General features: G+C 46.4%; 1 protein-coding gene across 3 annotated transcripts; it reads right to left on the bottom strand.

Annotated features, from left to right (window-relative positions):
* Positions 1–21,994: 21,994 nt before the first annotated feature.
* MLF2 (myeloid leukemia factor 2) lies at positions 21,995–41,831 on the bottom strand. 3 transcript variants are annotated; one of them, XM_066601269.1, is made up of 10 exons: positions 41,687–41,831; positions 32,504–32,602; positions 32,282–32,414; positions 32,149–32,190; positions 32,014–32,067; positions 31,745–31,876; positions 28,739–28,898; positions 27,041–27,204; positions 23,388–23,425; positions 21,995–22,827 (listed from the first exon to the last, which is right to left on the bottom strand). In XM_066601269.1, exons 2-8 carry the CDS (start codon positions 32,554–32,556, stop codon positions 27,044–27,046), a joined length of 735 nt encoding a protein of 244 aa, XP_066457366.1. In that variant the 5' UTR covers positions 32,557–32,602; positions 41,687–41,831; the 3' UTR covers positions 21,995–22,827; positions 23,388–23,425; positions 27,041–27,043. The 3 variants fall into 3 exon arrangements, with proteins under 3 accessions (XP_066457366.1, XP_066457364.1, XP_066457365.1); XM_066601267.1 differs by lacking the exon at positions 23,388–23,425; XM_066601268.1 differs by lacking the exons at positions 23,388–23,425; positions 41,687–41,831 and adding an exon at positions 41,507–41,568.
* Between the last annotated feature and the right edge of the window lie 25,378 nt (positions 41,832–67,209).

Genomic DNA, 67,209 nt, shown 5'->3' with positions numbered 1-67,209 from the left:
CGTGCCACGGTTCATACAGAACAGATTTTTCCACGCGTGGTTTTCGAAAAAAATAATTGACATGTCAATTCTGCCGACGATCGCACGTGATTTGTCCCATTGACTGGAAGTTCTGCTGCAGAATATTGTGGCACCTTGTGAATGAGGATGTAGGGCATGAGAGCCAGCTTCCACCACAAATGTAAGGCTATGATGGCACAACTGGGTCTGCGTTGGAAAGTCGTTGGCTTGGTGCACCATTCCATCCAGGATTTTGGAATAGATCTGGACCAGATCTGAGCCTAAGGGCTCATTCAGACTGGCAGATTTAGTTTCAGTCTGCAAATAGGTTGTGTATTGACAGACTGAGGGCTTATTCAGATTATTGTATATCGGTTGGGTTTTCACGCCCGACCAAAATATGCTGCCCCTCCTTGCAAGGGGAGGAGGCGGGATGGGACGGGAGCTAGTGCATTGAGCTTTCACCCCTCGCAACTGTTTGCAATGGAAGGGGCGGGACAGGGTGGAACTTAGCTCCACCCCCATCCCGCCCCTCCCATTGCAAACAGTGGCAGGGGGCAGGAGCTCAATGAACTAGCTCCCAGCCTGTCCTTCATCCTCCCCTCGCAGAGAGGGGTAGAGTATATCGGTTGGGCATAAAAACCCAACCGATATACGATCGTCCGAATAAGCCCTGAAACTATGCCCATTCAATGCGTATTTTGGTCTTTCTTGCAGATTTCTTTGCAATCGCAACTGTTGCGCATTCCTGCGTGCAACCCCCCCCCCCTTCTCTAAGATTGCTCATGACTAAGAACAGCCAGCCTATTTGAAGCACAGTGGTAAAGTCGAAGTTTTTATGCCTATAAAGCTGCTTTTAATCTGAAGAAATAAAGATGATTTTATCCATCCATGTCTAAGTGCCGCAACTATGTGTTAGCACATGCCTGAATGCTCCAGACCAGCAAACTGCCAAAACTTCTGCTTTTATAGTGGTGGTCACACTTGCTGATGATCAATTAATCAAGGGCATTTCATTATCAGCGCCTGGCTGCAACTTACACTCTTAATTCCCATTAAATCAGTAAGGGTGCACTTAATTTTTCACACACTGCTTCTTCAATTTGACCTAGTTTTTAGATCAGATTTATAAAAATGATGTCCTGATACGTAAAGTCATAGAATTCAAAGAGGGTGTACTTAGTTTTGCTCATGTATGTTCCCCAGCTCTTGGGCAGTGCTGTCTCAATACATATGATCCAGGCTCCTCTGCAACATATCATGTATTTGCAGTAGGGACTGCGACCGATATTCTCTGCCATCGATTGCAGGTTGCACTGCAGTGGATGGATGCATGGATAAGAGCTCATTCACATCAGTGTCGGGGTTTAGCTCATAACTTCCCGCACTGCAATCCGATAAAAACTATGAAAGGGTCCTTAATAGAGATGAGCGAGCGTACTCGGATAAGCACTACTCGCTCGAGTAATTGGCTTTATCCGAGTATCGCTGTGCTCGGGGCTAAAGATTCGGGTGCCGCTGCGGCTGACAGGTGAGTCGCAGCGGGGAGCAGGGGAGAGAGGGCGGGAGAGAAGGAGAGAAAGATCTTACCTCCGTTCCTCCCCGCTCTCCCCTGCAGCTCCCCGCTCCGTGCCGGCACCCGAATCTTTAGACCCGAGCACAGCGATACTCGGATGAAGCCAATTACTCGAGCGAGTAGTGCTTATCCGAGTACGCTCGCTCATCTCTAGTCCTTAACATGTCAATTCTGACAGCAACATTTAAAATCCCTATTGGCATTTGAGGTCACGAACAGCCCCCCACGATGAGATCGCAAGGTGCCGCTTGATTATCATGGCAGCCAGGGGCCTTCTGAAGGCATATATCTATATTACACTCAAGTTCGGCACTAACAACCAATCAAGTTGAATCAGGGAACCCAAACAACCAATGAGGTTGAATCAGACAAGCCAAACAACCAATCTGGTTGCTGGAATTGTGAATCAGAACCAATGAGGTTGCTGGAATTGCTCCATAGTGCCGAACTTGAGTGTAATATAGATATATGCCTTCTGAAGGCCCACAAGGCTGCTATGTATTTCTGCCTGTTAAGACAGGCCTGTGGCAGGAATTAATACAATGCGGGCAGAAATCTCATATACTGCAATAGTGCAGTATTGCAGTATATGCTATAAAAGATCAAATGATTGCACATCCAAGTCCCCTATGGAGGCCAAAAAAAAGTAAAATAAGTGACATTTTTTATTACTTATAGTAAATGTAAAAAAAAAAAAAAAAAAAATGTTTCCAGTATTTATAATAAAAAAAAATTTAAAATAAGCAAAAACACATTTGGTATTGATGCATCTGTAAAAATCTGATCTATCAACGTAATAGATGATTTATCCTGCATGGTGCATGTCATCAAAATAAAAATTCACAATAACAGAATTGAGCTTTTTTGGTCACCTCGTCTCTAAGAAAAAATTTTGTAAAAAAAAAGCTATTATAAAGTCATATATGCAGGTACTTCAAAAAGGTGCCAACAGAGAATACAGGACGTCCCATAAAAAGCGAGCCCTGGACAACCCCGTCAAAGGAAACATTAAAAAAACTTATGGCAGTCAGGAGATGGCGGCAGAAAAACATTTTTCAAAGTTTTTTTTTTCTTAAAAGTAGTTCAGCAAAAAAAAAATAAAAATATACATATATAAATTTGGTCGTGTTATGATCGTAGCGACCTACAGACTCAAGTTATCATGTCATTTTTGCGGGTCTGCAGTGTGTATGCTGTAAAGATAAGACCCTCCCCCTAAAGCTGTTGAAATTGCGGATCTATGAATAAAAGGTTCCAGCTCTTCAGGGGTTTTGGAATCAATAAAAACAATACGATCAAAGGATAAAATCAGTAACACTTATGTTTAGATGGGGGGTCCCAAAACAGTGGACCCCCCTAAAATCCAGGTGTGGAATGAAGTCCGAAGCCATTATTCTTGGCTATTTTTGATGGATAAGTAAATACGGAACATCAAATGGGTTACAACGCGTTTTGGAGCTTCTACCTCCTTTATTAAGCATAGCTGAGCAGGGAGTAAAGACCTTGTATTTAGAATATTCAGAAATATCCCCCCATCTACACAAGTGGCAGTAGGGGGGGTGGGGTGGGCGTGGTTACATTTACCCGCCAATCATTCGATTTGTCGATCATGCCCACAGTAATACTTATTTCCCGAAAATAAGACCCTGTCTTAATTTTTAACCCAAAGGAGGTGCAGGGTCTTATTTTTGAGGGATGTCTTATACCTACCTAGCAGGCGCCATCCCGGTCTCTTTTATTAATTGAATGGCTGTGATTGGTTCATCGAGCACTGCAGTGATTGGTTCTCAAGTGCCACGGCTCAGCCAATCAGAGCAATCGCTTACTAGAGGCAAGGTTTACAAGCCCTTCTTCTGTCGACGCTGAGAATTGAAAGGCAGCCTGCCAGAACTGTGGAGACCAGCGGGAGGAACCCGGACGGCGCCAGCTAGGTAAGTATTGCTTTTTTATATTTTAAGCCCCCCACAAAAAAATAGGGTAGGGCTTATTTTCAGGGAAACACGGTATAATACACTTCAAAGTTATATTAGTCAATAAAAGTTATAAATCACTTAAGCAGTTTTCAAAAAGTACAAAAAGAAGTTCATCTATGTACTAAAAATGAGAGTAAAATTAAAGGTCACATGACCAGGCGCCGCTGCGCCGACACGCCTCTATACTGATTAAAAGCGATAAAAATTGTGTTTAAGAAATATGGGTGAAAAAAAATATATAAAATACGTATAAAAATATTAATAGAATAAACAATGTAAAATAACACAATGTATGAAATATATAAAAATCACATATTTCCAAGACTCAGTACAAATCTGGCCTCCTCTGTCAGGCCCTCGGCGTCCCCGCATGTCAGATGCTTTCTAGCACCTCGCTTAGGCCGTTGGGTGGAAGTGTGTTTAACCGGAAGATCCAAAACACTCTTTTGTTCTCAGCCTGGAAAATTCCCCCCCGAGGGATCTCCTCGGCAGGAGCGCGGTCGCTGCTCGCTGAGCTCGCACAATCCGTTTTTCTCTGTCTGTGCAGCTGTGGATCCCAGCAGAGCAAAAAAATACACTTTTTGGTAACAAATATGCAGAATAAACGCAAAATCTACATACGGACATGTAAACGTACCGCGACTGTGCAGGCTTACCCTGCAGAAGTCTATGAAACCTTGGTGACAATTGCTGTGAGAGCGGTACGGGCGTCCAAAATTGGTCGTCACCCAGCCTTCCCAAATAATGATGTAACTAAAAAAAAAAGTCAATTGTTTAAAAGGGACACTGATGAAAACACATTGTTCCACCGGTGTGAGGGAGTCCTGAGTGAGATTTTTTATTTTCAGTTTCACGTCTGTCCCATAAAGGGGGTCGGACCCGATGACCTTGGAGGTCCCTTCCAACTCTACAATTCCATGATGTATCAGCACACCATTAGCTAGAGGCTGTACCATTTCTGCCTGCTTTAGGACAGTTTAATACTCATTACCTGTTATATTCACCTAAATCAGCTATAGTCCATAAGTATATAGTCAGGAGAATGAGCTGTGATCTCCTCTATTATAACTGTGTGACAGGAACTGTGTGAACATCATGACTAATGAGTCTGTGTCCCCCTCTAGGCAGTTTCTGTGGTAGGATTGCGCAATGGCATCACAAAGACTGAGGATCTGACTAGTTTCAGACAACATAACCCCAAGTAGGTCTGAGCTGGTCAAAACTGAGATCACATGACCATCTGAGGAAAAAGAGACCAAGAGTTTCAGATAAAAAGTAATAACTAACCAAGGTTTATATACGGGGGGATAGCTACAAAATAAATAGATAAAAATCCCCGGAGCAGCCCTTCAATAACAGAAGAAGCGGCTGGCGGATTAGTTGTATTTTGAGAAGAAGGTTGGGGGGGGGGGGGGCTTCTTAAAGTGGTAGTACATGGCACATACAGCAGAAATAATCACATGAGGAGCGTTCCTTCCTTGTAGAGGGTCTCATGTGATGCAGTGAGATAAAGCGATTGTTTTATGTGGAAGGGGGTTAACATTTGATGATAAATGTAAATCCGTGCGGCATCAGAGGTGGCTTGCTTCAAAGGATGGCGACCAGGCTCTCTCGGGGGAGCCGCGGCCCGCGTTCTGTTAGGTGGAGATAAGAGAGGAGCAGACACTGTGTTCTGCCTGTGGCTCTCCAGCCGCTGCGGCAGGTGAAGCACAAACAGCTACCAATAATCTAAACTACGAAGAGCTGAACACGTCGCGACAAGAACAATAGCGGAACCGCAGGTTGTCTACTGCTGGTCTACAAGAATGGGCATGAATGCACAAGACATCCGGAAGGAATCACTTTTTTCATGTTCTGCAGTTTTTAAAAATACTTTCTGTTTCAATTCTTCTTCACCCTTTCCAAGATCTCTGCTTGCTGTCAGTGATTAGAAACACTATTGCTTACACCCAGTGGCTAAAAACTCATCCTGAGCAAATTCTCACAGCTGAGGGTTTGTTATAATTGCATCCTGTCTGGACAGTTCTGCCCGGGCTCCAGCTTGATACATTTTTGCATGTGCTGATACATTGTAACAAACTGTAGGGATGCTTTGTTCTTGGTGATGTAGTTTCAGCAGCAGCTATTGCATGACACAAGTCATTAATGGTACATGTGTAGTCATGTTGCTTCTATTGGGACCTGTTTGTATATGTAGACAGTGAGCTCCCTCTAGTGGTGGCTGCGGGCATCCAGAATTATATCATGTAAGTCTATGGCCATGTGAAGGAAGGAGGGGATCTGAAAAATGGTAGCCCAACTGCTATAAAGCTAGAGGGGGAAATGTATTAAGATCAGCATTTCAAATGCCGGTCTAGGGGCTTATTCACATGAGCGCATTTGCACAGTGTATTGCTCATGCAAAATTAGTACGTGCAGTACGCAGTGAATAGAGCCTATTGATTGCAATAGTTCCATGCACATAAGTGTATTTTGCACGCACATTTCATTTATGCAAAAAACGCATATTCTATTTTCGTGCGTATCGCGCATGAACATAGCGCATATTAAACTAATGTAACTTAATTGCCCTTTGAAATCAATGGGAGCACGCTTGCATGTTTTTTTTGCACATGCAATTACGCACGACATGTAGAGATGAGCGAGCGTACTCGTTTAGGGCGTTTTTGCACTCGAGCAGCACTTTTTCCGAGTAACTGACTACTCGGACGAAAAGATTCGGGGGACGGCAAGGTGCAGCGGGGGTAGCAGTGGGGAACAGGGGGGAGCTCTCTCCCCCCCCCCCCACTCCCCTCTGCAACCCCCCGCTCACCCCCGGCGCCCCCCGAATCTTTTTGTCCGAGTAGTCAGTTACTCGGAAAAAGCGCTGCTCGAGTGCAAAAACGCCCTAAACGAGTAGATTCGCTCATCTCTAACGACATGCGCACACAAAAAATGCAGTAAAACTCCCAGGACCGCATGCAAACATGCAATGCTCATTGCACAAATATACAAGGAAATGCGCTTCCCTTACACTCGTGTGAAGTTGGCCTTAATATGATTTCCGCCGGCGCAGGATACAAGTAACATATAAATAGGCGCACGCCTCTTGGTCGCATCGCGGCTCCTCCGTCAGCAGACACAAGTCTACAGCAGCTAGGAGTTGGTGGAGATTTCTAGCAGTGTTGTACTCAGCTGCTCCTGACTATGCTGTTCCTGTTGGTCGGAACGATTCCTGACATCCTCCTCCGACCCCTTTCAGTGAGTTGTTTCCATCCACAGGATCCCTTTTCACTGGATGTTTTCCCCGATCACACCATTCTCCGTATACCCTCCACACCACTTTGAGTAAACCCCACGTAGTTGGCAGTGACATCCCGACCCCGGCTAGTCTAGCCCCGATGACCGGCCTCGTTGGAAGTCACTCAGATCGCTGGATTTTCCCATCTAATGTGGATTCACACTGAAACAGATCGACGGAAAACTTGTCACAGGATTTTATTCTGCACTTGAGGATCACAGGGGAAATTTCCATCCAGGGCAGCGCTAATCATGAAAGGGCCAAGGACTCCAATAAAGGGGCCGCTCAGTGTAGATTGGAAGCTCTTGGGGTCAGCGCTGAGCAATAAAATGTGGATATTTGGCCGACTGTAAAACCGACTCAGAGGGAAAATTCTAAAAAGGTCAATTCTGTTAATAATAACAACACTTCCTCGCGCTCGCTCTGGTTATTACTCTTCGGGGACGGCGAGCGCTTCCTCGCTTCTGACAATTAGATGGATGAGAACAGTTTCTGTTGTTCTATTGCATTTTTAATAAGAACTTCTCGCCGTTTTCGCTTTTTCTTTTTCCAAATCGGGAAGACAGAATACACAAATCTCACCAGCGAGGGTCCAGAGAAACGCATCAGAGGGGCCCGAGCGCCAGACGAGTCCCAGACCCCCCTACTAGAACAAGATTTACAAGCACGAGGTGCGGCGGCGCACAGGAGGGGTATAATGCTGCTCTTTACCCTTTCACTGCTGGAAAAACCTGCACACTTTTGAGAAAAACACAAAACCTGATCGATTGACACACCGGGCCAATCCTGAGAACGCCCCCCGGCTCAGAGTAGTAATAGTCATTGGCACATTGGTACAAAATACATGTGAGAATCAGTGCCAAGTCTCCCAATAAGTCGTGCTGTCGATTATTTCATACATGATTTGCATAGCTTTTTCCCAGGGAGCATTGCGTGGCCAATAAAACTCCCAACAGTCGTGCTGCTCTCCCCAAGGAGAAACATTACAAAATACTAAAAATTCACGTTGTTGCCAAAATGCTTATTCGCATAAACACATTTGTGTTGCGTAATATCTGCGCAAAATTTGTGTGCGGTGAATAGAAGCCATTGATGGATATTGTGCAGGAAAACCCCAAAAACTAATTAAACTTAATTGGCCAGCTTGGGAGGTTTTCTGCACGTGCAAATACACAGGGCAAGCGTGTGCAAAAAAAAAGTAAATTATGCACAAACACATTGTAACGTCAATAGCGCAAATCCACTAGTAAATACACTTGGGTTTCCTATAGATGGGCAAACGTGATATTGTGATCGCCAACATGCGTTTTCACGGCGATGCAAGGTGGTTTTGGGGCAAAAACACGTGCCATCACTTCTGTGAAGTATCGATCCTCCGCTGCAGCGTTCAGCAACGTTAGAGAATCAGCAAGTGTTTGCCATTGTGTTCAATGGGAGACCTTGCACCACACTTGCGTGCACGCCGCCGCGCGGTGGGTTTTTACAGTCCCATTGAAAACAATGGGCGATGCAATGCGAGGAACACGAAATGATAGGACATTTAGTAATGTTTTATCACACGGGTATAGGACTCCATTCAAAAGGATATTCGTGAGAGATTTGTGCGCCTCACAACACGAGTTTCTCGGCCGGGTGAAGTTGGCCTAAAGGTTGGACCATGGACGCAGCGCACCGCCCCAAAATAAGAGATTTTAACACATATTATCAACAGAACCGAAGAGCAAAAAACAGAAACTGGTCAACGTCCGAGTCAGGGTCAGTAAGGCACCGGTGACAGGAATATCAGCGTGAGAAAATTGCATCTGTGTTCCCTGGCTGCATAAAAAAGAAAATACATCACCGAACAGGCGCTGTCTGCTCCGCCGCGCTTCTTCTGCGCATCTCCGGAACACTTGCTTGTGGTTTTCAGTCAGAGGTCCAAAAACTCCACCTCCAAGAAGAGCTTGCTCTGGTTGGTTCTCGAGTGCTGCAGCTCAGCCAATCACCACAGCGCTCGATGAACCAATCACAGTCATGCAATGCGATGCGTGTGATTGGTTCTCGAGTGCACTCGATGAACCAATCAGAACCAGCGCTTCCTGGAGGCAGGGTTTTTGAAGCCCTGACCAGGAAGCGCTGGGGACCTGCGAGAAGTGCAGTGGAGCAGACAGTGCCCGTTAGGTAATGCAGATGGGGTTTATTTTAGGGCTCAAACAGTAGGATTTCCTACTGCAAATGTTGCATTGCACCGCATGAAAACCGTGTTTTCGTGCGTTGCAACACATAGGGAAAGACTCCATAGGGAAGCATGAGCTACAAAACATTGCAAATCGCAGCTGTATAGAGCATGCCATGATTTTGTATTCTCGTAATGTAGCAGCCTACAAAACAGCGCTAATGTGAAGGAACCCATTATGCTTCAGATACATGCGATTTGCGGCACTGCCACATCCCGAAAAAATTACGCACTTTTGTCGCCCGTGTGAAACCAGCCTAAATGTCCCAATACAATGTAGGGGTGATTACATGTGCAACAACTAAAATCTTCACCCCATTAACCCTTAATGACATGGCCTATTTTGGGCTTAAAGGGGTTGTCTCGCGCCGAAACGGTTTTTTTTTTTTTCCATAGGCCCCCCCGTTCGGCGCAGGACAACCCCAATGGATGTGTTAAAAAAAAAAAAAATGTATTACTTACCCGAATCCCCGCTCTGCGACGTCTTCCTTCTTCCTTCTTCACCAAGATGGCCGCTGGGATCTTCACCCACGATGCACCGCGGGTCTTCTCCCATGGTGCACCGTGGGCTCTGTGCGGTCCATTGCCGATTCCAGCCTCCCGATTGGCTGGAATCGGCACACGTGACGGGGCGGAGCTACGATGACCAGCTCTCTGGCACGAGCGGCCCCATTCACCAGGAAGAAGACCGCACAGCGCAAGCGCGTCTAAAAAAGCAAGAAGACATCAGAATTAGACGGATCCATGGCGACGGGGACGCTAGCAACGGAGCAGGTAAGTGAATAACTTCTGTATGGCTCATAATTAATGCACGATGTACATTACAAAGTGCATTAATATGGCCATACAGAAGTGCTTACCCCCACTTGCTGCCGCGAGACAACCCCTTTAAGGACGTAACAATTTTTGGCAGATTTTCATTTCCATTTTTCAGAAGTCATAACTTTTTTATGTTTCCGTCAATGCGGTCATATAAGGGCTTGTTTTTTGTGTGGCAGACTGTAGTTTTTCCTGGTGCCATTTTTGACTATATTGTAAAACTTTTATACATTTTTTTATGATAGTAGGGAGAGAAAACGCATCAATTCTTTTTGTTTTGTTACAGCGTTAATCATGCAGCATAAATGATACAACACATTTTTTCCGCGGTTCGCTACGATTACGATACCAAAATTCATAGATTTTTTTTTTTAGGCTTTTCCGCAATAAAACCGCCTTTTCCTATATTGCTGCATTGAAAGTCCTATAACTTTTTTATTTTTCCATGGACGGAGCTCTATGAGGGCTTGTGTTTTGCGAGACGAGCAATAGTTTTTGTTGGTACCATTTTGAGAAACATACAGCTTTTGAAATCGCTTTTATTGCATTTTTTGGGAGGCAAAATGCTAAAAATTGCCATTTTGCCTCAGTTTTTTTTAACGCTTTTTGCAGTGCTGGATAAAAAGCGTGTTCAACTTATCGAACGCGGTGTTATGAACACAACAATACCAAATATGTTGTGTTTTAATTTAAATAAATATATATTTTATTCTAATATGAGAAAAAGCACAAAAAGGGGTTTTTTTAACTTTTTTTTTTTTTACATTTTTCTTTCTTGTACATAATTTTTATCTTTTTTTTTTTTTTTTTTTTACACTTTTTATGTCCCTGTAGGGGATTTGAACAATAACAACTATAATCGCTATGATAAAGCATTGCAGGAGTTCTGTCCTGTAATGCCTTACCGCTTGTATTAGTGATCACTGGCGTCCTGTTGCCAGGGTAACCCGTCGGGCTCTCTGCGATTATATCGCGAGAGTCTGATGACATCACAGAGGGTGCGCTCTCTAGATCGCGGCAGGGAAGGGGTTAACAGCAGGGGTCACGCCTCCAATGCACCCCAGCTGTTGCAGGGGGAGCCTGGCAATCAGTGATAGCCAGCTCCTGCTGCCAGATAGAGCGAGATCTCTTATGATCTTGCGCTATTCCCAGGGCGTATCTCCCCCCCTATCATTGTGATACATCAGAAGGCACATGGGAAGGCTGATAGTAATGGGTGATAATGAAGACCGGTTCTGTATATCTCCCTTGGGAGTCCTTGGAGGCAGTAGAGATGGGACTGTAGCAAGCTCTGACATTTCTTCTGCTCCTCCTCCCCGACACAGAACACAAATTTTCCATGCTGCGCCCTGACTGTTAGGCCTCGTTCACACGGGCGACAAAACTGCATTGCTACCAGTCGCATGATTTCCTTCACACAAGCGATGTTTTGTAGCATGCGACATCCCGACACAAAAGCCTCGTAGGTTCGCGATGTGCCCGCGACTCGTGAGGCTTTGTAGCCCAAGTTTCCCTATGGAGCCTTCCTCTCTGTTGGATCAGATCGCATGAAAACACGATTTTCGTGCGGTTCGATGCAATTATGACAGTAGGAAATCTTTCAATCAAAGCCACAACCTACTAAGCCCTGGCCGCAGGGAAGAATGAAAAAAAGACATCACTTTAGAAGCGCTCTCAGCCCGGCCGCATCTTCTCCCCAGCACTATTTTCCTACATGTCTTCTGTCCGGGGATTTAAAAATCCCGCCTCCTAAAAGCACTGCCTCCAATTGACTGACACTTAGCCAATCATAGCCATTCATCTAGAGCTGGCTCTGATTGGTTAAGCCTTAGCCAATCACAGCCAGCACTTCCAGGTGGTGATAAACAGTGCTGGGGATCAGGGAGAAGATGCAGCGGAGCCCCGGACAGCGCTTCTAAGGTGATGTATTTTTTTTTTCCTTAAATCTCTGCAGCTAGGGTTTAGTGTTAGGGTAGGGCTTATATTTCAAGCTGCCAAGAGATATCCCTGCGATGTCGTGTGGCCCGTGTGAACGAGGCCTTACACCTAGATCTTTACTCCTGGTACTATGTCAAAGCTGAGCTTTAACCCCTTAGTGACATTGCCCATTTTGGACCTAAAGCTGCAACGCTTTGGGGACTTTCATCTCCAATTTTCAAAAGCCATAGCTTTACTTTCATGTAGTCCTCACCTTCTCCGCACAAGTGGTCTGCCAGGCGTATCCAGCGGGAACTGTTGACAGGGTACAGCAGCGGAACAGAAGAGAAGGCGACTAGAAGACTTACATGGCTGGACTGAGCCGGTCAGCAACTTTAAACCCATACGTTTAGCTTATAGGGCTGACAGCAACTGCCAGACTCCCTTTAAAAAGCGATCTTGCAGGGACCCCCATTAACCCTTTCCAATCCAATTTCCCTGCTACCCGCACACTCCCGAGCTCTTCTTTATTTTGGGTGGGAAGCGCATTGTGGATTCCTTGGAATTACTTTAAAGAAACCACATAAAAATGACTGATTTAATTGCCAATTTTTTGAAAATTAACCCTTTACAATCCAGTGTCAGACCTCATCCAACATTAAGATTGCCCTGCATAGCTCCGATGTCAGACGAGGGCCGGAACGTTTCAAACCGGATGCGGGACAGAGCTCCGATGTAGCATAAATATGCTAAAAAAAAAAAAAAAAAAAAAAAAAAAAAAATCACAGAAAGGGCGATATCAAACAGACAAGAAAACATAAATAACTAAATGAGAGCGGCCATATACTCCCCAATACAGGAGGGCAGGCATGGACAAAACCTATACCCCAACATACAGACGGCCAGAACGCTAAATGGAGGAGCAAGTAACACATGTGAGGATACCAATGAGCAGCGAAGCGATGGATGTGATTGGTTCATTGAGCGCTACATTGATTGATTGATTGAGCAGCACCTGAAGAACCAATGCGATGGCTGCGATTGGTTCTTCAGGTGCTGCTCAGCCAATCAATGTAGCGCTCGAAACAATCACAGCCATCGTGTTGTGATGGGATTTATGAATTGGCTGAGCCGCGGCAGATATCAGACATAATGCGGGATTTATGCCGCTGCTCAGCCAATTCATAAATTCCACCTCGATAATGCGATGGCTGTGATTGGTTCATCGCGCATTGCATTGATTGGCTGAACAGTGCCCGAAGAACCAATCGCAGCCATCTCTTAGTGGATGCAGGATTTATGAATCAAGTAAGCAGGAACTGGTCTTGTATGGACTAAGAACCGCGCTGGAGCTGTGGAGAGCAGCAGGAGGGACCTGGACCGAGCCGGCTAAGTAACGTATTTTTTTTTTTTATGTAATGCAGCTAGGGCTTATTTTCAGGGAAACATGGTATTAGTGATGCCATATTTAAATCCAGCAGACTGCCCTGCACCTCATAGGTAAACCACACTGTCTCCTTAGCCTTCCCCAGTGTTCAAAGCCACACTGCATGTTACTCATACATACAAGGAAAGATTGCTCACGTATTTTGGCCAAAATATCAGCTAATACCTCGCATCTATCAAAGCTTATCAGTAACAAGCAGTGCAGTCCAGACAAACTCCTGTTGTGTATCAAAGGTCCCCTGACGTGTCTTCTGACATTTGGCTGTCCATGGTTCTCCCAGTGTCAGTGTACTCGATACAGTGGTTTGGGCAGAGCCAAAAATTGCGACAGTTTCAGGAATACTGGCACCACGGCGCTGGGCACCAGCAATCTGCCTGCGACCAAAGTTCAGCACATTAGCCGAGAGCAGATTGAGACACGACCATCACGTCATCCCACACAGCTGTTCCTAATGCTAATGCTGCCCATTGTTCAGTGGAGGCTGACAGGGCCACCACATGTTATGCAGTACCATTAAAGCCTATAATCAACACTTTATCTGGTGGAGCTAAACCCTAAATGGTCATATTACTTCATAGTACCCCTTAGTCTAGTAACAGCAGGGTGCTTAAAGGGGTTGTCCCACTTCTAGCTGCATCGCTGCAGGAAGCAGACAGCTCCATACATTGTGCAGTGGCCCAGGTTGGTACTGCAGGCCGAGTCCTATTAAAGTAAATGTGACTCGGCCTACAGCACCTATCCGGGCCACTTGGCAATGTACGGAGCTGTCAGCTTCCTGCAGCAAAATAGCTAGAAGTGTGACAACCCCTTTAAGTTATACCCTCCCCCTCCTGTTCTAACCTGGCTCAGTAGGTCATTTTAAACACCAGGGGGCCTATTCACAGACTGGTGTTTCATAAAATTAGTGCTGAATTAAGGTGCAAGCCTCCTAATGAATTTGTTGCATCTTCAGGGCGCCTTTGTGCCATTGTAGTGGAAACCCAATATATCTATATTTTGGGCCTATACTGTGGACCTTTGTAGTGGACAATGAACCTGTTTTTATTCTGTATACTAAATGCCAGTACTTTTCCATTACTGTTACAAATATAGATATGCCTTCTTTCATGTATCCAATGTATCTACTTCCTTTAATGAAACTTCTGTTCTCAAAACGCTGACAAGATAATATATATAGTATAAACACGGTATATTTTCCCCATCTGTTGTGTAAATTTAGAAGAAGTAAAGTCAGGCATAGATAACCGCAGTCTGAAACAGCTACCGCAATAATAACCCAAGCAGGTTTACTGGAAACGTATGCAAATAACACGGGAAATTTATGCAATTAATAGTTCAAGATGTAACATCCAATCATATCGAAGGAACCACACGTGGGTCCAAGACAACCCACTCATCTCATCCACCACCTGATGGCCAATCACAGATGACCGGAGGATGGAAGAATTGCAAGATGCTTATCCAATACGTTGTATCTATGTAATCTTTGACCTGCCCACATGGGCAGATATGTTAAACTCTTTAAAAGAGGCTGCGCGCCCAACAATAAAGTAGAATTGAGGAAGCTTATACATGCTGAACCTGTGTCAGTGTGAAAACTTCTTATGCGCATTATCAATTCAGAATTAATATGGAAAGGGTGTAAACATTCCTAATTGAGTAAGTCGTTGGATGCAAAAGGAAACCCACGACAGTTGGCGACCCAGATGGGACGTGATCGATAGGCTCCAAAGAGCTTGGACAAAAGGTACGGACATAGGCAACCTTGGACTTGGCGGGCCCAACAAATCATCAGAACACGGTAAGATAAATTAATTATCTATACCTGTGTGGCTGACTCCAAGTTCGCCTATGTGCCGTGTCAAGGCCGATCGATTTGGATCTGCACGACAGGTATTTTTAAATCTCGATCACGCGATAAGAACCTGTCATAAGATATAAAAGGAATGTTTGCATGCCTGTTGTCTTGAGAGTACTGGTCGATTGGCGAGGTCAGTAAGTTGCCCTAAGGGAAAGGAAGACCCTGGACAGGCGTCCCTGCTCGGGTCAGGTTTGGTGACGAAAACCTAAGAGTCAGGGACCTGTCAGGGGAGTTTGACCAGGTGTTCCTGCTCGGGTCTGGTTTGGTTACAAAACCTAAGAGTCAGGGAACTGTAAAACATCTGGACAGGTACCGCTGCTTCGGTAAAGTCAGGTAAGAGACCTAAGAGAGAGGGAACTGCCAGACAGCATCCTGAGGGGCAGTGAGACTAAGCCAGCCGTACTGGTGCTCTGTCTATTTGTGTGTGTACACCCATGCCTTGCCCGAATTGCCAAAAAGGATGGTTATTGACGATAAGTACCCTCGGATGGGAGATCTGTAGTCAGAATAATCCCTACCCCACCCACCGGTGTGGTTATGGTCCACTGCTTGAGGGTAGCAATCCACAAATATTTGTTTATCGTTTGAATGTCCACGAGTGGATTCCATGGTCTGAGGGTAGATTAATAAACTGTGTAGCCACAGAAATGCTAGAGACTCTAGGGCGGGACATACTGTGTCCGGCGTCTGAGGAGACTTCTATAATCATGAATCTGGTTGCCATGACTGAGATTGAGAGGCAGCAAACTTTGTACCAAGGCCAATTCTTACCCCCTCCAGAAAAAGTGTGGAAGGGGTGGAGAGTCAAGTTATCATTGATTAATCAAGCAATCTTTCTATGTGCTCAAAACGTCCTACCTGTCCTTTATATAAAGTTAGTGTGCTTGTCTGTTGTGTAGAGCTAATCCTGCTGAGTTGTTTATATAGAAATAGTCTGTTTGTCTATCATATAGAATTAGTATCCGTCCTGCTCAACTGTAAGAAGGGATTGTCGGCAGTGAGAACGCATTGGCTGGGTTATAGCCAAGATTAATGCACCGTACACAGCGGCGCTGTGAGTTTGGACTTTATAGGTTAGATGTTCATGATTGGATCCTTTCTAATAAAGGCGGACTGCTAAACTGTGAATTGTTGAAAGTTGAAAGTATAGGCTTGTGCCCGTAAGTGAATGTATAAAAAGGGTTAACTGAATTTGTTTAGTGAGAAAAAAGGCTGCTTACTTCATTTAAAAAGAGGAAGTGCTGTAACACTGAATAGAAGCGAAAGCAAATTCATGTGCTGTGACAAATAAACTACTGTTCGTATGTCTTGTTATGTAATCTAATCTTTGTTATACGTCCGTCATACAAATGTAAAAAGTTATATGCCACTCACATCCTGAGGGGGCTCTTAAGAATACAAAGTTACAAACAGTTGTGACCGTAAAGTTACAACCAAGTAGTTATACATTAGACATTAGAATTTTCCCTGAATGTCAGTCAGAGAAAGAGAAGGCGGGCTAGTATGGCGTCAATACCAACACATGCCAAAGACACCAGCGTTCAATATAACAGTTCAGTAAATAAGGAAATAGAATAATATCTCAGTCACTCAGCAACCTGGGACAAAACTGTTGTAAAAGTAAAATTAGACACATTCTACCTTATAATCCTGTATCTGTGCCTTTCCATTCTGTGTTAGAGAAGGGAAGTTAAAAGGGAGGAGCTGTCACGGGAGGGAGAGATTCAAAAAAGAGGAAGTTACTGGTGCTGCAGTCCCAGGGAAGTTAAATTTAAATAGTTTAAACTAGTTTAAATAGTTAAATTTAATAGACGTTAAAATAAATTACAGGGAGTAGGTGTAAAAGATGTATGTTAAGCAGAGAAGCTGAAGAATGGGAAACAAGCAGGTAACGATAAGGCCAGGTATCAACAGGAGGAACGGGGCAGATTGACCCGTAATTTGTAAAATGTAAATTGTGTGATGCATAAGACTTTATCTTTATTTGGTTGTGATGTGTATCCGAGGACTGCAACTGTTGAATGAGAAAATGAGGAAGTAGGTATACAGTCACACTCAGAGGGGTGGAGCTAGATGACACAAGTATATGTAATGGGACATCCCTTGTATAAGGGAGGGGGGTAAGAATCATAGATAGCCAGGAAGAAAAAGTTTTGTTTGTTTCCTCCTGTCTCAAACTCAGCTTTTCACGGTTCCTGACACCCACAAGACAGGCATAGGGAAATTGAATATACCCACCATGAAAATATATACGAGACTCAGATACACACCCCTGGGTCAAACAGTATCCCCCTAGTTTAAAAAACACAGCACATGTTAGGTGCTGTGTGCTAATGCTTTGGAAAAACTGCTGACCAACCACAATTTCACTGTTAATTTCCCTTGCAGAAAATGGCTGTAAGGCCTGGAGGCCTCCAAGACTAACCAAGTTCTGCAAGAAAGGTTGTTCTCCTGGCCAGGCCATACCTGTACCTACACCCGTTGCCAAATTCCACACCTTTCTGGGCCTTGTTTCATACTGCCGCCCATACGACAGTATTGACACAAAAGCACGGAGGACAACCACGGCCACTGGGATACTACTCCATGAGGTTGGATCCAGTGACTAGAGGAGCTCCCTCATGTGTTTGTGCAGTGGCAGCAGTACAGGCAATGGCTGATAAATCTTCTGAGTTGGTATTGGACTACCCCCTAGTGGTCCACACCCCAAATGACATCCAGAACATACTCATGCAAGTGCAACCCAAGCACTTATCTCTGGCCTATTAGATCCGGCTACAATGTGCTCTTTCCATGCCTCCCCCAATATTTCTTTCCGATGTTGTACTACCTTGAACCCGGCTACTCTTCTTTTAAATCAGGTATTCCGGTTCAAACGGGGGAGGGGAGGCATAGGTGATCTGAGTATGGCAGATCAGCTATTTTTTAAAAATTCTGTGCAACAAGATTCTGACAAAAACTGTTATTATAATCTACTGTTAATGATGCATATTTTGAGTTTTCTTTTGTAGATGGTGCCAGAGTGAGGATTGATGACTCCGAACCAGATATGCAGAAGTCACACAACAAGATGTCCTAAACGCAGAAGCTCTGCCTCCGCATGTCTCAGTGCAAGAAGCGGAACCGAAGGCCCTCACTGAGGCGTGTAGAGTGGTAGAAGGTAAGACGGCAACTCTTTACACTGACTCCTGGTATGCATTTGGCATAGCTCATGATTATGGCCCAATATGGAAGGCCAGACAGCTTGTTATCGCAGTAGGACAGCCAATTAAGAATGGTGCAGCGGTGCAGAGTCTCATGGAAACCCTACTACTACTACCTGGCAATGGAGAATTCACACCGATTTCTACAATGGAGAAGCGAAAGACGACACCCTCGCCGACAGCACAGTAAAGGCAGCGGCCCTCAAGCCGTGGAAGAAAGAAGAAAAGATACTGACAGCATGAGTCAGTGATAAAAACTTTGGACATTGATATGCTAAGACTTTACAGTTACAAGCCAACGAGGAAGGATAGCAAAATGGGCTAAAAGATGGGAGCAACAGAACTGGACGGCGTATGGTGAACAATCAACAGAACTTGCCTACAGAGGTCCCTGTCCCCATGATGGCCCAACTGGTACACAGATTCAAAAGCAGCAATGATGTCGTCACTGAACAAGAATGGGTGACACCTGGGTTCTCTGTAGCTGCTGTATCATTTATCCAGTTAGCATGATCTTTGCCATATGCGAGTCCGGACAGAAGTAAGGTGGCCATATAACACTTGTCTGGACCACTCTACCCATTTCAGAGATTGTCAATTTGACCACATTCAGCTCACATCTGTTGGGGAGTATGAATATGTGCTTGTTGTTGCTTGAGTCTTTTTCAGGTTGGAGGCCCACCCTGATACTAAGGTAAATGAGCAGGTAACCACACAGAAGCTCATGAATGAGGTAATCTGCAGATACAGGGTACTGGAAGTGAATGAGGTAAACGAAGGTACACACTTCATAGGTGAAATAATGTGACATCATGTCTGGAAGGTAATTGGACAGGGGAGTGTGCCTTAGTAAAGCCCTTATGCTCCTCCACATGCTGTCAGACAGCATTGAGGATAATGAGGTTACCCCCAATAGTTACTCTATCTTGATCCAACTCTGCTGTGTTCTGTAGTTATCCTGTCATGTTGGTCTATCCTTGTTTTCTGCATAGGTACGGCAGTTCCTTCCAGTCTTGTCACTAGGTAGTGTAGGGTCAGGGTGAGGCTGCCTGGACGTGTTCACCATTAGGACTATCTCCAGGAGGGACATTGGTGTGGGTGAAGATCAGGGAGTCCCATGCCGTGCATACCTGTGCACACTACTAGTATTGTAACAGTACACTAGAGTGAGAAGAGAGGCTCCTGGTGGTAGGTTTGACCTACACGTGTACATTGACATCATAGGACAGCCAAGGGAGGTACCTGACGAGTTTTAAAACTTAAAGACCTCGTTAAAGCTAGATTCGAGTCCATTTTTCTGATCATTATGGTAAATAAAATGTTGACTGGATTAATTAATGTTTATTATAATTAGCAGCGGTTTATAAATTATACTAGAGACGCCTTATAGGGACTAGTCGACCAATAGGACCTACCTCGACTATGACTTTTCAAAATAGAATGGCACTAGGTACGATTTTAGCCAAAAAGGGGAGTGTCTGTAAGATGATAGGGGAGACTTGTACCTACATCCCAGACAACACGTGACCCGCAGGTAAAGACGCAGTTGCCATTAAAAAGCTGACCGCACTAACTAAAAAGAGCTAACCTTAGTCTGTTTCCTCAGTTAGGTACATACCTAACAGCAGAATAGAAAAAAATAAGTCTTAAAACATTGTGTATTTAGAACACTGTGATAGGTTTTTCGCTAAGATTTTGCTTTATTTTATCTGCAGTGCACTCCGCTCATGCCACGCAACATGCCGGTGTTACAACACCCCTGGTCCTGTTACCTTGCCGCCTCTGGAAAAGGGAAGTGGGAATAATCACCTTGTAGCTCTTTCCTTACAGACTGATAGATATGATCATGCACTTACTAATGAGACAGGGGTTCAGTCATGTTCATCAGTCATTAGATAGTCCTAATTTTGCACTCTTTGTCGATGAATCGAGGTAGCATCAAGAAGGCGGGTTCTACACAAGTTATGCAGTGTTTACCTGAACTAGTAAAAGCCGCACCTCTCCTAACCTAATGCCTCAAGATCTCAGGTGATAGCCTAGACCTCCACATGTACCAAAGACCCGAGTGCCATGAACCCACACCTAGGTATCGGAAGGGCATTTACAGCCTAGGCGACAGTTGTGAAAGACCGCCACTCTACTGAGTTTTCAAAACATTCTACACTAGAGTTTACTCTGATAAAGAAGTTATTAATTATATTTGTCACCTTTATAGTCATCCTAATTTCTGTTTGTTGTTGGATACGGTGTATTCCGACCCTGATCTGCCCGACTGCCTGGTCCACCTGTCTCACTGTGATGTCCAACAAAAAGCCCACTGTCAGCGCAAACGTCGTCATCATGGATCCAGAATATGATGATGTCGAACCATCCTATACCCCCATAGCAGTGATAGCCCCAGCCTACAACACAATGCAAGTCTAGGGTCAGCGGTGGGGGATTGGTCTAGGGTCAGCGGTGGGGGATTGGGGTGGGACGGAGTAGGTTGAGTTTAGTGAAACAGATTTCAAGGGGGGTCTGTAGTGGAAACCCAATATATCTATATTCTGGACTGTGGACCTTTGTAGTGGACAATGAACCTGTTTTTATTCTGTATACTAAATGCCAGTACTTTTCCATTACTGTTACAAATATAGATATGCCTTCTTTCATGTATCCAATGTATCTACTTCCTTTAATGAAACTTCTGTTCTCAAAACGCTGACAAGATAATATATATAGTATAAACACGGTATATTTTCCCCATCTGTTGTGTAAATTTAGAAGAAGTAAAGTCAGGCATAGATAACCGCAGTCTGAAACAGCTACCGCAATAATAACCCAAGCAGTTTTACTGGAAACTTATGCAAATAACACGGGAAATTTATGCAATAGTTCAAGATGTAACATCCAATCATATTGAAGGAACCACACGTGGGTCCAAGACAACCCACTCATCTCATCCACCACCTGATGGCCAATCACAGATGACCGGAGGATGGAAGAATTGCAAGATGCTTATCCAATAATTAAACAATACGTTGTATCTATGTAATCTTTGACCTGCCCAGATGGGCAGATATGTTAAACTCTTTAAAAGAGGTTGCGCGCCCAACAATAAAGTAGAATTGAGGAAGCTTATACATGCTGAACCTGTGTCAGTGTGAAAACTTCTTATGCGCATAGTCAATTCAGAATTAATCTGGAAGGGTGTAAACATTCCTAATTCGTTGGATGCAAAAGGAAATCCACGACACCATATCTGAAGTCTATGCCAGCTGTGAGTTGCCACAGGTTTCAGACACAATATATGCAGCCAATGAGAGGTGGTGTGTGGGACACACCCACTAAAGCTAAGCCCCGCCCACTTCTGAAAAACTGCAAACGCTGATAAAGTTGCAATCTTGGAACTTGCACCAGAATAATTGTATTAAGTGACATATTGTGCCCCCATACCTACCGATGCAACTATTGTTACCCTTATACATGCACATACAAACTCAAGCATCATTGCAAATCTCTCGTTTTGTGTATGCAGCACCTGTGCAGTTCTGTGTGTTGCCATGGTCACAGCCTATAAACATTGCATGTATATTCATCTGCTCTCCCTACTAACCTACAGACTGTACTGTCCATCAGCGGGCGCACTAGTGACATTGACCCTTTAGTAACGTGGACCGCGAGCGCGATTTTGGAAGGCGCTAAACTCCTTGCGGGTGAAGAGTCCGGATGCAGGAAGAGAAGACGTTCTCCTTTTATTAATACAGTTGTACATTTATTATTAAACATTGTGAAACAAACAAAAAAAAAAAAAAAAGAAATGTTATACTACAACCCCTATCAGGCAGAGCGAATTGGCCTTCATTGCACCCACCCGCAGTCAGTAACTCCGCAGAGCGTCTGCCCCGCCGTAAAGGAATGTTAATCCACCTATGAGAAGAATAATACAAGATGGCTGCTCCTTCATGTGGTAAAAGCTGGAGAGTGCCTCGTCCCCCCTCCCACCCCCACCCAGACGTAAAAGCGTTCGTCCTGCTCTCCCGTCTCTTCTATCACCATCACACTCTATATCAGCGACGTGCAAGCTGAGGCTCCGCGGTAGCGGTGAGACTACAACCCCCAGCATACACCGACGGGTCACATGCTGGGAGTTGTAGCTTCACCATCATTGGAAGAGCTCTTACCTTACAGGTCTATAATGAAAAAAACCTACATCTAGAGAACTTAAATATTAACGCCACCCCGTCCCCGCCCCTAGCAATTCACAGGCCCCGCCTCCCTCTACACAACCCCCATGTAACGAGACTCCATCTACCCCTGCTTATGACCCTAACTGAAGAATTCACCCTCTCCCGAATGTAGCTCCCGGTTGTGGGGAACGTATTACAGAATTTCCAATGGGGGTGGGGGAGGAATAAAAGTGCAGATGTGAGGACAAAAATAAAAACTAGGGAGAGGGGGAGGGGACAGAGGTATCAGGAGATGATGCAGCGGTGAGCGGAGGGAGTGGTCCCTTTGGGAATATTCGGAATCTTGTCTCATCCGTGCAGACGTTCCCTGTAAAGACAGACATTTTTTAGTTTTCACTCCTCATCATCCCGACATTCAGAAAAATTTTTTCGGGATCTAGCTGTAAGCTGGTAACAAAGTGTTTCATTTCCCTGCAGCACCCCCGCAGGCGATATTAAGCATTACATGGTGCCCCACTGAAATCAAATGTACAAGTAGGGTCGTGATAGGTCTTTAGAAGTCCTGGCAGGCCTTGAAGGAAGTCTGACAGCAGCTGCCAGGGCAAGGAGGGATTCGCACCCTCCAGGGCAAACAAGGGACTGGACAGGATGCCTACCCTCTGCGGAGGACTGAACTGGATCCCACCCACCTTTCAGAGGCAAACAAGGAATTTCAGGGGATCGCATCCTCAGGGCAAAATGGGTGAAACTAAAAATGATTCCCCCTCTTTCCCTGCAGGGAAGGAGGAGGGGGGTGGGGAGGCTCCAGTTTAGTCTCAGGCAGGCGAGCTAATAGGATCCCCCCACTATCAGAGACTGAACGGAATCTTCCCCCTACACCTGCGGGAGACTGAATAAGATCCCACCCTCCAGCGACAAAGTGCTAACCTTATGCAGCAGAAATCTGAATGCAGCTCTCGGAGTAACTGGAGTAAGAAAAATGTACATTCATCAGTATTTGCACAGCTGCTCAGCATTGTGTATAGCGTATACTGCAGAGACCTGGGGGATATATATACACTCCTGGGACCTATGACATTAGTAGAAAGCTCCTCTCTGCACGCACCATGCCACACTGATTACAGTGACGACCATGAAGTCTCCAGGGCACCCCCAGGACAGCAGCAGAGTACGACAGACACGAAATACGGACGTCACAAAAGGACCTAGAAACAATCCAAGAGGATGGATATCCGCCCGGCCCCTATATACCAGGGAGATACCGGACAGCTACCGATGGCGTGCGTCACCAGCAGTACTAAAGCAGCGCCGTCTTTCTTCGAAACGCATTTTTTAGCTGCCATTATCATTAAAACTTGAAAACCCCTAATGAGAACACTTGTGTCCGTGTCCATTAAAGGGTCGCCTTACTCCCAAGCCTTTTGGTCAAGACCATTTCATATATACTGGCGGGAGGGGAAGGGGGGCTTCACAGGTTCCGATTCATTTCACAGGCTTGTAGGGCCATAAAAATGACTCCGGCTGTGACCCGGCGGCCGCGCTCCTCCGCCCACCTGGGAAGAGCGGAGATTTAGGTGCATTCAGTAATGTAAATTACAGGATTTAATTGGATCATAATTTTTGCAATTTTCATCAGAAATAAAACGCAGACCTGCAACTTTATGGCTCAGCGGGAAGGATTTTTGATTATGCCAACCCGAAGCTGAGGTTTAAAGGCGAGAAAAGGAAAAAAAAAAAAAATTCTAAGAGCACACAGCTCCACCTGCTGGCCAGTACTAGGTACTGCAATGAACGCAGGCAAAAATCACGATGAATACACATTATCTTAGAACAGTATTTCAACCGTAACGTTGAAATACACCATTGATGTTTGATCTGTGGGGGGAGGGGGGATAAAGAGCCGCGAGCCCTGTAGCTTTACTGTAACAGAGCGCAGCTCCTGATCAGACACGGCGCTGCCACATCAGTGTAAGTGGCGTTTTGTTACGGTTCATACACAGCGCCATTGTGCCAGCGGCTCGAAAGAACAATGGGGAATATTCATTATATCACTTGCAGCAGAAATTGGGCAGCAAGGAATGAGCAATTTTGGTGCAGATGCCAAAACGGTTGCTTTAAGGTGTATGCGGGGCCTGGGCACTTTTTGGGGTATATATAATCTTTTTAATGAATATAGCTATTGGAAATCTCATTTTTTGAAGAACAAACTAGATGTTTTTTTTTTAGGGATCATTTTTAAGAAAAATCTCTGTACAACCTTAGTGACTCTCCGGGCCGGGAGGGATGAAGATGGCGGTGCAGCTGATGCATACCGAGCATTACTATCCATCATTAGTCCACGGGCCCGTTTACACTGAACGACTATTGTTACAAACATATCATTGGACTCGTTTGCTTCTCGTTTGTCATTCATGTTATGCAGGAATAAAATCATTGTTCGCTCGTTCGCACATCGTTGCGTGTAAACAGCGAGCGTTTAGTCGTTCGCACTTACTGGTGCAGTATATGACTGAACGATCTGTATTCAGGGCTGCACGAACGGACAAGCTTGAGCCAACGACCAATCGCTCTGTGTAAAGGCAGACTAAGCCATTATACCCCCTTTGATTGGCCACATGAGCTGAGCTGGCCAGTCAGAGTCGCGTGCGGCATCTTAGAGTACTGATGCATACTAATAGAAGCAGTGCGGTTAGCTTTCCTTATCCAGAACTGGAGGGTAGCTTTAAGTTTGTTTTAGGCTAACTTCACACTGGCGAGCAAGATTTGGGGCTGTGAACCCCGCACCCAAAGTTTGTGCTTCTATGAACTCCATTCTTTTGGGTGGAGTTATTCACAGCAACGATTTTTTCCTCCTCGAGGTTGAAAGTTGCTGCTCGTCCTATTTTTTTGGCGTTCTTTCAGAACGCTTTGCCTATTGCTTTGAATGGGACCTTTAGAAGACATCGCATGCCGTGCGAGGTGCACGCAAGTCGGAAACACTTGTGATGCTCTGACATGTAAAACACAAACCCGAGGATCGCAATTTCACAAGAGCGATAGGAGGCATTTTTGAATGAAAAACACGTATAACGCACACGCTGGCAAGAACCATATTGCCAAGTTTCTCGGCCCAGTATCGTTCTCGCCCGTGTGCAGGTAGCCTCAGGGAGAAAAATTCCTAAAAATCACACAAAAAAATCCCAAACAAAAAGCACCACCCAACGTTACCACCCGTTTCTTTTCTGTCATCAATGGTCATCATGCAGGCAGTTTCTCCTCAATCAGTTATTACCAAGTTTCCCTGAAAATAAGACAATGTCTTAGATTAATTTTTGCCCCAAAAGAGACACAGTGTCTTATTTTCAGGAGGCGTCTTAATATTTACCTAGCAGGCGCCATTCGGGTCCCTCTTGGTGGGCTGTGGCGCTATGGCCCTTTAAGGTATGGTGACAACTTAAATAAAGCAGACTTGGAGAGAACATGGTTCATGAAAATACTCATTTTACCAGATTTTCTTGCAAATTATCTTTCAAAAATGACTGCCAAATTTTTTTTTGGGCAGAAAATAAGTAAAAAGTCGCAAAAAACGATGGATTTTTTCCCCATTAGGCTACCGACACAAGCAATTTGGCCCATATCACGCTTGCCAATGTGTTTTTATGGGCATGTGAGGAGTTATTATGGCAAAATCACTTCCCATCACTTCTTTGAAGCAGCGATTCTACGGCGCGTCTTTCAGGCGCATTAGAGGATCGTCAAGCATTTCTCATTGTTTGCAATTAGAAACCTCGCATGTGTTTTAGCCTGGGTTCACACATAACTGATTCCCACCGGAAATCTCGTGGTTTGGCCGCAGCAAAAACCACGAGATTTCCGCCGGGAAGACCGCCGCGGTGGCTTTGAAGCGGCCGGCCACTCGCTCTTCCACTGCGGCCGGCGCTCCCATAGAGGAGAGCACAGCCGCAGCGGATAGAAAAAAGAATGGATATGCTGTGGTCGGCGCAGCCGCGGTTTCGGCCGGATTAACCGCCCCGTCCACATGGCTGGCTAAACCCGAGATTAGCAGCCGCAGACGGATTTGCCGCGGCGAAACTCCGGACGGAATTTCCGCGGTAAATCCGCTCTGTATGAACCCAGCCTTACTGTGCCGTTGAAGACAATGGGTGATGGGTCCCAAGGACTGCGAAAAGATGGGACACGCTGCGATTTTTCCCCTCACCCTGATGCGATGAGCAAAAACATTACGTATGTATGACTATTCAACAATATGGGGTTCATATTCTCGGCCTCATGCCGGGAGGAGACACTGTGGATTACCAGCAGCGCACACAAGGCTGCCCGAGCTCAGGCAATACAGCATTGTACGTCTCCTGCCTGAGTGCAGCTGACAATAATCAGCAGGAAGGTTAATGAGAACAGAAAAGCTACAATGGAGACGGAAAGTGAAGCTTTCTAATGTGATGTGACGGTGTGGCGCTGTGCGATGCTCTGCAGCGTTCCCTTCATCCAGCTCAATAACCTCTTGTACGGCGGGGGGTGCTGACAAGACGTCTGGAAGAATCATCATTATCAGAAGGGTAAGGACAGTAATGTGTGCTCACTTATCACCAGTCGTATCTGCGAGACGGCCTAATTGTGCTGTCTTCAGGTCCCTGGATGGCGAGCTGCTCCTCTGGGCCGCCTCTCCTTCTGTACGCCAACCCCCTCTGGTTCCTGTAACGGGAGGTCCCTCTCTGCCATTCATCATCAAAATCAGCAGCATCGTCTGGAGCGGAGAAGAGAGGAACAAGATTAGAGGAGAGCAAATAAATCTAGACAGCAGCAAGCGGTACGGAGACTCTACTGCGCCAATCACAGACTGCGTTCTGCAAGCGGAGAAAAGAGCTGGTGCCACGGGCATAAGTGTAACGTGAGAGCAAAAGACTAAGTACTGAAAACAGCACCCAGGAGCCCTGCTAACTACTAGTCCCAAAATGCCTTGCCCAGGCATCCTATAGAAGGGACAGGTCAGTTTGCACCCATCAGGAGTCTCAGTAAGGCTGCCTGTCCACGGGCGCTGCGGTATCCCGCCATTATTGTGCACAGTCTAAATGCACAGCCAGCGCGCACTTTCAAGTAGCCTGAATCGATGATCCCTTCCTGTCAGCTGATCAGAGCACTAAAGCAACTCCATCTGAGTTACGGTAACTACAAGAAGCTTCCTGTCCGCAGGGGCCGATATTCCTGCCGAGTGATCACCTAGTGGAATCTATGCCATAATGAATTGCTGTAGTTCTGAAGGAAGCCCAATGCATTACTAGATGAGCGTCTCTAAGAGTAGTCGCTCAGTGTATAGAGATCATTCTAAAGTGTGAGCAGGGTGCTGGAGACACAGATGCAAGTCTGAGGCCCAGAAGAGACTACAAACTGTGCTCTGTGCGACAGCGTGCAAGTTCCATTGCAGGGAGGGACATCTGTGGACATCAGGTGGTCAGCAGCAGTGCGACCATCTTTTTGTCCGGGACCAGAGGGTCACTTTAAAGACTTGTAGATTGCTGGGTGACAACAGTCCCCATCATAGTTGCTGTCACTGGTTGAGAACATTAAAGGGGTTGCCCAGTTACCAGACAACATCCCTTTAATAGTATTACCTGTAGTAAAATCATAAACTGAGCATTATTTCTCTCTCCGCTGGGATGCAGCGCTGCAGCCCTTCTCTGTTGCCGGCGTTTTTTGTGACTGCTGACATCACATGAAGTCAGGTGACCACTGCAGCCAATCAGAAGCTGCGGCATCACATTCCCGAACTCCTAGCATCATGGCACTTCGAAGAATGAGCGGTGACGCTGCAGCCTCCGATTGGCTGTAGTGGTCAACAGACTTTATGGGATGTCAGCTTTCATAACAAACGCCTGGACCAGAGAGGGGTTATAGCGCTGGATCCCAGCGGAGAGGTAAGTACTGCTCATTTTATTATTATAGTAATATTATAGTACAGCAGCTCTACTTAAAGGGATGTTGTCGGGTCACCGAACAAACCCCTTTAAAAGTCATCACAGAAGACGATGACTTGGGGTCTAGGCGTCTGGATAGAGAAGTCTAGTTGCTGACTCTCCATCTGTATAGAACTGCAACTCCCCAGCAAGAGGGCCCTGTAGTTTGACAATCACCCTTTCCTTCACCGTCTACCCTCCCCCACACAAGAGAACCAGGATTGGATCCAACACCGCTATAGGTCTTGTGTGGTGGTGGGAGATCAGAACCTACACCATTCAAGGACCATTAAAGTGGAGTACATAGTAAGAAGCCTCTCTGCTCACTTTCATCCAAGTTGATGAACTCTTGTCTTTCCTCTCGGTCTCCGGTGCGGCGGTTGTGTGAACGCTGCATGATGTGCGATCGCTCTCCAATGTGATGTCCGATGCTCATCTGTTCCATCCCACTGTCTGAATCCCGCATGGTGCGCCGCGTTTCACGGATCTTCAGGGAAGAAAAAAAAATAAATAAATAATTAGTGAATGGAAACAGAAGCCTGCAACATGGTAACGCATAGCTCTGCACTCCTAATACACAGCAGCATCATGCACCAAACACAGGCCCTGCTGAACACTTCATCCGTAGGGGTCCTGGGCAGCAGACCACCAATCAACTACTGATGAGCCGTCCCCTGCTGCTCTTCTACAGACAGGTCAGCGATATTCCCCCTTTCTTTGCATTCCTCTGATCAGTATAGATCATCTCCTTCCCTCTGCGGCCTTTTTTGTTCTCCCCCCCCCCCATTTTCTCCTCCCACTTTCAAAAAAGTCATAGCCATTATTTTCCGGCGATGTAGCTGCATGAGGACTCGTTTTATGCAAGACCACTTGTATTTTTCAATGGTACCATTTAACATACCATATAATGTATTGGGGAACTTTTAACCCTTTCCAATTCACGCTCATTGAAGGCGGTACAGCTCCGATGTCAGAAGACGTCCGGCAGGGTATTCTTACTGTATATTACTGGCCGCTCTGTTGTCAGGAGCCTCTCCAGCATGTCACATACCGCAGTACTGGCTCTAGCCAGCAGATGGTGCCATTGTATAATGGCAGAAAGAGAAAGCCCCCTAGGAAACCCTGAATCCAAAATTGGATTGCAAAGGGTTAAAAATTACACAGCAGGGCAGGATGGAGCAAAAACACAACTGCAGCATTTTTTATTTTTTTTAAGACAAGTTTTTATGGCATTCATGGTGCAGTAAAAGACATTTATATTCTGTGTGTCGGTACGATTAAAGAGATACCAAATTTATATACTTTATGTAGCATTAAAAAAAAAAAAAATTCCAAAAATACCTTTAAAAACACTTTGTCGCCATCTTCTGACCCCCAAAACTTTAATTCTCCATCAATTGCACTGTGTAAGTGCGACCTGTAGCTTTTATTGGTATCATTTTGTGGTACACATGTGACTTTGATCACTTTTTAGTCTTTTTTTTTTCTTGGAGACGGGGTAACCAAAGGAAACAAAAAAAGTGCAATTTTGGCATTCCAGTTTTTTTTTTTAAATGATCATTTTTACAGCGTTCACCGTGCGGGATTAATACTGTGATATTTTAATAAATTAGACTTTCACGGATGCAGCGATATGATGATTTCATGACTGGGAAAAGAAGGGCATTTTAAAAAACTTTATATTTTATTTTTTGTAATAAAAAAAAAAAAAAAAAAAAAACAGAAAAAGGAAAAAACCTGAACTTGCAATGGTCTGATCGCTTGTGCAGTATTATAGCTGGGCTACAGTATACTGCATTCTGATAGGCGAGTATTCATGGCATTCCTGGGGGCCTTCAGAAGGCCCCAGGCTACCATAGCACCTCACGTTCTCATCGCAAGGAGGTTGTCCAAGCCTGATCCCTACACTTAAGTGCAGTGGAATTTAAATGGTTAACAGCCTTGATCAGAGTTACCTCAAGTTGTCACAGCTGACACTCACCATATAAAAACGGACATGAGCCATACTTGTACGGCGCATTTTGGGAAGAGATTAAAGGGGTTGTCCAGAAGGGTACGTTTAGTGGCACTGCAACAGTTATGTTACCGGGTCACATGATATGGTCTTTCTGTTGCCTGTTATTTTATCAAAGGGGGTCTAGTTGATTGGCTCATTTCCCGTGAGGAGGTAGCCAATAATCAGAAGACTCACAAGCGCCTGACCCGGTGTCACGAGAGAGCTGGAAATGGCGGCGTTGGCACCGCTGGATCGGTTCAGTATTTTGGCTGCCAGGATAGCCCCTATAAGAGCTCACTCACAAGGGCGGATGCGTATTTGGTCCGCAAAGGCAAAGTTTTTGCTGCATGTGGAGATGCGCATTTGCTGTGTATTAAACCCGTATACGTTAATGATGTCAGAACTGTCCCTCTCAGGTCTAGCAACCTGCATAAAATACGCAGCGAATACGCATATAACATGTGTATTTTATGCACCCATAGATTAGAATGGGCGCCTTATGCACCAAAATATGACATGCCGCTTTTTTTTTTTCCACATACGTGAAAAACATGTTTAAATATCCCAATGCGAATCAATGGGGCTTATGCATTCCGTATTACCGCGTTTCCCCAAAAATAAGACCGTCATATTATTTTTGCCCCAAAAGAGGAACTAGGTCTTATTATACTTACCTAGAAGGCTCGTCCAGATCCCTTCTGCTCCTCTTTATAGCTCCGGTACACGTTTCCCCGCAGTCCTTGGCGCTCGTACATCATCACTTCCTGGTTACAGGATTCATAAATCCCACCTCCAGGAAGCGATGGCAGTGTGCCGGCTCAGCAAATCACGGCCATTGCTTCTTGGAGGGAGGATTTATGAACTCATGAAGCAGCGACTCGGCCAATTCATAAACTCCACCTCCATGAAGCGAAGGCTGTGATTGGTTCTTCAAGAGCTGCACTGATTTGGTTCTTTGAGTGCTGCTCAGCCAATCAGTGCAGCGCTTGAAGAACCAATCACAGCCATCGCTTCCTGGAGTCCAGATTTATGAATCCAGTCACCAAGAAGCGATCTTCTCCCGGCGGCCAAGGACTGAAGCAAGCGTGCTGAGGCTCTGGAGAGCAGCAGGAGGACCCAGACCACACCTGCTAGGTAGTGTGTGTGTGTATATACACATATATATTATTTTCAGGGTAGTGTTTATATTTCAAGCCTCCCTGAAAATTCAAAAAACCCAGGGTAGGGCTTATTTTCAAGGAAACACTGTATGCGCTTAATACAGACTGAAAATATGCCAGTGTGAATAAGCCCTATGTAATCACTCTTCAAAGAGAACCCCCTGGGGTAGAACTCACCCCCCCTGGTGCAGTGCGCGTCTGCGATGTCTCCTGATATACGTTCGGGGCACCGGCTCCTGCCATATTGGAGTATGAGATGACCGTGGAAGACGAAAAGGTCTGACAGTTTGAGCTGTTTGTAATTTGCTCCTGAGATAGAAAAGAAAAACCAAAGTGAGAATAAGAATCAGGAAAAGTGGCGAAAATGCAACATGGCGGATAGGGGGGGGGGGGGGGGGGTCACTGTAGTCACCCACACGCAACACAGATTAAATTCATATACTCACCATACCGCCCATGAGGTCATTCATCATAGAAAACATGTCCATGAACCCGCCACCCTAGAAAGAAAGACATCAGATCAATCAGTGTTTCACAACGTCTCATAAAGGGTTTCTATGAAGTCGTCCGAGAACACTTACCATTCCCATCATGCTGTATGGGCTCAGCGCTCCCGTCTGGCACTAAAAACGAGCCATGAAGAGAGAGAGGACAGAGATAAGAGTCACATAAGACATAACATCAGAGAGATCAGACTCAGCTCAGAGGTGTCACCTGTAGGTCACGAGGCCCCACAGACCGTGGAAGCGCTGGAACACTGCCATCCGTCAGACTCAGGAAGGGCGACATCCCAAAATTCCCAGAAAACATGCGCCTCATGTGCTGACGGTGCAACGCAAATGGATCCCTGCGGAGGATCAATAAGGAAAGGTGAGAAAAGAGGGATCAGATTACCGGTAATAGAGAGGACGACAAAGGGTAGGGATCAGCGCTCACATTAGGAACATGGCGGGATCTTGAGGGTCGGTATCTCTCATAAAGCGAAACATGGCGCCCAAGATTTATCTTGTTCCTGCTGATAATTCTTAGTAGAATCTGCAGAAAAACCAAGTAACAAAAGTAGAAAGATCAGTAACATAGTCCATACTTACTGGTGGAGGGGGCCGAGCCTCTAGAGGCAACCACAGGGGGACGGATGGGGGCCGAGCCTCTAGAGGCAACCACAGGGGGACGGATGGGGGCCGAGCCTCTAGAGGCAACCACAGGGGGACGGATGGGGGCCGAGCCTCTAGAGGCAACCACAGGGGGACGGATGGGGGCCGAGCCTCTAGAGGCAACCACAGGGGGACGGATGGGGGCCGAGCCTCTAGAGGCAACCACAGGGGGACGGATGGGGGCCGAGCCTCTAGAGGCAACCACAGGGGGACGGATGGGGGCCGAGCCTCTAGAGGCAACCACAGGGGGACGGATGGGGGCCGAGCCTCTAGAGGCAACCACAGGGGGACGGATGGGGGCCGAGCCTCTAGAGGCAACCACAGGGGGACGGATGGGGGCCGAGCCTCTAGAGGCAACCACAGGGGGACGGATGGGGGCCGAGCCTCTAGAGGCAACCACAGGGGGACGGATGGGGGCCGAGCCTCTAGAGGCAACCACAGGGGGACGGATGGGGGCCGAGCCTCTAGAGGCAACCACAGGGGGACGGATGGGGGCCGAGCCTCTAGAGGCAACCACAGGGGGACGGATGGGGGCCGAGCCTCTAGAGGCAACCACAGGGGGACGGATGGGGGCCGAGCCTCTAGAGGCAACCACAGGGGGACGGATGGGGGCCGAGCCTCTAGAGGCAACCACAGGGGGACGGATGGGGGCCGAGCCTCTAGAGGCAACCACAGGGGGACGGATGGGGGCCGAGCCTCTAGAGGCAACCACAGGGGGACGGATGGGGGCCGAGCCTCTAGAGGCAACCACAGGGGGACGGATGGGGGCCGAGCCTCTAGAGGCAACCACAGGGGGACGGATGGGGGCCGAGCCTCTAGAGGCAACCACAGGGGGACGGATGGGGGCCGAGCCTCTAGAGGCAACCACAGGGCGACGGATGGGGGCCGAGCCTCTAGAGGCAACCACAGGGCGACGGATGGGGGCTGAGCCTCTAGAGGCAACCACAGGGCGACGGATGGAGGCTGAGCCTCTAGATCAGTGATGGCGAACCGTTTAGGGACCGAGTGCCCAAACTGCAACCCAAAACCTATTTATCGCAAAGTGCCAACATGTCAGGGGGGCGGGGCTTATCACCACGTATGATTTTACCCCTGTCATTCTAAAAACGACAGGGCTGTTTCAAAATAGACAGCGTGCAGATTTTGACTGCTTTGATGCGGAAATACTGCAGAATGTCCTCAGCGGAAATTTCTGTGGCAAATTTTGCAGCATTTCCGCATCCAAAAAGCAGTCAAAATCTGCACCCTGTCTATTTTGAAACAGCCCTGCCATTTCTGCCACATGTAAACATACCCCAGCGGTATAGTGACAGGAGAGCAACGGCCCCTGCCGGTATTCACTAACATGGTGAGCGGCTGATGGCGGTGCATGCCAGCAGGGAGGGCTCTGCGTGCCGCCTCTGGTACACATGCCATAGGTTCGCCAGCACTACTCTAGATGCAACTACAGAGGGACGGGGGCTGAGCCTCTACCTGCAACTACAGTTGGGGAGGGAGGGGGCTGAGCCTCTAGATGCAATTAATAGGGGGAGGGCTGAGCCTCTAGATGCAATTACAGAGGGTTTGTGTGTGGGGGGGGGGGGGGCTCTAGATCAGAGGTGTCAAACTCATTTTCACAGAGGGCCACATCAGCCCTATGGGTGCCTTCAAAGGGCCGATTGCAATTGTAAGACAGTATACTAATAGTGACCCCCATAGTGGCCTCAGCAGTAATAGTGGCCCCAGTAGTGATAGCGACCCCTATAGTGGCCCCAGTACTGATAGGGACCCCTATAGTGGCCCCAGTAATAACAATGACCACCATAGTGGACCCAGTGGTAACAGTAACCCCCAGAGACCCCAGTAGTAAGTGGCCACAGTAATCAGAGTGGCTCCAATAACAACAGTTTCCATAGTGGCCCCAATAGTAATTTTGCCCCCCATAGTGACCCCAGTAATATTAGTGTCCCCCATAGTAGCCCCAGTAGTAAATGACCACAGTAATCACAGTGGCTCCAATAACAAGAGTGGCTCCCATAGTAATAGGGTAACCCATAGTGGCCCCAGTAATAACAATGAACCCCTTAGTGAACCAAGTAGTGATAATGACCCCAGTGGCAACAGTGACCCCCCATAGTGGTCGTAGCGGTAACAGTGACCCCCCATAGTGAACCCAATTATAATAGTGATCCCAGTAGTAAGAGACTCCAGTAATCAGAGTGGCTTCAATAATAAGAGCGACCCCAACAGTGGCCCCAGTAGTGATAGGGTCCCCCATTGTGGTCTCAGCAGTGATAGTGACCCCAGTAGTGACTCCCTTAGTGGCCCCACTGGTAATAGTGACCCCACTAGTAAGTGACCGCCACAGTGGCCCCAGTAGTACGTTAAATTTGGCCCTAGTAGTAACAGTGACCCCCATGGCAGCTTCAATAGTAATAGTAACCGCCACATCAGCCTCAGTAGTAATTGGCCCCTGGCCGGCCAGCATTCCTACAGGCATTTCATTCAACCGGCCGCTGCTGAGCCTGTAACCGCGGGCCTCTCCACTTGGCATCCGTGCGGCATACAGGACGGCACACACAGACATGGCAAGGAAGAGGTCAGCTATCACAAACTCTGCACCGGCACCGAACCAGAGCTGCAGGCTGTGTGAATGAAGTGCCCATTCGGGTTCTTTCACACAAGCGTATATCAGCCGTGCCTTCACGCCTGGCCGATATACGCTGCCCATCGGATGCATTGGTTTCCAAATGGGCGTATTCCCACGGCTTAAAAATGGCCAGCCAAGATAGTGCATACGGCGTGCATTCCGGGCCGTCCGTTTTCACGCTGGCCAGGAAAGATAGTTCAGGAACTATCTTTCCGGCAGAAATACAGCGGCGGCTGCATAGATTCCTATGGGAGCCAATGGTAGCTGCCGGAGAGGGGAGGAAGTTTAGATGCCTCTAGATGCATCCTTTGGAGGGGTGGGTTTGTGTAGTAACTACGAATGCTGCCTTTGACATGGGAGATTGATGGTCAAACCCCAGCTGAAGCCGGCCTTAGTTATGTTGTGTTTATACTGTATATTTATTTGATGTCATAGGATTCATGGAAACTTGCTGTGACGATACACAAGACTGGAATACAAGGGGTGAAGAATACAAACAGGAGGGGGTATTGCGTTATCATTTAGGACAACATTCATCTCCACTGAGATTCAAGCTTCAGAGCTGGGAGTTCAGTAGAAACTGTTTGGGTAAGAATACGAGGAGAGAACAACAGAAAGGACATCATTGTAGGCACTTACTATAGGCCGCCTGGACAAGCAGAAGGTATGGAGGAACTCTTTCTACATCAGATGGCCAAGCTCCCAGAAAAACATGACAGTGATCATGGGAGATTTTACCTATCCAGACATTTGTTGGGATAAAAGTAATGGATCCAACCAATTCTTATCCGCTCTGGCTGACAACTTTATCTTCCAACAGGTAGAAGAGAAAACATGAGGACCTGCTATCTTGGACCTAATTCTTACCAACAGGGAGGGAATGGTTGAGGGAGTAAGAGTGTCTGGGACCTTAGGAGGCCATGAACATGCTACCCTTGAATTATGGCTTACAAGGGGAGGAAGACCTGAGAAGACTCAGACCTCAAGGTTGGATTTCAGAAAGGCAGATTTCAATGAACTCAGAAAGAGGGTAGGAAGAATCCAATGGCTGGAGGTTCTTAAGGACAGAAATGTCCAAGAAGGTTGGGAAATATTGGGAAATGAGATTCTCAAAGCAAAAAAATGAGAAGCATTTAAAGAGACCAGGATGGATGATTACAGAACTTGTACACAAGAGGGGGGAATATCTAAAGAAGAACATGTGGTCTGCAGAAACTGTAGGGCAAATGTCAGAAAAGCTAAAGCTAATAATGAGCTGAAGCTTGCAACAGAGACCAAAAGCAATAAAAGGATTTAGCAAAAGAAAAGTCAAAGATGCTATTGGATGCTTACAGGATGAAAATGGTGAATTTGTTAAGAATGATGTTGAAAAGGCCGAACTTTTAAATTCCTATTGTGTATCCGTTTTCTCTCAGAAAGTAAATGTAACATCAACTGATCTTCCCCGTGCTATTGGGGGAATAAAATAATGCAAGCCATCTATAAGCAGAGAAATAGCGACAGAGCACTTAGCTAACTTACATGAATTCAAGTCTCAAGGTCCAAATGAATTACATCCTCGGCTACTAAAGGAAGCAGTGGAGGTAATTACTGAACCACTCGCCATAATCTTTGACAATTCCTGGAGAACAGAAGTCCCAGAATGGCAAATGTTGTCCCCATCTTCAGAAAAAGGGAAGAAGATGGACCCAGGGAACTACAGACCCGTGAGCCTGACTTCTATACCGGGAAAGATCTTTGAACAAATTATTAAACAGCATGTAGGCAAGTACTTGGATAAAAATGGAGTAATTAACCAGAGCCAGCATGGGTTTGTAACAAACAGGTCATGCCAGACAAATCTAATTTCCTTCTTTGACAGAATCCCTGACTGAGTTGATCAAGAAAATGCGTTGGATATAGTATATCTTGACTTTAGTAAAGCATTTGATGAAGTATCTCATACCATTTTTATGGTTAAAAAAAACAAAAACAAAAAAAAACAATTAACAAACATGGGATCGACAAGAGAACCGTTAAGTGAATTCACAACTGGCTGAGTGATTCTACTCAGAGTGGTCATAAATGACTATATAGTCCATCTAATTGTAAGAAGGTCTCAATTGAGGTACTACAAGGCTCTGTCCTAGGCCCAGTGTTGTTCAACATTTTTATAAATGACCTAGAGGAGGGAATTGAGGGGAAACTGATCAAATTTTCTGAAGACACAAAGCTAGGAGGGATAGCTAACACTAAGGCCCATTAAGACAACGATTATCGCTCAAAAGCAGTCTTTTGAGTGACAATCGCTGTGTGCAACTGCACTTCCACGATGCAGTTTTCGTTATCCTGTTGCTCATCGTTGTCTTTCAGCGTGCTGAAAGACAACGATGAGCCTTATTAGGAATTCACAGCAGGATACAGCTGATACTATTGTTTCAGCTGTATCCCGATCCCTGATAACGGGCTAAGTATGAAGAACAGAGCTGTCCAGCTCTACTCTCTATACCGGGCACTCTGTGCAGAAAACATCTGGATGCAGAAGACAAGCTGGGACACCCCGCTTATATTCTGCATCCCCCGCTGGGAGCGCTCGGCTGTATGACAGCCGGGCGCTCCCAGCGGGGAACAGCTGTATGCAGAAGACAAGCAGGGACACCCAGATTGTCTTCTGCATCCTCTGCTCCGACCGCTCAGCTACAGCCGGCGCTCGAAGCAGGGAAACAGCTGGATGCAGAAGACAAGCGGGGGCATCCTCCACTGGCAGCGCAAGATGATCGCTCAACTTGAGTGATCATCTTGGCTGTAAATGACACAGCGATGATCGCTCAAAAGTCGCTTTAGCGACATCTTTTGAGTGATTATCGTTGTGTCTAAAAGGGCCTTAAAGAGGATTCAAAAAAATTTTGAAAGGCTTGAACAGTGGGCGGCGAATAACATTTCACAAGGAGAAATGCAAAGTCCTATATCTGGGCAAGAAAAATGAAAGAAGCACATACAGAATGGGAGGAATTGGGCTAAGCAGCAGCACATGTGAAAAAGACTTGGGTATACTAATAAATCATAGACTGAACATGAGTCAACAATGTGATGCAGCAGCAAAACAGGGAAACACATTTCTGGGATGTATTAAGAGAAGCATAGAGTCCAGATCACATGAGGTAATTATCCTCCTCTACGCTTCCTTAGTCAGACCTCATCTGGAATACTGTGTCCAGTTCTGGGTACCACAATTCAAGAAAGACATAGACAAACTGGATCAAGTTCATAGAAGAGTTACCAAGATGGTGAGCGGTCTGCAAATCATGTCCTATGAGGAACGGTTAAAGGATCTGGGAATGTTTAGCTTGCAAAAAAGAAGGCTGGGAGGAGATTTAATAGCTGTCTACAAATATCTGAAGGGCTGTCACAGTGCAGAGGGATCAGCCCTATTCTCATCTGTACAAGGAAAGACTAAAAGCAATGGGATGAAACTGAAAGGGAGGAGACACAGATTAGATATTAGACAGTGAGGGGAATCATTGAGTGGAACAGGTTGCCACAGGAGGTTGTGAGTTCTCCTTCAATGGAAGTCTTAAAACAGAGGCTGGACAGAGGCTACGATGACCCTGGAGGATCTTTTCAAATGTACCATTCTATGATTCTACTGGAGCAATGCGGCTCCGGCTGCAATGACTGGGGGGCGAGATGAGGTTCCGTCTGAGATCACTGGGGAAAGGGGAGCTGAGGCTCCGGCTGCGATGACTAGGGGTGTGGGGGGGGGGGAGCTGAGGTTCGGGCTATGATGACTGGGGAAGCTGAGGCTCTGTCTGAGATAACTGGGGAAGGGGGGGAAGCGGAGGCTCTAGCTGCGATGACTGAGTGTGGGGGGCAGGGGTGCTGAGGCTCCGGGTGTGATGACCAGGGGGATGGAGGAGCTGAGGCTCCGTCTGAGATTACTGGGCTGGTAAAGTGGGGAGCTGAGACTCGGGCTGCAATTACTGGGGGCGGTGGGGGGTGCCAGAGCTGAGGCTCCCACTGCGATTACATGTACAAGTAAGGGGGTCTGAATTATAATAGGGGTCTGGAATATGAATCTATTGGGTATTAGGGCAGCTTGATATCTGCGCTCGATGTTCTGCTTTCCAGGAAAGGGGAATACCCGCAGCTGCACTGCTCCGTCTCTGGACAGAACCGAACAGCGCTGGATGGACCCTACTGGCTATAAGGGGGTCCGTCTGCTTTCCGCCCAACTTTTGGTCAGAATAAAAAGTGCGGCATGCAGCGTTTTCTCCGGGCGCAGGTTCTGCCGCAGATGTGAGACCAGGCTTACTCACTGATGCCCGGTCAGTCGTGGCAGATTTAAGGCGGCGATTCCGCACCGCAAATCCAAAGCAACTTACGCTACAAGATTACTGGAGGGGTTTTCAAAATCGGAATTGCCTTTACCCCAAATTATCGCCACAGATCAGCGCAGATTCTCTGATCCGCGGCCGGCTCGCGCTGTTACAGAAATGTCGCCGGTTTCATCTTGTGTAACGCAAGCGGTGCAACACGCAGAAAGACTGGTTGCCGGGAACTCCGACCGCAGATTTTCCACTCTTCCACAAAAAAAGGTGGAATCTCTGGAAAATCCACAGCGACCGCACTGAAAACACGACGGAAACGGCAACATTTACTGCAGATTCTCCACAGCGACTCGCATGCAGGTTATAAACATGGAGGCCTCATGTAGCTTCAACCAAACGCTGAATAACCTCCAATGGTCCCCGATATCCCCCCGCCCTTCTTATAGACAGGTCCCCGATATCCCCCCGCCCTTCTTATAGACAGGTCCCCGATATCCCCCCGCCCTTCTTATAGACAGGTCCCCGATATCCCCCCGCCCTACTTATAGACAGGTCCCCGATATCCCCCCGCCCTTCTTATAGACAGGTCCCCGATATCCCCCCCTTTTTATAGACAGGTCCCCGATATCCCCCCGCCCTTCTTATAGACAGGTCCCCGATATCCCCCCGCCCTTCTTATAGACAGGTCCCCGATATCCCCCCGCCCTTCTTATAGACAGGTCCCCGATATCCCCCCGCCCTACTTATAGACAGGTCCCCGATATCCCCCCGCCCTTCTTATAGACAGGTCCCCGATATCCCCCCGCCCTTCTTATAGACAGGTCCCCGATATCCCCCCGCCCTTCTTATAGACAGGTCCCCGATATCCCCCCGCCCTTCTTATAGACAGGTCCCCGATATCCCCCCCTTCTTATAGACAGGTCCCCGATATCCCCCCCTTCTTATAGACAGGTCCCCGATATCCCCCCCTTCTTATAGACAGGTCCCCGATACCCCCCCTTCTTGTAGACAGGTCCCCGATACCCCCCCTTCTTATAGACAGGTCCCCGATACCCCCCCTTCTTATAGACAGGTCCCCGATACCCCCCCCTTCTTGTAGACAGGTCCCCGATACCCCCCCTTCTTGTAGGCAGGTCCCCGATACCCCCCCCCTTCTTGTAGACAGGCCACCGACATCCCCCCCCTCCTTATAGACAGGCCACCGACATCCCCCCCCTCCTTATAGACAGGCCACCGACATCCCCCCCCTCCTTATAGACAGGCCACCGACATCCCCCCCTCCTTATAGACAGGCCACTGAGATCCCCCCCACCCCCCCTTATAGACAGGCCACTGAGATTCCCCCCCACTCCTTATAGACAGGCCATTGATGCCCCCCACCTCCCCCTTCTTACAGGCAGGCCATTGATGTCCCCCACCTCCCCCTTCTTACAGGCAGGCCATTGATGTCCCCCACCTCCCCCTTCTTACAGGCAGGCCATTGATGTCCCCCACCTCCCCCTTCTTACAGGCAGGCCATTGATGTCCCCCACCTCCCCCTTCTTACAGGCAGGCCATTGATGTCCCCCACCTCCCCCTTCTTACAGACAGGCCATTGATGTCCCCCACCTCCCCCTTCTTACAGGCAGGCCATTGATGTCCCCCACCTCCCCCTTCTTACAGGCAGGCCATTGATGTCCCCCACCTCCCCCTTCTTACAGGCAGGCCATTGATGTCCCCCACCTCCCCCTTCTTACAGGCAGGCCATTGATGTCCCCCACCTCCCCCTTCTTACAGGCAGGCCATAGATATCCCCCACCTCCCCCTTCTTATAGACAGGTCACTGATATCTCCCCCCCATCGCTCTTACTATAGACAGGTCAATGATACCCCTCCTCCCTTAATTCTTCCTGCAGACAGGTTAGGGATATCCCCTCCTCCGCTCTTCCGCTCTTCCTGCAGACAGGTCCGTATTCCCCCCCCCCCCCCCTCCGCTCCTCCTCTGCACGGCTCCCCTCCCCCTCCGCTCCTCCCCGGTTCCCCTGGTTACCCGCTCCCGTCTGGTTCGGCCCGGTGCTCCCGATAACACAACAATAACACAGGCTGGCAGCGGAAGTGACGTCACGCCGCCCTCTCTTCCATAACGGAGAAGCCTGTGCGCTTCCTTCTATCTCCCAGCATGCACTGCGTGCGACGTGACGTCCCCGAGGGGTGTGGCCGCGATAGACAGAGAGCAGTGCAGTACCAGCTGCGGCCATATGGGCCGCCAAAAACACGTTCATGACACTCGGAGCGGCGCAGTGCGCAGGCGCAGAATGTCCACATAAAAGTGTTGCAGTGCTTTTATGTAATTTCTACTTTCTTTCTATTTTTTTTTAATACATAGAAGATTTTGGGATTAAACTGTGACTATTTTGACCGAGGTGGGCAATGCGCAATTTTAAAGCTGTGCGGTTTCACGCACAATTATGGCGTATGGATTGTTCACCATATTTACCGAGCCACTGCGACTATCGAAAAAGACAGATGGGGCTTCTAAATTGCACAAAACGTTACTAATTTACCAAAAATCCATGACCTGTCACAAGTGAAAATCGTGGCGGATTTTCACTCGTGTGCATTGGGCTGCGCTTTCCATAATTACCCTATGGAAGGCGTTTCATGCGTTACCCGCGTGTAGATTATCACCGCGGATGACGCAATGAAGAATCGCCCATGGACAGGAGGCCTGTCCACGGCTATGACGGAATATCGCCAGCGATATTCTGCTATGGGGGACGAGGTGGGGGCGCTGAGAGGTCTCAGCGCTGAGCCTATCTAACAGATAGGCTCACTGCGAAAAATCGCGGCACGCCGCGATGTGAGTCCCACGAGTGGAGAATCGCTATGATTCTCCGCTCGTGGACAGGGGGCTGCGCTTTCCATAGTAACGCTATTGAATACGCGCACTGCGTTATTCGCGGCCGGATTATCGCCACGGGTAACACAATGCACTTGTGCCCATGGACAGGAGCCCTTAGGCGGGCTTCACACGGCCGTGACGGGCTCCGGCCCCCAGAGACCCCAATACTTACCTCCGGATCTGGCGTCCTACGTCCCGCATGACGCTTTGGCGTGGCGCGCCGCAGCGTCATATGACACGCCGGCCACATCACATGACACACCCAGAGCGCAGTGTCATATGACGCGCCGGCGGTAGGCGGGGATGCGGTTTCACGCTATCTTCCGCCGTGCTACAGCGGAAGATAGCATGACGGACGGCTTCCATTGACTGCTATGGAAGCCGTCTGCGCGTACACCCGCGGGTGAGGTCGGGTGATTTCACGGTGCGGAATTCCGTACCGTGAGCATTGAGCGATTACGCGGCGGAAAGCCGTCCGTGGGAAGGAGCCCTTAGTCACAGAAAAACCCAGGATTAAAGATTTCCCACTATCTTATATATACAGCTCCAATACAGACCCATGTGTTGTCATGGTTACAGACTACAAACAAACCCTGTGTAGTCTGATCCTGCAGTAAGGGTAGTTTCACACGGGCGATCGCGATATCGGAGCGAGAAAATCGCGGCGATATCGCACTTTTGCTCCTGAGATGTCTGAATGTCAGCGCTGCATTTTCTTGCAAAAACATCACCGCTGCTTGTGATTTTCTCGCGCGTTTTCCTCGCGAGAGAGACAATAGGACTTTCTAATGTTAAAAACGCATGGTGTGAAAATCGCAAGTTTGCGCGTTGCGATGCGATAAAAGAAGGCTCCATATGGGCGATTAAAAAAAAGAAAAACATGGAAAGATAGGGCGTGCCGCAAATTTTTTTTTCACGCAAAATCGCACGCGTGAAAACATCATAAATGTGAAGAAAAACCATTGAAAAGCTTGGGTTTCATAATTCTGTGCATTCACATGCTGTCGCATTGCGCGAAAATCACGCCATTATATCGCACGTGTGCGTGTTCCTGCACTCCTGGTGCCTCTTCTTCTCGGCTGACCCGACCAGTGAGCTGTAAATACGTGCGCTTTTTGCTGTGACGGAAATAATTCGGGCTCAGCTGCTTCCTCGGTCCGTTCGGTTGCTCCTCAGTGTTCGCAGAAACACACTCAACTAAGAAAAGACTAAGGCCGGGCAAACACAAGCGTATCTCGCTGCGTGCCGCCCGTGTAAGATGCGCGCGGCATGCAGCAAGTACGCAATAATACTGCGTGTACTATCTTGGTGTGTATGTGCGTGTATTAGAACATGCTAATTCACACGCGTAATTAATGTTAGCAGCAACATGGCGCCTAGTGGAGATCGGATATTATGCACAAAACCCGCGCCCTAAGGCTGGGTTCACACAGGGCGGATTTGCCGCGGAAATTCCGTCTGGAATTTAGCCGCGGCAAATCCGCCTGCGGCCGCTAATCCCGGGTTTAGCCGGCCATGTGGACGAGATTTCTCCGAAATCTCGTCCACACGGGGCGGAAAAGCTGGTGCTGTGGCGCGGATTTGCCGGCGCAGCATGTTCATTTTTTTCTTCTTCCATTGCGGCCGCGCTCTCCTCTATGGGAGCGCCGGCCGCGGTGGAAGAGCGAGCGGCCAGGCCGCTTCAAAACGCGGGTTTTGAAGCAGCGCTTTTCCCGGCAGAAATCTTGCGGTTTTTTGCTGCGGCCAAACCGCGAGATTTCCGCCGGGAATCCGGCATGTGAGAACCCAGCCTTAGGGCACTGACGATGGCGATATCACCACAAGAAAATCGCAGTTTTATTCCAGTGACTTTTGAGCGTCACCAATGCTTTCTCTCGTGAAAAACGACGCATCGCTTTGCTGCCGCCCTCGATTTTCTCGTGCGAAAGTCAATAGGAGTTTCTAATGTTAAAAATGCATCACATCGCACGAAAATTGCAAGTTCGTGCGATGCGATAGAAAGGAGGCTCCATAGGGGAACATGGGCTAGAAAAAAAAAAATCGCAAAAAACACAGAAAGATGGGATAGGCAGCGATTTTTACATTGCGCCACATCGCATGAGTGAAAACATCGCAAAGGGGAAGGAAACCATTGAAAAGCATTGGTTTCAGAGTCCTGCGTGTCTCACTCACTCTCGCATTGCGCGAAAATCGCACAATTTTATCGTAAGTGTGAAGGAGACCTTAGTGAAATGTGTTTTTGTGGGAAATTAACAAAAAAAATACATATGAAATGTAAAATCTGTTTGTTCCGTCTACAAATCCACAGTTCTGGTCCGATTTGAGTGATATTTTTCCTGAGCGTTCTTCAGCATCGGACGGCGAATACTGGCGGAATTAAAAATTGAAAACTTGCCGACTTCCCCTGGAATTTTTGTTGCCAACAGCAACCAATCACAGCTCAGCTTTGATTTCTTATACTGCTGAGATAAAATGAAAGCTGCGCTGTAATTGGTTGTTCTTTCTTATACTGCTGAGGTAAAATGAAAGCTGCGCTGTGATTGGTTGCTCTTTCTTATACTGCTGAGGTAAAATGAAAGCTGCGCAATGATTGGTTGCTATGGGCAACGCAGATTTTCTTTTGGACAGCTTTAATGAGGCCGGCTTCACACTAGCTTAACTTGTGTTGCAAAAGTGAGTGAAAACACATGATTATGAAACCAATGATTTTCAATGGTTTCATTCTCATTTGCGATGCCTTCACTGCACACTCGCAGCGCTAAGAAAAATCAGCGCTATCGACCATTGTTTTCAATGGGGCCGGCGCCAGCAGCGCTGCCCCTTATTGAAGGCATAGGGAGTGCATCGCAGACTTCTGCCACAGCTGTGACAGCTATGGCAGGGGATTCCTCCATCCCTGTGGGGAGCACGGGGATGAAGGAATCCTCTGCCACAGCTGTGGCAGAAGTCCGTGATGCTATCCGATTGCTTTCAATGGGGCCGGCCACATTAGAAAACAAATGGTTGCAGGCAACCAGCGCAGCGATGAAAATCATGCCTAGCTGTAAAGAAAAGTGAAAACCCCCCAAAAATTAACAAACCTAGAAGTGCCATCCGGCTCTTCTCTCTGGCCCTGGCAGTCATCTCCTGTCTTCTGGAGGCTGAGGATTGAAAAATTCCCGCCTCCAGAAAGCGCTGCCTCTGATTTGTTGATGAATGTCGAAGCGCTGCCTCTGATTATATTTCAAGCCCTTCCCCGAAAATCATCACTGGGGTGGTTGCCTCCAACCCATTGCTTTCAATGGGACTGCAGCAGCGGCAGAGGTCCGCAATGTACTCCCTATGCTTTCAATGGGGCCACACAACGTACGGGTATATCACCTAGTATATATTTATATATATATACAATGCAGGGTATATCACCTAGTGTATATATATATATATATATATATATATATATATACACATATATGTATGCAATGCAGGGTATATCACCTAGTGTATATATATATATATATACACATATATGTATGCAATGCAGGGTATATCACCTAGTTTGTATATACTATATATATATACACACAAGGCAGGGTAAATCACCTAGTGTGTGTATATATATATATATATATATATATATATATATAAATATAATGCAGGGTATATCACCTAATATATATATATATACACACACACACACACACACACAACGTTCGGGTACATCACCTAGTTTATTATAAAACGGGGTATTTATCAGATCCAATCAGCATCATTCACTGCCGCCATATCAGTGAGCCGGACGCGGCAGCACCCGGGGCTAGGTGATAATAGGATGTGGGATAAAACATAGGTAACCACTAAACAAATCCATTAGGGACGCGGCGACCCAGTTCTCTTTCATGCCTTTCCTTGATGAGTAGAGAACTAAGCTCACATGTGACTGACGGCACATCAGGCCGAGCGTCGAAGAGATCCGCAAATGCATCTGGGACGCCAATCCGGCTGTGAACTATCTGCCTGTTTGAGTAAAGTGTTTTGTGTGTAACGTCTGTCTACAGTGTGAAGAATCTGTGCTGACCTAGATACAGCTTCATGGAACTTTTTTGATCATTCTGTTATTTAAAGGGACTTTTCAGGGTACGTAAACCTTCACAGCTTGATTTCCACCCATTTTGTTTTGCTTGTTTTCAATATATTAAAAAAATAGCTTTGCAAAAAGTCTTAAAAGTGTTGTCCTACTCATAGATGGGTAATGGCAATCAGCTGTTGTTGCGGGCTGGTTTCTTGGTGTTTGGAGCTCTTTTGCTGCATTAGCAGACAGCTCTGTACATTACATAGTGGCCAAAGTTGGTATTGCAGGCTGAGTCACATCCACTTTAATAGTACTCAGCCTGCAGTACCAGCCATGGCCACTGAACAATATATGAAGCTGGTTGCTTTCTGCTGCAAAACAGTACCATACACTAAGACATCAGCCCAGGGTAAAGGCTGATCGCCAGGGGGTGCAAGGTGACAGACTCTCAACTATCCAAATATGCCTATGCACCAGATTCAGACACCCATCTAATTCCATGTTAGACTCCTTTGGCCTTCGGAACCGCAACAATTCGTCATTGCAAAGATCCTGCTAGGTGAAGAAATTGTTCTGCAGGAATATCGGCCCCTAAGGACAGGAAGCTTCTTGCAGTTGCTGCAAACTAGATCTAAGTACTGACATGTTTTGACCAGCTGACAGGAAGGGGTCACCGATTCATGCTGCTTGCACGAAATTCTGACCTCCCATCAGCATGGTGCAACAGAAATCTGGATTCATCTGACCATGCGGTGCTTTTCCACTGCTCAGTGATACGATTTTTGCGCTCTTCTGCCGCTATAGTCTCGCCTTTATGTTTCTCTTGGGCTGAATGCACACAGGCAGAAATTCCGCATGGAATTTCCGCCATTGAACGCTGCCATAAGATTGCATTGGTTCACGCAGAGCAATGCAGACAGCCGCGATTTTGATAGCGGAAATCTCATGCGATAAAAAAATCGTGGCATGTCCTATTTCAGTGCGAGCCTCACACGGCCGCGTTATCGCTGACACGCCGGCTCTGCACTGCGCATGTGCAGCTGTGTGCCAGCTGGCACATCCACAGAGCAGAGCGAAGACGCCAGGTAGGTAAGTCGGAGGTCACTGCAGGGGCACAGGGTCGCATCGGAATCTGACCCGGCCCTCTGCATTCGGCCTTAGCCACAATGGCGCTCAAACTAGTCGTCTGCTGTTATAAACCGTCTGTGCTACGATCTTTGAAGAAATCAAACAGCATGTAGGCAAGTACTTGGATGAGAATGCAGTAATTAACCAGAGCCAGCATGGGTTTGTAACAAATAAGTCATGTCAGACTAATCTAATTTCTATCCATGGAAGAATCACTGACTGGGTTGATCAGGTATATACGTTATATATCGTATATCTTGACTTTAGTAAAGCATTTGATAAAGTATCTCATACCATACTTATTGAAAAAATGACCAAATATGGGATTGACAAGACAACTGTTAGATGGATTCACAACTGGCTGAGTGATCGTACTCAAAGAGTGGTCATAAATGGCTGCACATCAAGTGGAAGAATGTATCAAGTGGGAACCACAAGGCTCTGTCCTAGGCTCAGTGTTATAAATGATCTGGAGGAGGGAATTGATGGGAAATTGATCAAATTTGCCGACGACATACAGTAAGAGGGGATAGCTAACACTGGGTAAGAGAGAGGTTTTCAAAAAGATCTAAAAAAGCTTGAATAGTGGGCGGCGACTAAAGCTGGGTTTACACGGGACGAATCTCAGGCAAACGATGCCCGACACTCGTCCCTGTGTGTCCTCACTCTCATGCTCCTGCACAGGAGCTAGTAGTGCTGGCTCGCTCACAGAGTGGCCAGCAGGGGGATGGGGCAGTGCAGGAGAGTTCTCTTCTCTCACTCCCCTGCCCCTGTCCATTGACATAACATAGCGGCCGTTCAGTATTGAACGGCCACTATTTGCACTGAATGATGAGCGATCAGCTTATTGTCCATCGTTCATGGATGATGCATCCTTCCCGCTGAGAGCTAACGTTACTAGCTCCCGTGCAGGTTCACGGGAGCTAGTGTGTGCAGCGACGAGTGTCAGGCATCGTTTGCACGACACTCGTTCCGTCTAAAAGGACCTTAACAGAATAGTATTTAACAAGGAGAAATGCGAAGTTCTACACCTGGCCAAGAAAAATGAAAAAAAGCACATACAGAATGGGAGGAATTGGACAAAGCAGTAGCACATGTGAAAAAGACTTGGGTATACTAATAGATCATAGACTGAACATGAGATCTCTCTCACTCATCCCCCCCGCTGCTCCCCCAAGCCTGCTCGGACAAGAATGCAGTTACTCCTGAAGAGCGATGCTCGCTCGAGTAACTGCCTTATCCGAGCGTGCTTGCTCATCTCTAGAGGAGACACAAATTAAATATTAGAAAAAACTTTCTGACAGTTAGGGTGATCAATGAGTAGAACAAGTTACCATGGGAGGTCGTGAGTTCTCCTTCAATGGAAGTCTTCAAACAGAGGCTGAGCATCTCCTGCCTGGGATGATTTAGTGAATTCTGCATTGAGTAGGAGGTTGGACCCAATGACCCTGGAGGTCCCTTCCAACTCTACGATTTTATATATATATATATATATATATATATATATATATGTATATATATATATATGTAAATATTGCGGCGGTCAGTTATTTTCTTACAGGGTTTGCCATCTTCTCATTCAGGATAGTTGGCACCACATGCATAGAGGCTCAGTACCACCAAACTACTTCACATTTTGGCTTCTACCAGTTTTATTTCTTACACAGTAAACGCATACTGGAACATACAATGATTTCAGAGTTCACAACCCACAGGGTCCCTGTTACCGTTCCCCACCCAAGGTGTATAGAAGGTGTCCTCCTCTATCATACGGGTGATGGGCCCTAGTCTGTGTTCTCTGTGCTGTTACTTAGGACTGCAGGTGACATCTGCTGTACTACGGTACATCATCTGTCCTCAGCGCTATCACTGTGTTCTCTGTGCTGTTACATAGGACTGCAGGTGACATCTGCTGTACTACGGTACATCATCTGTCCTCAGCGTTATCACCATGTTCACGTTGCTGTTACATTGGAGTGCAGGTGACATCTGCTGTACTACGGTACATCATCTGTCCTCAGCGTTATCACTGTGTTCTCTGTGCTGTTACATTGGAGTGCAATTGTACAGTACTAATATATACATATATGTGTGTGTGTGTGTCCCATTTATTACAGCCCCTGACTTCATCATTGCTTACTGAACTCACAACATGCATGGTGCACATAAAATGTATATTTTTCTCTTCACTATATTGTTTTCATCATAAAAACCACCTGAAAAAGTGATCAGGAGAGGAATTAAAATAAACTGCACAACCACATCAAGTTATATTAACAGAGTGAGTTGGAAATACTTCTGACTAACACTAAGTGCACAGCCGCAAACCAGTCAAACTTACAGATTTTCCATTCACTCTCGTGAAAAACAGACAAATACAAGTTGCTCAGCCTAGCATATATTATTTCTGGGGTGTTATATTGTAATAACAAGCTCATAATAGTAAGCAATGCATTAACCCAGTGGTTAGCTCCGAGAGCAAGCAGCGAACTTGAGTATACTGGTTACTAGTAACTACAGTACTAAACACCAAAGCTACGAAAGTAAGTAAAATGTTACGGTGCGTAAAGGGGAGATAAAATCCTGTGATGCAATGATAAACCCTCCGCTCTGTGGCTCTCTGCTAAGGCGATATCAAACAGGAGGATTAGATTTGGGCATCATACTGTTAAAAGGATGAAGGAAAGGTGAAGAAGGTTCAAAGGCGGGCATCTAAATTCATTTATGAAGCATAATGAAATTCTTGGCTTGTTTTTTTTTTTTGGGTTGATCCAGTGGTGTAGCTATAGGGGTTGCAGTGGTCGCAATTGTGACTAGGCTCCTAAGTCTGGGGGGCCCGAAGGCTCCCCATGCTGCAGTTGTTGGACCTCTGAGGCACGGGTCAGAAATGGAAGATGTAATTGTATTACTCATGCGGCTGCCATAACCAATCATGAGGCTGCTCATACATTTATTAATCATTATATACAGACTATCACAGTCACACATAGCATATCCTTCCTCTTCGGCTCTCAGTAATGTATGTGCATCAGAGAGGGGGAATGAACTATGCTATGCGTGGCTGTAATAGGCTGCTCATTATGATAGATGTATAGTAGTGCGGCTATATCTTCCATACATGGCTGGAGCTTCAGTGGTCTGTGGACTACAGTTTGCACAGAGGGGGCCTTAGTGACTTTAAGGGCACAGAGGAGGCTCAAGTGACTTTAAGGGGAACAGAGGAGACTACAGTGACTTTAAAGGGCACAGAAGAGGATTATTACTGTGTGGGGCACAGAGGAGGCATTATTTCTTATGATGGGCACTGCAGTGGAAATATTACTGTATAGTGGCACTATTATTCTGCAGGGCACTAATGTTGTATGGGGCATAAAGGCAAGTATTATTACCATGGGAATGCACTGAGAGGGGCATTGGGGGTAGCCGCAGGATGTGGAGAGTGTGCAAAAATTAGTTGTGGTTGAAAGAACCTTTCATGCCCAGACAGAGAAGAAAAAGGAAAGAGAATGACTTCAAATTGAGACGGCCATCTGTAATCACTGGAGGTAACTGCACTGTAGTCACTATCACTGGAGGTAACTGCACTGTAATCACTATCACTGTGTAGAACTGATATTTACATTATTTAGAGGTATACTAGAGCTCAGCCGCTGTATCTGAGCCCGCCGTATCATAAGTTGCCTAATAGTGTCTCTGATGTTTTTCCTTTTTTTAAAACTTTTTGGAGGGAAAGGGCGGCAAGAATACCCATAGCCTCATACTTGTCTGCTAGTGCTGCATCATCAGAAAGTCCCACGACTAGCAGCCATGAAGCTGCGCCAGGTCTAATTAGCCATTGGCTATGCCCCTGGGTTAATCTTATAGATGTACACAAGGTCATTACAAAGAATTGGCACATGGATGTTGGATTCTAAAAGCTGTTCCACGGGCAAAGTGACATGTTTTATGGGTGGAGGAAAGGCAATCCATCATCGGTGTAGGAAATGGTTCTTCACAGTAAAGGCAGTCGGAGTCTGCAATGTGCGAGATCATCATGGCAAATGTAAAAAATGGTTGAGACATTTAGCTAATGACTAATGATATTGAGAGTCGTAAATAACTATGAGACAGCATCGGCTTCATGGCCGTCCTCTGAACAGGCTGGTCTCGGATTAGTAGGACTTGAAGGACATGTCATCCTCAGCCATCCGAAGTAATTATGGTCGGCAAATCCAGGTAGGTGCCACGACTCACAGCACCCGTGAGAGCTCACTTACCCGGACTCAGCATCTGTTGCCCGACCTGCTACTGTTACTCCTGGCGCGCTCCTGTTTAATTCTGTAATTCACTTTTCCCCAAGGTGCTTTCACACACGGCTGAATACGCCACCATGGAAAAATCTGCACCATTTTGATATGGATATGCATTGGAATTGCTGCGGAATTTTAGGTGCTAACAAGCTGTGTTGTGGCAACTCTGTCTCACCTAACTTGTGTGTTTTCATGGTCTGTGGAAGTTTAGGAGTAGTTGGGGGAGGAATCTAGAAGACTAGAGGAGTATGCAGAGCTGTAGTCGGTGGAGGAGGACGTGTCAATGGGAGGCTGAAGCTCAGTTTTGCTTCTCCCTGCACAGAGCTGTGGGCCGTTTGCCATGGGATATCTCCCCTCCGGGGCCTGAAGCTTAGAGTGATGGCTCCTGCTAAGACCAAAACGAGAGGAGTAAATAGCCGATAAGGAAAGGCAATACTGTGTGTTGACCAACCGTGTCAGGAGTTGTCATCTATCAGATAATTTGGACTGAGGACACCTAGAATCGTGAAGAAAAGTGCCTCCTAGAGAAAACTTGTGTGTGTGTATGTGTGTAACAGAAGTGAAACGAAAGGAAGCCTAGTGAAACGGAAGGAAGACTAGAAGTGTTGTGTCTGAAGCTGTTCATTTGCTGTATTTTTGGAAAAAAATCTAAGTTGGATTCCATGAGTAAAGAAAACTGTGTATCTCTGGTTTTGAAAACTATCTTTGTCTCTGGTGGAACTCAAGATCTTCCATCCTGAGTTCTACCAGAGAGAGAAACCACAGAGGCGCATGGGGGCATCTTCAGCCCTCATGTGTTGAAGATGGAGGAGAAGGAGCGATTTCGCGGAATGCCTGCTTCTATGATCAGTAAGTGAGCCCCTCCAGAGAGAGAGAGCGTGAGCCAGTCCTAAGTTTTTCCTACATAGGCCCAGTGCAGAGGTACTCTTTTTCTCAATTGTTCACGCCCAAGCGTCTTGAAGTTTGGGACCGCTGGGTGGAAGTACGTGTCTTTCTGATTGTCTTTATCTACTCCTAATTCTGCCTGCACTTGGAAGACTGTCTATTTTGCCCTGTATCTCTGGTATTGTTACCAAGTGAAGTTATTCCAGGCCCTGACCGTTCCTGGGGATCTGAGATACTATACTCCTGTCTGTGGCTCAATTATTTCCCCGCCTAGGTTGACAGGAGGAACGCCCCTCTCATACCCCCAGCTCCCGATAGGGCCAAGTGCTGTTGGTCTTGGAAGATGCTAATCGTAATATCTGTGACAGAGCAGCTGTCCCCAGCACTGTGGCCTCCCAGCTGTCGTGCTCCTGCTATATGGCCAGCAGCCTTTTTCTTCTGTGTCATTCGTCCCTGTAGACTCTCAGCTCTCCTCCTGGAGTGTGCGGGGTATGCATGTCAGGGAGTGCAGTGGCTCAGCACCGGCTCCCTGCTACACTCCTGCTGTCTGTGGAGGGCATATGTGATTTCCAGGCCCCTGTTGGTGTGTCCTCCCTGCTTCCGAGCACAATATTCAAGGCAGCTGTGGTGGAGTGGGGGTGCAGCGGCTTCTGCGGTGCCGCAGCCAAAGGTGCTTCAGGACTATTTGCCCTCTGTCATGCCGACCCCGATCTACACAGAGCGGGGTGCTGCCTTCAGAAGCACAGCTGCGGAAGGACTTTAGAGGTGGGCACACTGCAGGGTGCTGGCTTCGGAGCCGCCGCTGACGCGCAGGGTACTGCCTTCTGAGCCACCGCTGCTGCAAGGGTGCCTTGAATGGCAAGCTCTTGCAGCTGTTGCGTTATGTTACTGGCCTGCCAGGACCTCCAGGCAAGCCAGCTGTGCAGCCAATCACTGACAGGGGGTGTTACCCCCTGTCAATCTTGACTCCACCAGGACTTTCTGGTGGCGTCAAGATACACTAATACCCCTTATGTCAGGGGTACAGAGTGTCTTATACCTTATGTCAGGGAGTACATTGTGTCTTAAACCTTATGTCAGGGGTACAGTGCGTCTTATACCTTATGTCAGGGGGGACAGTGTGTATTATACCTTATGTCAGGAGGTACAATGTGTATTATACCTTATGTCAGGAGGTACAGTGTGTATTATACCTTATGTCAGGAGGTACGGTGTGTATTATACCTTATGTCAGGAGGTACGGTGTGTATTATACCTTATGTCTGGGGGTACGGTGTGTATTATACCTTATGTCTGGGGGTACGGTGTGTATTATACCTTATGTCAGGAGGTACAGTGTGTATTATACCTTATGTCAGGGTGTGTCCTCTATATTACACCTTACGTCAGGTGATGCAGTATGTATTACACCTTCCATCCTGTGCATAATATAATAAATTCAAGTGCCCCTCATAAATAGTATAACTGTAAGGGTGCCATCACACTTGCGATCGCGATATCGCTGCGTTTTTTTACATGAATGTCAATAGGACTTTCTAATGTTAAAAATGCATCACAAGTTGGCGCTGTGCGATTTTTGTGCGATGCGTTTTTAACATTAGAAAGTCCTATTGACATTCATGTAAAAAAAACGCAGCGATATCGCGATCGCAAGTGTGACGGCACCCTAATTGTAGCTGAAAAAAAATAAAAGTGGAAATACATTGTTGCAGTCTTACTGACGCGTGTTCATAAACTGCGGATGCAAGGGGTCACTGATGCTCGATCGTCGGAGGGCTCGTCTGCCTCTGACATACGATTGAAGCTGCCTCTTTCCTTCTCACATATCCTCCAGCATTTTCCAGATATCTTTCAGATTTCAGTCTGTACTTTGCATTTCTTGCCTCTTTGCTCTCGTTGCTTTGGTGACGGAGACAATTGGCATTCGCTTCATTTGCCCAGGCAAATATTTTTATGTCTGCTGCTAAATCTTATACCAGTGATACAATCAATTTTCTTAAGAAATTTCTCATTTGTCATTCTTACAGAACTCCTCGAGGAAGTGATACATTTGTGCTGCAACTGATGTGGCGCTCAGTAACTTTGGCAAAGCCCGAGGAACGCTCTTATCTTTTCTCCCCATGGAGAGGAGAGAGGCCGCTGCGGAAAAGGGAAAAGAATTGACCTGCTGCGGAATTGAATTCCGCGCCGCTTGTCAGTTTTCGTGCGGCTTGGCCACAGAGTGTGAACGAGATTTTGGCAAAATCTCGTCCACTTTGCCGACTAAACCCTCCATACTCACCTCCCAACCGGTGTCTGTGTCTGTGCGACAAGCTGCTTGAATTCTCCCCGCTGTCCCCCGCCGTCCTCTCTGCTTGGCTCTGTCAGTGCTGTGTAAGTAAGTGCTATGATTGGATTGAGCGCCAGCCAATCACAGCTGGCACTCAATCCAATCTCAGTGCTTGCTGACACAGCGCTGACGGTAGGGGATTTGAAAGCCGAGCAGGGAGATGACAGCGTGGAGAATTCTAAAAGCTTGATTGGCTATGAATGATCGAGCACCGGCTGTGATTGGCTGATGCTCGATCCAATCACAACTCTTACTTACACAGCGCTGACAGCGGAGGATGACAGAGCCGAGCAAAGAGGACGGCGGGGAATGACAGTGGAGAGAATTCAAGCAGCCTGCAGCACCGCCGCCGGAGACACAGACGTCGGCTGGGAGGTGAGTATGGAGGTTTTTTTTAAAGCCTTCCCTGACTCGAGTATAAGCCGATGGGGGCTTTTTAAGCACAAAACAATGTGCTGAAAATCTAGGCTTATACTCCAGTATATACAGTAAGGCCTCCTTCCCACGAGCGTGACGGGCTCCGCCGCGTAATATTACGCTGTGAAGCCCGTCACGGCGCCCCCCAGAGCCCCTATACTTACCTGCGGGAGATAGCGTGAAATCGCTTCCCCGCCCACCGCCGCCGCGTCACCGCCCGTCACCGCCCACCGCCGCCGCGTCACCGGCCGTGTCACGTGCACGGCCGGCCGTGTCACGTGACGCGGCCGGCCGCGTCATATGGCGTCATATGACGCGCGGCGGTGGGCGGGAAAGCGTTTTTTCACGCTATCTCCCGCTGGTTACAGCGGGAGATAGCGTGAACGGACGGCTTCCATTGACTGCAATGGAAGCCGTCAGCGCGTACAGCCCGTCCTCACCCGCAGAAAATAGAGCATGCTGCGGGTGAGGACGGGAGAAATCGCGGTGCGTAATTCCGCGGTGGAATTACGCATCATGAGCATTGTGCTATTAGGTTCAATAGAACCTAATAGCAGGGTGCAACGCAGCGGATTTTTGCCGCGAATTTACGCGGCGTAAATCCGTTCGTGGGAAGGAGGCCTTAGTAATGTATGTAAAATGTTATTAATTCCACGTGATAAACAAAATAAAAAAAAATTCCAAAACACAGCAGCCAAATTGTTTTTCTTTTATATTAACCCACCAAAAAATTAATACAAGTTAGGCCGTCTGCTCACGGGCTGGACGGATTCCACATGCAGAATTCCACAGCAGAATCCGACCGTGTGCCCAGCCGGCATCTGTGCCTACCTGTCCTGAAGTATTTATATATGTACTGCAGGTAGTCCGCACGGCGAGCCATCGGACATGCGCAGTACAGATTAAAATTTTTTTATTTAAATCTCTGCTTTTCCCGCGTCATCACCTAGCGATTATGCAGAATCCGCTGCCTTTCTACGATGTCCTTGCAGAATAGCCGCAGATCGGACAGCTTCCATTGGCTACAATGGTAGCCGTCCATGTGGAATCTACACAGAAATAGAGCATGCTGCGATTTCTCCTCCTTAAAGAGCATGCTATGGGCGGTATTTGCTGTGGAATCCGGAGGCGGACACCGCCTCCGGATTCCGCAGTGCAAATCTGCCCGCGTGCAGGCGGTCTAATCAGTGAGTTATAGGAACCCCAAAATAGTGCCATTGAAAAATATAACTGGTTCTCCAAATTTTCTTATGGCAATGTCATAGGAAAAATAAACATATTATGACTTGCAAAATGCTGTGATGAAGGAACAAAAAAAATTGGTGACGAAATTGCCAACATTTTGCCAAAATTGCCAAGTTTACACCCACAGTTCATTTGCACTCTTAGGGCATACGAATCTCATAGAGTGGTGTCCTCCACAAAATGGAGAATGGTGAGTTCTTCAATGAGACGGGTTCCCATCATGGCGGTTCTTCTGCTATTCTGTCATTATAGGATATCCATTCATATGAATTGTCGACCTGTAATTCTACACTTTTTTCTGCAGCGCCCGCAAAATCAGCTGTTTAGCAGGCCGCACAATCTCAGCTTAGCACAACCCCTTTAAGGTGTTACAATTCTGTCCTGAGACCTTATCAGGAAGACCTTGGCTAACGGGAAGTTCGTATTTCCATTCATATAAGTGATGTATATTGATGAGCTACATCCCGAGTTCTCCACACTTCTCTATGCATGTATTCTCTATTTATTCCACCCATCCTTTTGAATTATTTTCTTTTCTTTTTGTCTTTTTGCAAAAAATTGAAAATCTTGAACAAACTCAAATGAAGAATGAAATTAACAGGCGAAGAAATTAGGTGGCGATATAAATCTGCCGAGTACATAAAACACATGGCTAATTAATTGAAAGTGCTTACATCAATGTTTCAGTTGAGCAGAAATTACTGTATATATTCTATTCTCATCTCTCATCATCTGATTTGGAGATAACGAGCAGAATTTTTCAGACTTCTTGGCATGAATTGCATAAAGCTTCTGTGTGGTCTTTTGCTTTAATTTAGGTAATATCCACTCAGAATTACATTTTTAGGGCTCGGTCAGACGAGCGTGCTTTCACGCTGCTAAGCAACTTGTAAACCACGCTGCTGACATGCAGGGATTATGTGCGTGAACGGGCTACCCCCAGCTACGAAAAGCAGCCCGTTCACGTCTGGGTGCGAGCAGCCTGCTTCCATGGCTCTCATAGGAGCCTATTGTAAGCACTCTGGACAGCATGCACCAAGGAGCTAACAGGCGAGTCGGCATTCGCTGTCTGTTCTCTGTTAGAAGCGCAGATTCTGAGCTTCTAAAAAGCGTTCGTGTGAGTGCTTACGTAGCAACCTATTGGTTGCTATAGAAACGTGGTTTACATGCTGCTGTAGCAACGTGTAAAACACGCTCGTCTGACCTAGCCCTTAGAAAACATGTCACTGCTACATAGTAATACAATAATACAAAAACATACAAGAATAAAGTTGTAAGAAAAAGTAAGTGAACCTTTGAATTGAATAATCTGTATATCCCCCTTTATCAGCACCTCCACCAAATATTTACTGTAGTTGATGGTGCGCAACATAGAGGGACCATTTTGGCCCATTCCTCCATGCCAATGTGTTTTAGTTCATCAATATTTCTGGAATGCCTTGCAAGCTCAGTCCTCTTCAGGACATGCCTTAGCATCTCCTAAGATTTAACGTCAGGAGCATGGCCAGCCATAAGTACGTGTGACCTATGCAATTGCACAGGGTGCTGGCCACCAGCTTATAGGGGGGAATCAGGCAAAGTAGGCTGGGGGCAGTCTCCCCTCTTATGCCCACCTGGCCAAGTGATCTTCCTTTTTCCATCCAGTGTTTTGTGGGGCTACATGAATCATCCTCCTCCTGGCTCTATCTCCTCTCTTCTGATATTGCGAGGTGCCACTGTCAGCCCAAAGTCATCCATACAGCACAATTGATTAGTTCTATTACTGTATCTATGTACTCAGCTTGGTTCTGGTATTGTATCTATGTACTAAGCTTGGTTTGTGCTGTATTTATGTTATGAGCTTGGTTCTGGTGCTGTATGTATGTACTAAGCTTGGTTCTAGTGCTATTTTTATGCACTGAGCGTGGTTCTGGGGCTGTTTTTATGTTATGAACTTGGATCTGATGCTGTATTTATATACCAAGCTGTGTGCTGCTTTTACATTATGAGCTTGGTTCTGGTCTGTATTTATGTGCTGAGCTTGGCTCTGGTGCTTAATTTATGTTATGAGCTTGGTTCTGGTGCTGTATTCCCAAAAATGTGGCACGCTGTGTGAATCAACATAAATGCAATGATTTGGAAATCTCATATAATCATATTTTGTTCATAATAGAATATAGAACACATATCAGAAGGTGAAAGGGGGACAGTTTTCCGTTTCATTTTTAAAAAAATTAACTCCTTTAGAAATTTAGCAACAGATGTCAAAAAAATTTGGGGCAGAGTTAAGAAGATGCTGGTAGTAAGGGCTCATGTCCACGGGCAAAATGTGATTTAAAATCCGCAGCGGATCTCCCGCACGCGGATCCGCACCCCATAGGGATGCATTGACCACCCGCGGGTAGATAAATACCCGCGGATCGTCAATAAAAGGCATTTAAAAAAAAATGGAGCATGAAAAAATCTGGACCATGCTCCATTTTCATGCGGGTCTCCCGCGGGGACGGCTCCCGCGGGCTTCTATTGAAGCCTATGGAAGCCGTCCGGATCCGCGGGAGACCTAAAATAGGAATTAAAAGCATTTACTCACCCGCAGCGGACCGCGAAGCTCTGCTCTTCCTCACGGCCGCATCTCCCTTGCTTCGGCTCGGCGGATGTGCCCGGCGCATGCGCGCGGCACGTCGACGACGTGCCGGCGACGTGCCGCCGGCGTCAGGAATTCATCCGCCGGCCGAAAATGAAGATCCGGCCGTGAGGAACAGCTGACCTTCGCCGCCCGCTACGGAAAGGTAAATGCTTTTAAATTTCTATTTTCAGCGCTCATGTCCGCGGGGCAGGAGGGACCCGCTGCAGATTCTCCATGTAGAATCTGCAGCGGATCTGATTTTCCCCGTGGACATGAGGCCTAAGTCGTACTAATGAAAAATAGTTGGAGGTACAATTCTCTGTTAAATCACATGACTGTATATAAAAAGAGCATGTTAGAGAGGCAGAGTCTCTCAGAAGCAAAGATGGTCAGAGGTTCATCACTCTGTGAAAAACTGCATCTAAAAATTGTGTAACAATTTCAGAAAAATGTTCCTCGCTTTAAAATTGTGAAGACTTTGAATATCTCACTATCTACAGTACATAATGTCATCAAAAGAGTCAGAGAATCTGCAAAAATTCATGTGCACAAGGGACAAGGCCGACAGTATTGAATGCTTGAGATCTACGGGCCCTCAGGCATCACTGGATTAAAAACAGGCATGATTCTGTAATGCAAATCACTGCATGGGCTCAGGAATACTTCATTGTCTGTGAAAGACAGTTCTCCATGTAATCCACAAATGCAAGTTAAAGCTGTATCATGCAAAAGAGAAGCTATACATCAACACAATCCAGAAACTTTGGCGTGTTCTCTGGGCCAAAGCTCATTTAAAATGGACTGAGGCTAAATGGAAAACTGTTTTGTGATCAGATGAATCAAAACTTGAAATTCTTTTAAGAATATGGAAATTATAAGTGTATCCACGGGTCAGGGTGAATATACTGATTAGGATGTGAATCATGTGATGTCAACGTATGTATATATTCCAGTTTATTATCAGCGCACAGTTCAAAAGCCTGCTTTTCTGATGGTATGGGGTTGCATTAGTGCCTATGGCATGGGCAGCTTACATATCTTGAAAGGCACTATTAATGCTGAGGAGTATAGAGGTTTTAGTACACATATTCCCATCCGTACAATGTCTCTATCGGGGAAAGTCTTGTATATAGTAACATAATATGTTAGGCTGAAAGAAGACAATGTCTACCTAGTTCAGCAGTTTCCACCCCCCATTGTTGATCCAGAGGAAGGCAACCCCCCCCCCCCCAAGGGGTAGAAGCCAATTTATCCCATTGTGGGGGAAAAATACCTTCCTGACTCCATAATAGCAGTCAGAATAATCCCTGGATCAACGTTTGAAAGTTCCTACCTGACTCCAAGACCGGGATCAACAACCCCACTGGTCACCTAATGTCTATATCCTGTAAAATCATAGCGCTCTAGAAAGACATCTAGTCCCCTCTTAAATTCCTCTATGGATTTGGCCATCACCAAGTCCGCAGCCAGAGAGTTCCACAGTCTCACTGCTCTTACAGTAAAGAACCATTTTCTGTGTTGGCGATAAAACCTGCTTTCTTCTAGACGTAGCGGATGCCCTCTTGCTACGTTCGCAGTCCTGGGTATAAACAGATCATGGGAGAGATCCTTGTATTGTCCCCTCATGCACTTATACATGGTTATTTGATCACCCCTTAGCCTCTCTGGGTATTCCAGTCCTGTCATTCCATGTACTAGCTTAGTCGCTCTTCTTTGAACCCCCTCCAGTACTGTAACATCTTTCCTGAGCACCGGTGACCAGAACTGTGCGCAGTATTCCATGTGAGGCCTGACAAGTGCCTTATATAGTGGAAGGATAATGTTCTCGTCCTTCGCCCCTATACCTCTTTTAATGCACCCCAAGACTTTATTTGCTTTTGCAGCAGCTGACTGACATTGGTTACTCCAGTTTAGTCTACAGTCCACTAGTACCCCCAGGTCTTTTTCCATCTCACTTTTCCCTAGTGGTACCCCATTAAGTGAATATTGGTGAGATCCGTTTCTCCTGCCCATGTGTATAACCTTATATTTATCAACACTGAACTTCATTTGCCATTTTTCTGCCCAAGCCCCCGGCTTATCCAGGTCCGTCTGTAGCCACAGATTGTCCTCTGTTGTATTGATTATATTGTATAATTTTGTATCATCTGCAAATATTGATATTTTACTGTGCAGCCCCTCTATCAGGTCGTTGATAAGTATATTGAACAGAATGGGGCCCAATACTGAGCCCTGTGGCACCCCGCCAGCGACTGTGGTCCAATCAGAGTATGAACCATTTACTACCACCCTCTGCTTTCTATCATTAAAGGGGTTGTCCTGCGCCGAAACATTAAATTTTTTTTTGCACAGACCCCCACATAGTACACAGTAAAAGCGCATCTATTTGTTTTTTTTTAAAAAAGTCTCTTACCTGGATCCCCGTTCTGCAGCTTTGAAGAGTCTTCTTTCCAAGATGGCGCCGCTGGTCTTCTCCCACGGTGCACCGCGGGTCTTCTGCCATGGTGCACCGAGGATGTTCTTCTCCAGTCTGCGCTCCACTGCCGAAAAGTCAAAAGTCTACATTCAAAGACCCCAAACTTTTATATTTTTCCAGGGCCAGAGCTGTGTGAAGGCTTGTTTTTTTCATAATGCCCTGTAGTTTTTATTTGTACCATTTTGCTGTACATATGACTTTTTTTGATCACTTTTAGGGTAGTTTCACAGGGCAATTGCAATTTTGCTACAAAACAACGCGGCAATATCGCAATGCTTTTTTTTTTTATAAAAAAATAATCTCGCATCGCTGTTGCCCGTGATAAAAATGACATGTTTTTTTTAATCCCAAAAGTCAATAGTCAAAAAGGAGGCTCCATAGGGATACATGGGAAATTAAAAAAAAAAAATCGCACATTGAAAAAAGATTGTGTATCTCACAATTTTTTGTTCTTTCAACATCGCATCAGTGAAAACATCCCCAATGGGAAGGAAACCTTTGTAAATCATTGGTTACATAATCTGCTTTTTTACTGAAAAGCACGCGATTTTCTCGCCTGTGTCAAACCGCCCTTATTGCATTTTTTGTTAGAAGAAATGAGTAAAAAAGCATTTAGGTTCAGTTTTTTGTTCTTTTTTTTATACATTTTGCCACGCAGGATGAAAATTTTTTTCTATTTTTTTGTAGGGGTCATAACATAAACAGTGATATAAAACATATTTTTTAAACAAAAAAGGGGAAAGTGCAAAAAAAACCTGTTTTTTCGTGCTATTTCTTTAACTTTTTTAAAATATTTTTTATACATGTTTTAGATTCTTCTATGTCCTTGTATGGGAATTAAACCTTGAATACGGAAGGTCGATGATGTTGTAGTGGCTCGAGGTGAGTGAGGACACTACATAAGGTTAAATGGTTGTCTCATGCATTTGTATTGTCAGTGTTTTACATGTAGTGTGTATCTGTGATGTGTATTGTACTTCTGCAGTACTGAATGGGTTAATGTCTGGGTTATGTTTGAGAAATGTATTATGTTGTATGTCATGTGATTGCGTCATATATATGTGGTTGCAAGGTGTAGTGCAAGGGGCTTCTTGTAAAAGTGAGTTGGAGTCTGAGGTGGTAGTCTTGTAAGTGAGAGAAGTCTGACACCCATACGTCAGTGATTGACCGGTGTGTGGAGAATGGAGGAAGCTGAACGATTCCTGCTGCTTGGCCTGGAACTAGCTAACCCAGAATATTCCAGTACTACCCTTTAAGTACTGAGTATGAGGAAGGACCACTACATGGCCAGATGCCAAGGAGCATTAATGTTAGTGTGGACCAGTAGAGAGTAATAGTGTGAGAGTTGCTGGGTGCGGGATCACACAGATAACTGGGACTGTGGATCATCCTCCCTGTCACACCACTTTATTTTGTTGTATCTGTGCCAGACTGTTGATGTTGTGAAGGTTCAAGCAGTTACAGTAAACAGACATTACCGACTGTTCCTGGTTTGTCCATATAGCTTTCCTGTATGTAGACTAAGTTATTGATGGCATCCAGATTCAACGCAGAGGACAGAACAGTGGCGTCACGAGTGACTAAAGGACATTAAGGTAACTCCATGTTACTTTTCCCTGTGACCTCCTCCAGCAGTAACTTGGACGAGTCCCGTGCTACCCCTAGGGGAGGAGATAGTAGAGCCACCGTGACCAAAGTAATCTCAGTCTTTCCCACCATCTCCTCGGCTGTGGGCCTGCTCCTCGGACACTGTAATGTCACAGAGGAAGCTTTCTCGTATATGCTGCCATCAACATTAATCGTGGCATATAAGGTGTTAATGGTGGGGACTGCTGTTCTCTCTGATTCCTGCTATTGCAACAGGACCCCAGCTGACGGTCACAGCTGGTCCCCACTGCGGATAACATGAGCTCAACATCATTTCACAGGAATCCCATGGGATGTGAAGAGGTTAAACACCCCGGCTAGCACTATTAATGGGGCCACTCACTATTTTGCATCGTTAATAGAGACTGTCATTGCCCGGCATTATTTTTGTTCTATGGGACCGAAACCTCTGCAGTCTCATTAAAAGCAATGGGCTGCTGGCAAGCCCGGCAGGGATTTTCGAGGGAAGGGCTTTAAATATAAGCCATTTCCTGAAAATCATCACTAGAATGTGTTAAAAATAAAAAAAATTATACTCACCTCTTCCCAGCTCCCGGGACTCAGGCACGTCTGGCCTGTCTTCTACCCGCACTGCTCTTACGCTCTTTCAGCAGGCGGGGATTTAAAATCCTCACCTGCTGAATGGGCTGTATCTGATTGGCTGAGTGCTCAGCCAATCACAGGCAGCTCTTAGCCATTCATTGAATGACAGCTGAGGGCTGCCTGTAATTGGTCACAGCATTCAGCCAATTACAGGCAATACTTGGCCATTCATAGAATTCTATGCATTCACTCGTGATTGTGCATGTTTGTGCACAAAAGTGCGCAACTATGTACGGCACACGCTTGTGAGAAGCTACCGAAACACAGCAATATTACATGTGTGATTTTTACATTTTTTTTATATAGTAAAGGAGGAAAGACAGAGTTTCGGGATTTTTATTATTATTTTTTTTAATATTCTTTTTATTTTTGTCCCAATAGAGGACTTGATTATCACCATATTATATACTTCAGTATAGCAGTGCATTAGAAAGCCATCGTAGCTGGCAGACCTAGAGGCTATATGCAAGTCTCTGGGTGACAGAGGGAGCCCCCTTCCTCTATTAGCCTTTTACATGCCCCAGCATGTAAAAGGGTAAAACACCAGATATCGAAGGTTTCTTCAGTCCCAAATGATAAAGCAAATGCAGGCTGTCATCCAAGCACCCGCTTCTCCTGGCACGGGAGACCTGTGTCAGGCTTCCAATGCAGCCGCCATCAAAGGACAGCGCTGCAGAATAAAGCCCACTAATGGCCACCATCAAAAGAAGTATGGGCAGTCATTAAGGAGTTAAATGCTGCTTTATGTACTAATATAAAAAAATGATTCAGCAGTCTAATCTAATGATTTTGACACAAAAAGTGGCAGCAAAAACCAAGAAAAAAACACCCTAATCATGTAGTTTATTTTGCACTACAAAATGCCCCAACTTACGCATAACACTCCTACTTGCACCAAAACTGCACACAGTTTTCACCCAGAAATATATTTTTTTACATCATCTATTAATAAAAAAAGAAAAAGCAGTCAAAATAATGATAATTCTGGGGGCAAAATCAAGAAAAAAAATGATGTGGTTGGATTTGTGCAAACAAATGCACCAAAATGAGTGTGCAACAAAAAATGAAACCAAATGCCTCTTCATTTACACCAACTTTTATTCGTTTTTATTAGCGCCAGTTTTTGCCAACACTTTCTTGTAGTAACGCTTCATAAATGTGATGGAAAGATAGGCCCCAATAGGAGGGGGCGAGACGGGGGCGGAGCTAAGTCTCACCGCTTAGCTCCGCCCCGTCCCACCCCTCCCATTGCAAATAGTGGCGCGGGGTGGGGAAGGGGCGGGAGCTCAGTTCTTGCTCCTGTCTCTTCCATCCCCCCCCTGCAGACAAGGACACCGTATATCGGCTCGGCGTGAAAACCGAGCCGATATGCGGTCGTCTGAATCCACCCTTAGGGTGACTACCGACTATAGTTTTTTTTCACTGCGAAATTTGCAGCGTTTTTTTTCCAGCATGGGTCTATGGGACTTGTAATGTTAAAATCGCGATTTCGCGGTAAATTGCGATTTTGCACGATCGCGATTTTAACATTTCAAGTCCCATAGACCCATGCAGAAAAAAAAAAACGCTGCGAATTTCGCAGTGAAAAAAAAACTGTAGTGGGTAGTCACCCTCAGTCATGAGAAAAAAACCAAAACGCTGCATGCTCTACTTTTGCACACCAATGGTCCCCATAGAAGTCAATGGAGGGTGCACAAATGCGTGCACAATCCGCAAGGAGATGCGTAACATGCAGCGTGATTTTGCTGGTAAATGAACACATCTGGAACTCATTAGCCATTTTAACCCTTTCCAATCCACTGTCTGACGTCTAAAGACATTCTGATTGAAGGCTGGCTGCTCTGTTGTTGGGGGCCTTTCCATCATGTCCCACACCACAGTACTGGCTCTAGCCAGCAGATGGCGCCATTGTATAATGGCAGAAAGAGAAAGACCCTAGGAAACCCTAAATCCGAAATTGGATTGCAAAGGGTTAATCGGTGTGTCTTATTTGCCGTCTGCAAATGAACGAATAAATAAAAAAGTAAAGCAAAATACGCCGATATGTAAAAAAAGCATAGTTTGTTCCGCAAAAACGCAGCTGGAGTAATATTGCGAGATTGAAAAAACGCTGCATTCCCTATTTTTGAGTGATTTCTCACAAGGAATCGCCCATTATTTTCTGTGGGATCTTTAAAAAAAAAATCCCATCGCACTCGCATGCCAGGCGATTCGTAAGAGAGTGCGATTTTAACCATTGAAGCTATTGGAAATACTTGCGGGTTTTGCGGGTACACGGATGCGTTGCACTCGCACCCATTATCACGCCTTTAAGAGTGCGATATCGGTCCAAGTGCCTCGGCCAATCAGGCGCTCACCCGTGTGAACGCAGCCTTGTTCTCTTCTTATTTGATGTTTTTGATGTTTTGAAGACAAGCCTGTGGTTTTCTGTGTGGTTGTGCCCAGATGGAACGTTCAGACGCCTCCAGAGCTGCACTCACAGTGTACGTCTTCAGCTATAGCCTAATAGTGTTGTTGTTCTGCAGGAAGCCACAGCCGACCGGTACAATCAGCAGAGGCCCGGAGGTACATTTGGCCCAAATTTGTTTTTGTACTTTTTTTTCCACCTAGGTAAGATTGACTGATGTCTGCAATTTTGTGAAGTGTTTTGGCTACAAGTCTCAGCATACAAGGGCGGCTGATATGGGGCCCTTGGAGAGCGGGGGCCAAACCTGGTTGGAGCTGTACATTTTTTCCTTTTTTTTCTATTTTTTCACCCCCGCTTTCGAAGAATCATAACTTTGTCATACTTCTGTCGGCAGAGACGTATGAAATGCCTTCATTTTATGTGACGAGTTGCACTTTTCATTAGTACTATTTAATGTATTGAAAAACTTTTTGGAATTTCTAAGTAGAGCGAAATGGAAAAAAACCCAAAATTGCACTATATTTTGTTCTTACAACGCTCACAATGTCCTAAAAATGATGTTACCTTTAGGGCTTATTTAGACGACCGTATA

This window comes from Eleutherodactylus coqui, chromosome 4, assembly GCF_035609145.1.
Source record: "Eleutherodactylus coqui strain aEleCoq1 chromosome 4, aEleCoq1.hap1, whole genome shotgun sequence".
Lineage (NCBI taxonomy): Eukaryota > Metazoa > Chordata > Amphibia > Anura > Eleutherodactylidae > Eleutherodactylus > Eleutherodactylus coqui.
The sequence above is the reverse complement of the archived record's forward strand: the minus strand, read 5'-3'. Positions and strand labels throughout refer to the sequence as shown.

Coding starts and splice junctions, on each gene's coding strand:
- MLF2 (XM_066601269.1), bottom strand. CDS start 32,556: ATGTTTCGCTTTATGAGAGATACCGACCCTCAAGATCCCGCCATGTTC. Junction 32,191..32,281: donor TGGGGCCTCGTGACCTACAG/GTGACACCTCTG, acceptor GCTCGTTTTTAG/TGCCAGACGGGAGCGCTGAG. Junction 28,899..31,744: donor CGCGCACTGCACCAGGGGGG/GTGAGTTCTACC, acceptor TCTTCCCTGAAG/ATCCGTGAAACGCGGCGCAC.